The sequence below is a fragment of the Rosa chinensis genome, chromosome 4, assembly GCF_002994745.2.
Source record: "Rosa chinensis cultivar Old Blush chromosome 4, RchiOBHm-V2, whole genome shotgun sequence".
Classification (NCBI taxonomy): Eukaryota; Viridiplantae; Streptophyta; class Magnoliopsida; order Rosales; family Rosaceae; genus Rosa; species Rosa chinensis.
The window spans coordinates 11,260,773-11,319,863 of NC_037091.1; the positions used below are offsets into that span (position 1 = coordinate 11,260,773).

A 59,091-nucleotide genomic window follows, 5' to 3' on the forward strand; every position below is an offset into this window, starting at 1 on the left:
GAGTTAACAAGCAAAAATTCACAACTTTTCATCAGTTGTTACTATGTATATCACAGAATTTCTCTATAGCAGTTGCGAAGAGAAGAGTTCTTACCATTGTCAACTTCCTGTGTTGGGTGATCTGGAAGTTGAGATGTCAGTTCGTGTACCAACATAAGCCGGTCTCCCCCTCCTTTACAATCAACTCTGGTCTGGAGCTTGCTTTCGACTCTTGAATGCAAATGTTATTTAACCAGCTCCCCAATTACCAAGAACACTTGCAGCAACTTACTAGAGGTCTTCTCCGCCTTCGTTCGCAAAGGTCAGCTGTGATGTTGCTTGGACTCCCCCATTGTCTGGTGGAATTGGGGTTTTAATCTGTGATTAGCATGCTAGCTCCTCTAAAAATGCCCTCTGTGATTCAGTGGAAATTACTAAAGCAAAATCAATCATTTCTGGAGTCAATCTTGCTATTGACCATAACTTGAAAAAAGTGAAGATGGAATCAGATTGTAAAGTGGTGATATAAGAACTAAGTGCTACTTCCACATGCAAAAGCTGGAAAATCTTTCCAATCATCAAAGAAATCAAGAAAAGAAGCTTTTTTTTTTTTTGAAGATGTTTCTTGGGAATGGATTCCCCATTAAGCGAATCAAGCAGCTAATGCTGCAGCCGCGCTTGCCTCTCAGACGGTGGGTCTCTGTAGATGGGCACACCAGCTGCCACCGTCTCTATCTTTGGTTCTGAGGAACGACAGTCTACCATGTCCTCCCTTAGAAATACTCTAAGCTGTGTTCTGTATCTGGGAATAAACAGGAAAGAACTTGGCTTCTTTAATTCCCCTTCATCAGTTTGATCTAGGCGGTCTATTGGCTTTCTTTAATTGTTGTTTCTGGGCCTCTTTCTGGGCTCCTTTTGGGCTTTGCCCTGAATGAAATGCTTCATTTACCAAAAATCTACGTACTATTTTTTGTATTGTTGATTAAATATCCTCATCTCTCTCTTTTCTCTTCCAAATGTTTAAAACCAATCTTTGACTAATCTCTCTCTTCTCTTGGATCTCTAGACTATTATGTTTCTCTCCATTACTTAAATCAATTAATATACAATATTTTGGAGTTTTAGTACCAACACATATCCAACCCCTTCCTAAGAAAATTTCTAAATTATTTTATTTATTGTATTGTTATTCATATGCTATGCACCACATGAACGAGAACTTTCATTGCAAAAGAACTGCGATACTAATCCTTTGCTGCTAAAAAAAATCAGAAAATTATAGTAGATCAAAAATCTTTGACACAAAAACAATAGAAATCCTAGACCAATTCTTTTTTTATTTAAAAGGAAATCCTAGACCATAATTAGCATAATCGAAAATATATGATTCGAATGTATTCTTTAATTGTGTTGAGAAAGTCTTTGTCATTGGAATTGCAGTAAACCTTTTCATTTGTTGAAGAGAATAAGAAGAACAATGGCGTGAGACAAGCTTTGAGGGAGCCTATTATGAGTGGGAAGAATGAGAAAATATGGAATTGTTGAAATTTAAGCAAAATTTAATAAGGATATTTGCGGCTTTTTATCCTTCTAAATGGTTTTTTTTTTTTTTTTTTTTTTTTTTTAATAAATGGCTGGTGCAGCTGCCCTTAAGCCTTAATTAATGAAACTATTGAATGCAAGGAAGAGACATTAAGCATAAACTCCTGATTACAATAAGCATCTAGAGTACTTCCCGAAATAATATCAGGAATCTCTACAGAAGACATGTATGGAGTAGCGACCATAAATAGACCTGGCGACGACACCAGTCTCCAACCCCACCTCCAAGAATCGAACCATGCCCACACAATAACCACGATCACCTCCCCAACCTCCATCAAAACGCAGCGATCTAGGTTGAAATCCCAACGATTGAGGACACCACTGCCTCACAACAAGCAGACAACAAAGCCCGTCCGACGACAGTGCTCGTGGGGCGAGCCACCGGACGGAGAGGGGAAAAGTTTTTTCTAAACCCTAGAGCGAGTGCAGACAATTGAGTATCTTATGTTTTTTTGTTTGTTTTTAAACTGGTTATTTTTTAACCTTTTAGAAAAGTAGGTTATAAATCAATTTCAATACTCCAAATCATTTTTCAAAATTTCTCTTAAGCTATTTATTCGATCAAGTTCAACTAATCAATACAAATTAAGAGAGTTTTTCGTGGATTTATCCCCATAACCATGGTTGGGCAGATCTTGAACTTAATGCGGTCAAACGAACCAAACAACGAGGACTTACTGCGGTCCAACCAACAAAGTTGGTGATAAGGAGGGATTGGATGATGGTGAAATCCCATGTCCTACTCCTATATGTGGCCGTGTAGTCTTTCCGAGTATTGAAGCTCTCTATATTCCTTACTTAGCCTCAGGCTGTTTGAAGACAAGGTCATGACTTGCCAAATGCCAGAAGTAAATCCTCGTCCTTAGAATTTAACTCTCATTCTTCCTCTTCCAAATCTCTCCTCACATATACTTCCTACTCTTTCCGATCAAGATAACCAAGCACCAGTGGGAATATGCAGCATGCAGCATGCAGCAGAGCTACCATGGTCTCATGTATGTGGTAGTACAAGAGGGCTGTCAATGGGTCGTGTCGGGTTGGGTTCGTGTCGGGTCAAGGTATTTGTCGTGTTGCAAGATATAAACCCAAACCCAACCCATTTAATAATCGTGTCAAAAATTTAAATTCAAACCCAACCTGTTTATTAAATGGGTTACCCGTTTTCAACCCACTCAACCCATTTAATAAATAAGTCGTGCCTTGTTAGACAAAATGACTCATTTAAGCTTTATCAATGAGACCCATTTAACTAAAAAAATGCATAAATTAATTAAATTCACTAAAAACTCCACAAAACGAAGAATATAAATAATTATATATAATTTATAAATAACTAAATCCAATAATTAAAAAGCGAAATATTTCAAATTGTCTAATATTATGATCAAATACTCTGAACGTCCCAAATTTCAAGAAGAAACATAGTACAATCGGGTTAGACGGGTTCACTTCGTGTTGGCAGGTTGACCCGTGGCCGACCCATTTATTAAATGGGTCGTGGCGGATTGACCCACTACCGACCCGCTTTTTAATCGTGCGGGTTCAACCCGCTTTATTTCGTGCGGATTTCGAGTCATGCTATCGGGTCGTGTCGGAATTAGCAGCCCTACTGTACAACCATGTAGTTCTTATTTTTTTGTTTTTTGTTTTTAATATATTTTATTTATTTATTCAAATGTAGTTGTTATTGTTATAAATTATAGGGGAATGGGGGCGGGTTCCCTGAGACTTGATATTACGTTTGATGTAATTTGTGGTTCAAACACCATGTCCTCCTATTTGTCTCAACATGAACTTTTTTTAATACAATTTAATGACTTTGAAAGCAGGACAAGTTGGGGAACAAGAATGTAATTTTATCCAATGCAAGTCATCAAAAGTTGTCAAATTACGTTCATATATAGATAGATTCCTCATTTTCTGGTCATAAATCATTAGAAAAACTCTCACTCACAATTCACATAGAATACAGATGGTACTGACCTGATAATCACAGCATACAAAACCATTGAGATGGGTGTGATGACCCATTATTTCCATTCAATTTCTGCTACCTAACTTACACCGGAAGAGTGCATAATAAACTAATACTGATCAGTTGCTTACTGCAAAAACTCTCTTGGGTCGGTAACATAACCGGTCAAAGCAGATGCTGCAGCTGTATATGGTGAAGCAAGATATATCTGTCCTTCCTTGTGCCCCATTCTGCCTGGGAAGTTCCTGTTCGTAGTAGACACACATACCTGCAATGAAAGAGATGGAAATAACAATTCAATACCAGTGAATCTTCAAAACAAGATATGGTTTCAGAATTATTAAATTCTACTAATAAATATTTCTTTAGGACAAGATTATCTGCAAATGGGATTCTGAGGTTCAGAGAATCAGTCCTACTCCAGTGAAGATGCAACTATCTATGAGGTCCAGCAGCCTCGGCACATAAGAGCCTGGACATGATCAGATCATCTGAATGTGTGCAGGAGAAGAAATACATTTACCTGTGGTTCATTCAAGCGAGCATACGTGTCCTTAGGACCACCCAAGCAAGCACCACAACTGGGACTTGCAGGTGTGTCACAACCAGCTTCCTCAAATATCTGTGAGCAAGTCTTGCCACCTGATCCTGGCACTGGAAGACTGTACACATCCATCCAAACCTACAAATAGCAAATGCAATATATCAAATTTTCATTTATCAAGAAATTGTATAAGTTTAATTCTGTTGCATGACAAACCTTTTGTGTAGCAGGTACAAGAAAAGTGGGTACTTTGACCTTTTTTCCCTGCAGTAAAGCAATTTGTTCTGTAAGCTTAAACCAAGAGTACAAAAAATGCTTAAGCAAATTAAATAAACACATGAATGGAAAATATATGGTATTGAGATGTAATATAAAGATACAGGGAACTGAACTGTGCAATCTGAATATACTAAATTACTAAGTTATTGGAGTCCCTTACCGAAGCTAGAAAAACTTTGGCAGCAGCCATAAAATCCTCTGTTTTCCCACCAGTACAAGATCCAATATAGACTCTGTCAATTTTCACATCTTTGCATTCTCTTGCTAAAGCACGGTTATCGGGAGAATGAGGCTGCAAAACAATTCAAAAAGTTACTTGAAGAAGAGAGGCTAAAAAAGCAATCTTCCAGATCTAAAACAGATTATATGAGGTTATATATATGCAACTCACCTTTGCCACCAATGGCTCCAGTTTTGAGATATCAAATCTGTACTCAGTAAGAAATCTAAATCAAAGGAAACAAACTCATTAGTACAACCCAATTCTTAGGAAGCAATATTAAGTAGGCAGATTCAGTATAAAACAATTTGCATGTTCTTCCCGAGTATGATTGAAGGTCATATGTGGATACCAGCATGAATTGCTCATTTTGATATTCAATTCCCAAACATCTGTATATGATGTTTATAACACATTAGGTTACAAAACCTTGACCAGACTACGCTAAAGGAAAAAATAATCATCTGCATATGTTTAATTTGGTCACTATTTTGGCTACAGATCATAATAACAGTATGTAATATTTGAGACTAGTTAAACACTGTAGGAGGCCAACTATTTTTCAGAATGTCAAACTATTGTATTTGTAGGGGCTGAACTTGTATATATATTTCAAACTTTTTCCAAATAACCTACAATATTTTATAGGTTAATATCTATAGGTCACATGGCCCTAAAAGTTTTTTTGTTTTTTTGTTTTTTTTTCTTCTTTTTCTTTTGGTCTGAGGCTCTACATGTTCTGCCAACAATTCGAACCAATTAATACACAACAGGAATGGCATAAGCTTATTTTACATATTCCTCGTCTTTCTTGTGACAAGTCCTTGGAGAACACTCATAAACATTGAATGAGAATGATGAAAGAAACTTAGAAACAAAATCAAAGTGAAACAAAACCAGAAATGAAAGAAGCCAGGTTTGTCTTTATTGAAGGTGAATAGGAACATATGGTGGGAAATGATCTAAACTGTTGTTTAGTCTCATCTACTAACATGGCAAGGGCACCAGCGATGAGCTAAAAATCTGTCCTGAATTGCAACCCAAATACAATCATTTTCGGAAACCTGACTTTCTATGGGCAAAATGAGAAGGTTTTAAAGATGCATTCATCATAGAAAACTTAAAATACAAATTACAGAGTTAATCTGCAAGTTGAATGCAATATTAATGCAGATTTCAATGTTAATTCACAGAAGATATACCAACTTACGCACCAGATCATGAAATGGGCTAGGCTAATAAAGTGCTAATATCTAATAGAACAAATTACCTTGCTGTATCATCACTGTACACAGGTTCATAGGGTACAGACGTTTTATCCTGCAATATAAAATATACATCATTATCCTGTGCTAGAGAACCATAATGTATGCAACATACAAAGAGAAAATGATCTGTTGCAAAACAACCCACAAAAAAAAGTAATGGGTTTATGACAGGGCAAAAGTGAAAGGAAAGGCTTATTCCAAACCCATTCTAGTAAAGCAGTTCTGAGTTGTGAACTCAATCTTGGGGCCTGCCACCGCAAGGTATATGGGATAATGATTGTTGATGTCCTCATGCACAAGCTTTAAAATATTGCAACAAGGAAGGTTCTAAACCCAGCCTTAAAGTCACCCACAAATGCTCACAAATGCATCAACAGCATGCACCAGAAGAAACAAGAAAAGCTATTGACACACACATCTAACTATTTGCATACACACATACATTCATTTACATGCTATTGATGCAAATATACATATACATACAAAAGTTTATGTGTGTGTGTGGGAGTGCTAAAGGATTTGATGATTTACAGTACTAACCTCAAGGTACTTGTATGTAGTGCTATCAGCAGGGACGATACCATTTTTACCCCCAGCTTCAACAACCATGTTGCATAATGTCATCCTCTCTTCCATCTGTCCAGTATAAGTTAAAGTGTTAAACAAAGAGTAATTAACAACTGAAACCAAGAACTGCAGTTCTGTACGTACTCGCAGTGCATTCACTTACACTTAAGCTTTCAACAGTGCTGCCAACAAACTCCATAGCTTTATATGTTGCACCAGCAACAGAGATTTCACCAATAATCTGCGAGATGAAAATCAGTTTTCAAGGAAGCAACATAAAAACTGGATATATTCACCGGATTATATATCAAGAAAAGAACTGAAATCATAGGCTGTATCTGATGTAGTTTTAACTTTCCAGTATCCCCTGAAAATTGAAAAACACTTGGCTTGAGAGCTGGCCGAACTTACTTGTAAAATCAAGTCTTTGGCAAGCAAATAGTCAGGCATTTCACCATCCAGCACAAATCTCAGAGTTGGAGGCACCTGCAATTTTTAAAAAGGTGAGAAAATCACAGATTTTTGATACCCACAAATCCCCCATAAGCTTTGGCAGACATGGGCCAATTTAATCATTCGTTAACCTTAAATTTGATACAAAACTTCCAAAAATAAAATCACTCTGATACTCATTCAGCCTTTGCACATAAGACAAGAAAATAACTCCAAAATCATTTGATTAAAACAGTATCATAAGATCAGCAAACACTATCAATGAATCAGAAAATTGTCCTAGGTGTGAACTGTGAAGCCAAATAGGAGAGTTAAAGAGGGGGCAGGGGACCCTTATTCACCAATAAAATATAATTGGAAACTAAAGCCGTGGAATCATGTCATTGCATAAAATCTATCAGACATGAGATTAGAGAGAATGAAAACAAAAATGCAACATCCGCAAACCTTGAGCAAAAGCTTCCCAGTGCCCAATACGAAACCTGCATCAGTATTCCCGATTCCAGTAGCAAATTGTCCAAAAGCTCCAGCGGTGCAGGTGTGAGAATCTGTACCGAGCAGCACCTGAAGCCAACATAAAATGTCTGATTGCTGTTTTGCATCATAAGGCCATAAAATAATAGTGGCTTTTTAAAGAAAAGTACCTCTCCAGGCCTGCAATGACCTTCTTGAGCAAGAGCAACATGGCATACACCCTTGTAATCTGGGTTAGCCTGCCAAATTGTGAACTAAAGTTAACGTCTGACGCAAAAACAGAATAATACATAAGAATATACACTAGCAAATTGACATAAAATGAAACTTCAAATCCACACCTTAAAGTTACCAAGATCCTTGATATCATAGAAGTACTTGATGTTCTGCTCCGTGCAGAAATCCCTCAAGATATCCACATTACGGTTTGCACGCTCATCAGTAGTAAATATATAATGGTCAGGTATGATTACAATCTTTTCTCGGTCCCAAACCTACAATGCCAAAACAATGAAGTAGCAATTAAATAACTTCACAGAACACACAGCAATACAAAGATGACAAAGACTATGAGCTAAACGAAAGGAAGAACCGATATACATATATATACACCATACATTGTCTATATGGTGATCAATGCAATGATCTTATTAGCTGAAAAATGAAGCTACCTTTGCATTCTGTCCAAACTCTTTCTTGAAGATTCCAAATGAACCAGGGCCACACACGTCATGGGTCATCAAAACATCAATGTTAACCCAAACATTGTCACCTGGGCTCAATTGGGGTTTCTCAGAAGCCCTAGCCAATATCTTCTCGGTCATCGTCATTCCCGTCTTGACCTGCAAAATCAACCAAAACCCAATATCAAAAACCGGAAAACAAAGAATCCCATTAACCCCAGAGCACCAAATCAATGGAAAAAACTAACCGAGCCGGTAGTGGCTGGCTTCCGCTCCGATTGCTGTGGCGCCATGACGGAGCAGATTTTCTTGGAGACCAATCTCTTGCATCTCGGAAATGAAGCCGGCGACGTGGAAGAGAAAGCAGAGAGACCCAAATCCTTCTGAAAAAAAAAAAAAAAAAAATCAAAGGTCAGAAATTTGGAGCTAAAGGTGGGAACTTTTATGGAATTGAAGGAGAGAAACTGACCTTGGTGGTGTTGTTGATGAAGGAGGTGGAGGGTGGAGCAACAGTGGAGTAAGCCATGGCTGCGGAGATGTGTGTTTATTCGACTGGTTTGTGTTTCTGTGTTGTGGAGAAGACAATGGGAAGCGGCGGCTGAGAGAGTGAAATTACGCGGGTCGTGAGGAAGGGGAGTGGAAGCGTGTGGTTGGCGTTGTTCCGTTTAACAGCGAAGTTTTAAGCTTGGTTCAGTTTTCTTGATATGATTTTTAGGCTCTTACTGTTACAACCTACACTAGATACAAGTGTTTAAGGCAGGCTCTTTGTGATGGTCTTTATCAAGACTTACAAATTGTATCAACAACGTTCAAGTTGGAGGTGACTCTAAAACCCTTATCAAGTGCATTATTGGCTAATTTTCTATTCCTTGGAGGGTGTTAGCTCAGTGGTTAGAGCACCCACTACCTATGTACGAAATCATGGGTTCGAGTCACCATGGGGGTAGGAGTGAAACCCTTTGATCATCTTTTAAATAAAATAAAATAAAATAAAAAAAGTAAGTCATTAGAGACATTAGGAAGTTTGCAACATGTTTTGAAGATATCAAGCTTAACCACATCTTTAGAGAAGCCAACGTTACGGTTGATTTTTTGGCGAAAGTGAGTCACAACCTTGGTATAAGTCGTGTTTGGAGTCGTGATCTCCCCATTGCCACGACTGCTGCTGCTTTATTTGACAGGCTTAGTTATGGTTTGTTTTAGAGGCTCCTCTTTTTAGTTGTTGTTTTGTTTGTTTGTAGTTCTTTTATGTTTCTGCATGGTTCCCGTGGGGGAACCGAGAATCACGAGAGAGCAGACCATAGCCAGATTCTGTTACCTGTCAATCATGGACAAAGATAAGAGGGTAGAACGAGGTTGTCGGTCTATGACTCTTCGATGTCTAAGTCAGATACATGTAAGAATGTAGACAAAGTGGGAGTAAGGAGAGAGTAGTTGCTTACCTTGAATGAGAGGAGAGACATGTATATATAATGTTAGGTTTGGGCTTGTCACCCTTCCCTTTCCCATGTGGGCCTAGATGTGGCCTATTAAAGTTGGGAATATGAGGCTATCATATGTGTTGGCTTTGGGCCTACCTTGTAGAGTTAAGACTCAAGCCTCTTCATGTGGCCATTCGGCCGTGTGCTTCCGGTGTTTATGTCTGATATGCATATGGTATGAAAAAGTCCCCCAAGTCCCCAGTCAAGAGTTCTTTTGGGTAGGGAGTTTGTCTAGGTAGAAACATTGGGAGTGTAGGGTAGATGGCTAAAGGCACTTTACCGGGATGACCAATCCCCCAGTCCCTCAAGTCCCTATACAAGAAAGGGATGGACTAGGTCCCGCTTGGAAAGGCATCATGTCTGCTGCTATGAAGCTGTTGCTCCAGATGATTAGGATGATTGTCCCATTCTCATGTCTAAAGGTAGCGGTACATGAATTAGAGTCACTGGGAGTGTTTCTCCCATGTGGTTGACATTAGTAACGCTATTTGAAGTCGTAGTTGAGGTGTGATCTCGCTCCAAGTTGAGTGACTTGGGGTAAGCTTCCCAGTTCGTGTTGTTAGCTGTATAAGGAGTCCATGTGCTTTGTTATATTTGCTATCAGTATGTGGATATACCTTAGACGTGTGTAGCCTTTAATTGGTATCGGTATGTTTGTATACCTTTGGCGTATGTTATCAGCCACATGCTCTAGCCAACTGAGTTATTCCAGCTTGTTTGTTTATGTTTCGCATGTATTTTGTGCTTGAAGTGGTACTTTGAAATAATTATTTTATTTTGGGCATTCGTAGGGAGTGTTTAGTTGACTCCACCAGTATGCCTATAGACTTAGAGGGATTATTATATATTGAATAGTCCCCATGTGCCATTGATAGCTGCTGGCGGCAAGAAACAAAATTTAAGTAGAATCCTGGCGAGATATATAGTAGTTAACTATGTGTAAGCCAAAAATAAAACTGCCGTAAGTCAGTTTATGAAAGATGTCCCGGTAGGAGCACGTAGTAATCATAAAAGTAATGTGCCTGAGGGATGACATAATAAGGCTGTTAGTGTCTCAGAGGTTCGAACCCTCCTCCTACAGCCAAATATTTTTGTGTGGTTCCCGTAGGGAAACCGAGAATCACAAGAGGATAGACCATCGATCGCTGAATTCTGTCACATGTTAATCATGAACAAAGGTCAGAGGGTAGACCGGGGTTGCCAATTTATGACTCTCTGATACCTAAATCAGATACATGTAAGAATGTAGACAAAGTGGGAGTAAGGAGAGATTGGTTACTTACCTTAAATGAGAGGAGACGCATGTATATATAGTTTTAGGTTTGGGCTTGTCACCCTTCCCTTTCTCATGTGGGCCTAGATGTGGCCTATCAAAATTGGGAATGTGAGGCTGTCATATGTGTTAGGCTTTGGGTCTACCTTGTAGAATTAAGACCCAAGCCTTTTCCTGTGGTCATTCAGCCGCGTGTTTCCAGTCTTTGTGCCTGATATGCATATAGTATGAACAAATAATAAAAACAAAAGTCTTTCAGGCATTTAGGACCAAATATATTGAAATTAAAAGCTACTAGAATCATTAATGGCAATCTTTTTTTTCTAATTTATCGAAGTAAATTTCACTTTAATACTGAACACTTATTACAACTTTAAAGACAAACAACAATAAACTAAAAGTCAATATCCTCACTCATAAGAGAAAGGATTGACACGTCAATGAATCCAGCAACTGGATTAAGAATAGGCAACTGACTGAGTCATCAAATTGACCAAAATTAGCAATAACTCTAACATGTGACCACAATAGCAAACTATTGGGTAGGCTATCCCAAGATCTCTAGCTTATGTAAGTGTAGGTTGGTATTGAAATGCATGGCTTCAAGCCAGCAGAAATCTAGGTCGTGCTGACATTGAATTAGCTACCAACATCTAGACCTACGCTGAAATTCATGATGACAACCCTGACTCAAAAGAGCATGGACTTATTTGAAATTTGAAAACATATCCAAAAACTAAAAACAACTAAAAATAAAATAAAATAACAAAACCACCATCGAGACGACATTTGCGACCAACCTCATTGAGCCAACGACACCACCTTTAGCCAAGAAAAACAACTAACCACATCCTACAAGCAATCCGATCTTGCCAAACCAATTCTCATCCTCAACTCCACACCGGTAACCGATTCTACAATAAGAGCACTGTCAAAACTCCGGATAATCCAAAAATCCTTTGGAGACCTGAACCACCAAACCCAACCTGTTGTGAACTCGATTGAACCCCGTGTGGTTTAGCACCAAAGAGCCTGATCACAAGGCTCTGTCGTTCCCTTAGCAAGGTCGTCACACCAGCTCGATTACACTGTCATTTCGCCATTGTTGTACCATCACTGTTACATCACCATACGGAGGGGATATTATCACCAGCATCCAAACAACACATCCCAAAAACTACCAAAGATAGTCTACATCTATCTCCATTTCCAATGACCTCTTTTTGATCCAAAAATCACCACCCATCTCGTGCCCATCCCTAGAATTCCATAGCCTCCGCTCACAGACCTTATATAACCCTAAATCAAAATCAATTTGAGCAGACCTCACCACCCTAATCCAACCCTTCTGTTCCAGTTAGCACTCCTTTACTTTGACTCGACAAGCACCCAATCACAATCCATATGGTGGATAAGCCCCGTCTAATTGCACCAAAGAGGCCAGGGCCAGTGCCAATGCGGAGGGCCACAAGACAAGATCCAAGGAAGAAATGACACTATAAGCCTTACGTTTTTTTTTTTTGGCTGCCTTAATGAATAATTACAGTTGACTACATTACCAAGTTGATGGACAATCTTTTATCTAATATTTGATTAATTGGTTGTACTTGTATTAACGGATTTAGTGATGGATGTTCATTTATTTTCTTAGAAAACTACGAAGTTATATGTAACAACTCACTCTTTAAACAGTGTGATGGGAGCTTGAAATGAAAAAAATTTAAGTGAAGACTGTGAAGGAGAAGAAGAAGAACAATAATAGCTAATTCATTTTACCTCACTAACTTTTACATGTTAAATTAGTCATGGTCCTGCATTTTTAATTTCATCACATGTGCTCTCCAATTGAATCAATCATATCCAATAGTCAGTTTTTCCATCAAGTACTTTGTGAATATAAAACGGGGTTCTTGTGGGCTTTCTTGTATGATGATGATTCAGTATGTGACGACAATTTCAAAATATATCACACAATAGTTGGCAAAAAAGCTAAGGGTTGGACAATATTTATTGAAATTGGTAAGTATAGGGGAACATATGATGAAATTAAAAGTGCAAGTCCGCAAACAATTTAGGAAGGTAAAATGAAACTTGGCAAAAAAAAAAACTAGTGAAAAATGACATCTGGTGGTTTCAACCATTATCCTGCGTGCTCAAAGAACAGACAAAGACGGCACCCAAAGCCCCATCCCTAATTAGGACTGAAGAGAAGTGTGGAGGAGGGTTGAGGACGTCCATAGTGTTGATCCTTATTGGAGCCATCAGTGCTCACCTTCCACACCAAGATAAACATTAGTTTGAGGATTTAGCATCTCCAAACTTGTTGAAGTGAAATTAATAATTGTTGCAATGTATTGTTTTTTTTTTTCTTCTTTTAAAAAAAGAGGATCAAAGGGTTTCACTTCTGCCCCTATGGTGACTCGAACCCATGATTTCGTACATAGGCAGTGGGTGCTCTAACCATTTCGTACATAGGTAATTGTTGCAATGTATTGTTAATTATAGCAGAAACTATACAAATTGTTCTCTTTAAGATTAACAAGCATAGGCCATAACAATAAGATTTAGTATATGATCAACAGAGATTTGGACACAATAATGATTGAGGCAATAGAATAGTTATGTATGGCAACAGATTGAAGGAAAAACTGGCAACAAATTTATATCATTGCTTGACCTCTTGTTATGGACAATGAATTTTTTTTGTTATGCCCATGAAAGCTGAGTTTGTGGCTAGAGAAGGCTTTTGGTCTTGAAATATGACTAGAGCTTTTGGTGACAATGAAAATGAGGTCCCACCTGTATTGGACTACATCGTGACACCAGTGTATAGCGATCAAACTTGAATCGTACTAGTCTATAACAATCAAACTCGAATAGTAAGTCTATTAATTAATGAAGCAAATTTAATGAAGTAACAACTGGTACCACAGAGATAGAAGCGGCCTTAAACCAGAGAGGTCTTTCTTTTTTTTTTTTTTCTTTTTTTTTTTAAATGGCCTGTGCTGCTGCCTTCAATTCGCAATTAATAAAACTTCAAATACAAGGGGAAGACAGGAATCCTGAACCCTATAGTACAATACCCATCGAGAGAATGTCTAGAAATAATAACAGGAGTCTCCACAAAACCTATGTATTCAAACATTCATCAACTAACAAAGAGTGTATTACTAGCAACTCTATTTGCTTTGAAATGCATAGCGGTGATATAATAGAAAGATAACTCATACACGGAGTATCAATACAAATAATGTAGCTTTCCAACTATGTTGCCGACCGGATTTTAAACTGGTGACACTTAATATCATCCTACTACTAAGAGTTGCGTCTATTTGACAAGGACTCGCCTCCTCTCTCGGCCAGATAAGGCACACTGAGTGCGCAAGTCAGGACAAAGGCGAAGCTTAGTAGGGACAACTTACTGTACAACAACAAAAATTAACAGAGATGAGGCCTATGACTTATCTTCCCCCATCAGATACATTGCCAACAATAGTCTGTTGCCGCCAGTGTCTCCGGATTTGCACCACAACCGCTGTTGAACCATACCAGTTTGTTGCACCTTGAAGCCCAACTAATGTCGCATACTAGATCTCATTTGATCCCAAATCCCAGTCGAATTCGGGTTACGCAGTGACTTACTCTTCATTAGTCCTCCACCCTCTCGACAATATGAAAGGAATTGCGACGTTGGCCCAACTTTGTGACGGTGGACGTCTCCGCCAACACCTAGCCCTCTGTTGTTGCTCCTCTCCTACGTGCATCGCTTACCTAGAAGATCGGACATGAGCAAGGAAACCCAACTTCGATTGCCACAGTTTCTCTTCCAGCAAAATAGCCACACATCACTTCCTAATTACTGACCTCGACTCTGCCTTGGACCCTTACTGGTAGATTCACAGCACGAGATTGCTCATCCGACGACAACATCCTTAGGACGGGACATCCGACGGGATCGCTTAGTTTTCTCTATGGTTCTGCTCTGTGTTTTTTTTTTTAGAAAGAAGTTTCAACCCTTAATATTATAATTCTAATTAAACCAGAGAGTCTTAATCACTTCAGAAGATAATGTGACGTTGGTGAATATAATAACTAAAATTAGGATTGTTTGGTCAAGTAAAGAAAATTCAATAAATAAATTCTCAACTGTCTCAATCTTTATCATTTTTTTTTTCATGACTTTTCAGAAGCTAATTAAGACAATTCCAATACTTCTTTTCACCGTGAATAAATTGAACCAAAGTATATGCACACATATAAATTACTAGATCACTTTGTACATATTCAAGATGGAGTCATAGATTATGGAGGATGCACTACTTGCAGTATGATGAACAAGGACTCCTGGACTTGTATTAAGGAATCAGTTGATTGAGTGAGGAGCAAGTAGAGAAAAAAAATCCTTGGTTTTGGTTATATAATTGAATTTCATTATCTGAATTTGTCACAAATACGACCACTTGCAGAAGTTTGGAAAATTAAACGTTGTGGTACTATGGAAAGTGGTTTATTAACTAAATTGATATTAGTATATTGGGTGCAACTAGATATGAATTGAAACTAAAACGGTATTGGAAATTATTTCATTATAGCTCGTAATTGGTTGAAAAGGGTATTGGTTTTAATTGGTTAAACACTAGTCAAACCTTGGTCAAATCCTTGTCAAACTAAGAAAGGTTACTCAGACGATTAGTTAATCATCGAGACTTTAAAAATTTGTTCGGCAGATTACTAACAATTGTTATGTCGAAAATTAGAGCTCCAGTTACCCGAGGAACAAAAGTATCGAAATTGCTTGGACGACGTAAAAGATAAGTCAGAATCCAAGTAGGGGATTCGAGATTCACTCAGTTAGTGGTTTTCCATATTTAATTAAATGTTAATGCATGTGTGAGTTGCATGGTTTGATTTATTAAAATGTAACGTGTGTTAACCATTCCATGAGATTTTGTTGATGGCTTGCAGAGTGAGATGAGCTTAGCAACTTTCTTGGGCTTTGATCCCCTAAATCTCTAGGGGGCCGTATGGACTGAATAGTGCCTAACATCCTATGAGGTGCGACACTACTTCTAACTGATACGGCATAAGTGGACACTCTAGCTACACTTACCTGGTTACTTTATTTGACGTAAGGTCATGTAGTTGGTCAGTGGGACCGGCCATCAGGTATTACTTGGCATCGTATACATTTGAATTTCATGCATTGGTTTTTGGGTCAAAAAAATATTTTAATTTTGTCATTCTCTAAATGAAGTGGTTTAAGTACATTTTCATACGGGGATCCCAAATTATTATTTTATGTGTCCATTTTCAAAATTAACCGGGGTGAGACCCCTAATAAGCAGTGGCAACGAAAGCTCACCCCTACAACAGTGTGGATACAGGTACTGTGCACTGGTAAAGGAATTGGAGCGTACGGAGCTGAGTGTGAAGATTTTGATAATATATCTTAATGAAAACTAGGTTCCGGGTTCCAATCTTCTCCTTTTTTCTCAGTGTTGTTTTCTAGAACTGGTTGAAAGTTGTTTGTTGTATATTAAGCCCATTATTTCTTGATTATATGAAATGCCAAGTCCTGGACAAGTCTTGAAAATGTCTTCACCTCAAAAGAATTTTAAATTTTTTGCTGTGCAATTTATAGAAAATTTATTTTGAAGAAATTGCCTAGTGGGTTTTTAGAGTTTAAGTCAAATTTTTGGTTATGTTTTTCAAACTCGCGTCACTATAACGTACTCAAGCTTGTGAGGTACAGTTTGGCGCGTTACAAATGAGTCATCTACCACATTGGATTTATTGCCCTTTTTTCCGTGACCACTTACCCAATTTGAGCCTCAAAATTGCTCACTTACTCTACTGAGAGTTTTTTAGTCCCATTTACCCAATCTAACATTTATTGACAGTTTTAACCTTATTTTAATTAATAAATTACACTCATCTCTCTCTCTCTCTCTCTCTCTCTCTCTCTCTCACTTTCACACATTCGCCTCCTTACCCAGACCACCGTCGTCGAGCCCTAGGCCTCCATAATCGTCACTCTCTCTTTCTCTCTCATCGTCGTCCCCTCTTCCTGTCTCTGATCCCGTCTCTGAACAATCAAGTCCCAAATCTGGGACGAGGCTTCGGTGAACAAAGCCATCTTCGAATCCTTGGAGTCGATCGAGGTTTTGGACCGCAGCCAAGGGATTCCGATCATGGACTCCAGATCCTGAGTTCACTACCATCTCCGCCGGACGACGATTGACTAGGCGATTGGGGATGGTGATCTCGTAGCCAAAGTTGGTAGCAGAGTTGGACGTTAGGGACTGGACGGCAGCGAAGGAGGAGGAGGGGTGGAGGTCCTTGAAGAAGGTGTATAACTCGGAGCTCTTGTGGGACAGAAGCTCCAGGTCGAGCTGCGGCAGCCAATGGCGTGGCTTCACGACGCCGTCTGTCTTTTCCACTTGTTCCAGTTCTTCTTCTCCATTCAAGTTTTTCTGGTAATCTGCGACAACCTCGCCGTTCCTTCACTCACAGAGCTTTCCCTCGATTTCTCTCTTTTCAACTCTTCTGGCTGCGTCGATTTTGGCGCTGAGATCCAATTGCTAAGAAATAATTGGTTTTGCTTTGTGAATTGCTCAGTGATCATGTTTAATAATTAGTACTGCTTCAAGTTTGGGATTTGATTTTGTTTCAAGTTTGTTTCTATTGTTTTGAATCGTTTTTGGATGGTAATAGTGCGACACAAATGATTATTAGAGGGCAATAATACGATTATTGGGGGGCAATAATATGATTATTCGGGGGCAATAATACAATTATTGAGGGTATTATATGATTACTGAGTATTATTAGGGGACAATGAAATCGGTCGCCGGAATCAGGTTACCAGTCTGGTAGCCGTATTCTGGATTCCAGTCATCGGTTGCCGGATTCCGGTTACCTGAGTCCGTGGCCGGCCACCCGTCACTAGAGTCCCGCGAGGTCTCCGATGACTTCTCTCTCTAAGTGACAAAGAAGGAGAGGGCAAAATTGTCCTAAAAATAAATAAAAAGCAATAAAAAAAAAAACTTAATTGGGTATTAGGGCAAAATATATATAAAATATTATGTAAGTGGGCAATCTCTTAGAGTGTTTGGGTAAGTGGGGTTAATTAACCCCAAAATTGGGTAAATGATCATTTTCCCTTTTATTTTTTTGACTCAACATGCACCTAAATTTTTCATTCTGAATATGCCATTATTTAATATCTTTTGAGTAAAAATTAGTAAAAATCAATAAATTAATTGTAATCTTGGATTCTTGCAATCTTGTTAGTGTAAAATTAGCAAGTTTAATAGGTTGACTTTAATTTATATTATTAATTTAATACTCTTGATTGAATTCAAAAGAGACATCTATATATATCAAGACACTATTCTTCTTTGATCTTACCTATTACATTATTTACGTATTTCCTTCTTTCTCACATCTCCTATCTATCTTGTCTCGTCTTTCTTCTCACCAGCATTGAAGTAAATATTATTATTTCATATTTGGAATGGAATAGAGGCAAATGATACATATATTTTTTTCATGTTATATTATGTACTATAGGTATATATTTACTGAAATTGTTGACTTAATTTGTCTTCAATTTATATTTAATCTCTTACATGACCAATTCTATCTTATCAATGGACTAATGATTTGTTGTCATGTATATTCAATTTTTGTTTATGTATCTTGTAATACCCCGGAAATTAGTTATTAATTTTCAAGTGTCTTTCGGAATTTATTTTATTGATTGGTGTGCGATTAGTTGGTTCGAGGGTGAAGTAGAAAAATTTCGAACAAATGTTTACTCGTAATGCTTGACTTTTAGTGGGGTCAAGAGTTGACTTCTTATATGTTAGGATTTTGTGAAAACTTCCTTCACGGATATTGTAGAGAACATCGATACGAGTTCGTGGACATGTGGAATGCAAAAATCGGAGTTTGTATGAAGAAGTTATGACCATCGGAAAAAGTTTCCATTTTGGTTAAATAGGAAAAAAATCCGAAAATATCAGAGTTTCCATTTTCGGAAACTTTTTCTCTCTCTTCTCTCCCAAGCCGAAATCGGGGACTGATTTTTGTCTGGCAATTTCTCTCTCCTCTGGTCACCATTCGACGAATCGTTTCTTCCATTCTCTTCGCCTTAGTCCCATCTCCAAGTATGGAAAGTTTCATGGCGTGGGTCAACCCGTGCACGGCGCAGCAAGGCTAGGAAGTTTGGCGGCGGCGCTGCAAATTGCCTTGATCAGAACTTCAGATTCCGGCCACCATAGCCTGTGTTTCTTGAGGGCTTTTGGATCCTAGAGGATGCAGATGCTTTCTCCCAAGATGTCTTGCAATGATTCAAAGTGTGGAGGTCAAATTTTGAAGATTGGGATTCTAGGGTTCATCGAGTTTCAGAGATTGCGAGGTAAATTCTGGCCATATGGCTTCGATTTAGACTTTGTGCTAGTTATGAAAGTTGTAATTGGAGATGAGATGAAGATCTTTTGTGTTGGAAGTTTTGTCAAATTTTGACTTTGGGTGGGCAGCGGCGCCGCCACTGTGGTGGTGTTTTCCGGTGGCTTCCGGTCACCCCAGGGACAGTTTTCTGTTCCTGATTTCGACCTACTCGTCGATACGAGCATTTCGATATGTGGTTTGTAATTTTTGGAGATTGTTTGAGCATGTTAGGGTTTTAGCATTTTCGATTCGATCAGTTTTCAATATGTGAGGATTCGACATTTCGATCGACTTGTAGTTTTGTTTTATCGATCGTAGAAGTGTTCTGAGGTTGTTGGATGGTCTCGGATGACGATCCGACTGTTGGATCATCGTATAATTGTGTTTTGTGAATTGTGTGCTTTGTGTTGTATTGAGTGTGACCTTGATGTGATTAGGTGGTTGACGAAATTGTGTGAGAGGAGTTTGGACGATTTGGTGCTTGTCTTGGTTTTGTGTGAAGACGTAGCAGGATATGGAGGTGAGTAAATCTCACGTGGTTCATTTACGAACGAATTTAATTATTACTTGGAATTACTTGTTTAATTGTTAAATCATTTTCGAAAACAAATGATTTGTTTTAAAATATATGAACTTGATCGACAATAGTTCATGGGTAAGTTAAAACAATGTTTTGATATAAAATGATTTTCGAGAAGTATAATTTATAAAACTATAGTTGGTATTAGTGGCATCCCTGAGTGGATGACTACGCATTTATATTTACGTGAAATATATATATATATATATATATATATATATATATCTCTTGGTGGAATTGAGTGTGTAGCTTACTATTGTTGTGCAATGTGATGTTGAGGAAAATATATGGTTTGGGAAATAAAAGATGGTTTTGTTGGCTTTGAGTTTTGAAAGAAATAGGTATGGTTTTAGTGATGGTTTGAGTTGAGAAACAATATTTGGAAAATGATTTCATTATTGTTTGAGGTTGTTGGAGATGAGGAAACAATAATATGTCATGACTTGTGTGGTGATCTGCGTAATGATTTTGTGTAAATGATGTGGGTTGTTGTGAGATGATTTATTTGAAGTTGATGGGTGATCATTGACTTTGGTGTTGTTGGGTGATCATCGACTCTAGTGTGAGTTGCTGACCTGTGTGGTGATCTGTGTGATGACCTGTGTGGTGAATGGCTTTATTAATGGATGTTTTTAGTAAATGTTTCTATTTATTTCTATTATTAAATTGTTTGTTTTCTTGGTAATCTCCTGAACTAAATTCTATGCTAGGATTACTATGATTTTATTGATTGTTTTAATGTAATTTCCTGAACTAAATTTTATACAAGGATTACTATGATTTTTATTATTTGTTTTGATGTAATCTCCTGAACTAAGTTATATGTAGGGATTACTGCATTTTGAATTGTTTGTTTTAATGTAATCTCCTGAACTAAGTTATATGCAGGGATTACTGCCTTTAGAATTGTTTGTTTTAATGTAATTTCCTGAACTAAGTTATATGAACTATATGCAGGAGTTGCTATGATTGAATTGTGTGATTTTAGGTGATCTCCTGAACTAATTCTCAATGCAGGGATTACTAATTTTTACCTAGTGTGATTGTATGTTTAGTTGTGTTTTGTGGAGTTAAATGTTGTTGCTTTAATTTATCTCACGAGTTGAGAAATTATAAGCATGCATGACATGAGTCATTTTAATTGGGTTTACTCATATGAGCTTAAAAAGCTTACCAGGTTTGTCGTTTCAACCCGGTGCACTATTTTATGGTGTAGGGTTTATTGTGCAGGTTAGACGTCGTCGAAGCTGAGGTGTACGTTCGGTAGCGTGGACGTCAAAGGGTACTCTTAGTTCTAAGTCTTCCGCTGTGTAGTGAGTTGTGGTAGGTGTGTTTACTTAATGAATTATCATTCAGTTTAATTTATAAACTCTCTATAATGTAATATGTGACTCTAAAGAAAGAGTTAGTATTGACATTGTGAACTCGATTTGTTTAGTTGCTTAATTTAAATGAAAAATTTTCTGAGTGTTTTCTTGTTCTTGTTGAGTTTTCGCGTTTCGGATTTGGATTCATTTATTCAAAATTCGGGGCGTGACATATCTGCAGATGATGTATAGTATGTGGTTAAACTTTTACCTTTGCTTTGGACATATATGGTCACTTAAATACATGTGTTAGCTAGAAGTATAATATTTAAGTGAGTCATATATGTATTTGCAATGCACAATATGTTACGCATCATATGAAAAATTTTGAGTGCTGTATAAATAAATAAGGGGCTGTGACCACTTACCCAATTTTTGGCCAAAAATTGCCCACTTACTCCACCAAGAGTTTTTTTAACCCCATTTACCCAATCTAACAGTGTTTGACAGTATTGCCCTCATTTTAATTAACAAATTAAAATCATATCTCTCTCTCCTCCCCCTCATCGATTTCTCTCTCTCTCTCTCTCTCTCTCTCTCTCTCTCTCTCTCTCTCTCTCTCTCTCTAACCTCGTCTCAGGCTCTCTTTCTCTCTCTCTCTCTGAGCCACCACGCCCACCACTCCACCGTCGATGTCGGCCTCCACCGCCGTCGCTCCGTCCCACCGTCGGACCACCAGAGGATGACGCCATCTAACTCCACGATCCCAACCCCTCTGGGCTTCGCCGGTTTTGTTCGTCAGATGTCCGGGAAGCTCCGAAGCTCCACGCAGGAATCGGGTCTGGGCTTCCCTTGCAGGTCTCGGACGACGTCAAAACTGTGGTCTATTGGGGGGTAATAGACAGATTATTGCCCCCACTAATTTCTTAAATATGGTTAATTAATAACTGAAATTAGAGTTTTGATAAGTCTTATGTTATTTTGAGTTTATTAAAGTACAATAATCTGTCAATGATAGTTAAGTGAAGGGTTCTGACTTAAAACGAAGACATTATTTGGGGGCAGTAATGTGTCTACTGCCCCCCACTAAACCATTAAAACTTGCACCAGTTAAGTGAAGGGTTCTGACTTCGTATGAAGACATTATTTGGGGGCAGTAATGTGTCTACTGCCCCCCACTAAACCATTAAAACTTGCACCAGTTTCAAGGATTCACAGTGTATTGCACTTTATCACAAACAAATCAACAAGAGATGATTACTGTCTCCTAAGAAAGACATTATTGGGTAGCACTAATGTGTCTACTGCCCCCCAATAGACCATCAAACATTACACTGCTTCCTATGTTTCACAGATTATAGAAGTTATTCACACTCAAAACAACAGATAATGTCTAAAAACCCACATTTTGAGGGTCAATATTCTATCTACTGCCCCCCACTAGACTGACACAAACCACACAATTTTTTTCATTTATCGACTACTGCAAATTAACACTACATTTACTTTGGAATAGCAGTTTTCAGTCCGTCAATAAATAAAGCAGTCATCATTGGCCCCCAATACAAAGTCTACTGGGGGGCACTAATGTAACAACTTTTATGGTTATGACTGCACAATAGCAGATAGCAGTTTTCAGTCCGTCGTCGATTCCTTTAGAAGGTCAACCCCGGCCTCGCCGAGCTTCTAAGGGACGAGGACCGTTGGCTTGGCGTCGAGCTTGGCCGCGGAGAGCACGACGACGAGTTTCGGCGCCGCGATGGTGAGAGCAGGCGTCGTGGGCGACCTGCTGGAGGGATGGAGGGAGGGAGAGAGAAATCCGACGTCGTCTGGAGAGAGAGAGAGAGAGAGAGAGAGAGGGGGGGAGAGGCAAAAAAGTCCCAAAAATAAATAAAAAGAAGAAAAAAAGAATTAATTGGGTAAAGGGGAAATAATCCCTTAGAGTGTTTTAGGTAAACGGGGTTAAAAAACAGTTAGTGGAGCAAGTGGGCAAATTTTAAGCTAAAATTGGGTAAATGAGCATTTTCCCAATAAATAAATTACTTTTGTATGAGGTGAAAATAATTATACCTTTATATGAGATTAAACATTCTAGTTTATATATATATATATATATATATATATATATATATATATATATATTGAATAAATGGCTGGTGCGGCTGCCCTCAAGCCTTGATTAATGAAACTGTCGAATCAAGGGGGGACATGGAGCCTAAACCCCTGATTATAATAAGCATCTAGAGAACGTCCTAAAATGATATCAGGAGCCTCTACTGAAACAATATATTTAACCAGGCACCAACTAGCAAAGAGTGCTTCACTGGCTACTCTATTTGCTTTGACATAGTGGTGACATAACGGAAAAATAACTCGATATGTAACACGATTACAACGTAGCATAATTACCATATGCATAGCTCTCCTACTATGTGGCCGTCGGAGGATAAGTCCGACGACACTTAGTTTCATAGTGTCACTAGGTGATAGCGACAATTTGACGAGACAAGGGACTCGTCGCCTACCTAGAGCAGACAAGACACTTTGAGTACACACACAGGCACATAACCTGACTAACCCTACCCAACCAATGTAGGGACTTATTGCTCGCAAAAAGCACAACCGAACTAAACAAAAACAATAAATAAAATAAAGCCTAAGGCAAGGCCCAAAAATTGAGCCCAAACCCTAACTTCAGCCCAAAACGAGCCCACAGGCAAAACCCACACCCAAAAGACCACACCAGATAGTGGGCCTCCAGCCCTGCAGGCCCAAATCCACAACTGCATCGACCCGCCTCCAAACTTAACTCCAAACCAGCAGTCCCACCACCGTCGTCGGACCCCGACCATCACGGCTACCCTGCCTGTTTCGGTAGACCGCCATAGAGCAATTCACACTGCCACCATGGATCTACAGTAGAACCCTAGTCAAGCATCAGAAAATCGTTATTCTCCATCCCATCAAGCTAGCAATCCAACCCATCTATCCATCGATCTCGGGCCACCCTCCGACCACTTCGAGACACTGATCCTACCGGCTAAGCTCCAGCTCCGCTCCGGTCCCAAACCGTCCAGATGCAGTCGCATCTTTACACCAAGAAAGATAGATACCCTTCGAGCAAGGGAGACGCCCTCAAAACCCTATCGGGCCACACACATCAAGTGCTGGCGCGGTCAGAGGCCGGCCACAGCGCCGCAGTGCAGCCGAACGAGAACAAAGCAATACATAGGCAAGGTTTTCTAGGGTTTTAGTGTGTGAGGCACGTTCTAATAATAGAGTTTATATATATATATAATTTTTTTTTTTTATGTTGATTTCGAGTTCTATAATTTACTTACTTTGTGGTTAGATTGATTTAATGTTCTTTACTTTCTACTTTTTGGTTAGATTTATACTAGACATACCATATTTTCTCTTTGCAAAGTGAAAGTAAAACTCTATATGAGGTAAAATATTTATGCTTGTAAACTTTTTGATTAAGTTGATTTCAACTTGTTTAATTATATCTCGTGCTTATGTTGACTTGATGTTCTAAATTTTGTACTGTTTAGTTATGTTCATTTTGTATTGATTCAAGATTTTTGGAATTACATGTAACTAATAATGCACGAATTGAAATTCTAAAATTTGAAAAAATAAAAGTAATAATAATGGTTTCAACAATATCAGGTAATTTAAGTTTGTTTCTTTTCTTAATCTGAAAAGACATATTGGACAAACAAACAGTCAATGGAACAAAAGTAAAAAAGAAAAAGTTATCGAATTGTATCCATTATTGAACTACAAATTGGACCTTGATTAAAATTTCTCTTTTAAGTGTCTAAAAAGGTGAATTAAAGGTTTAGTACATAGGAGGGGCCTAAATATCAAATTTAGAGGTCTTACTAGAACCACCAATCGTGAAAACCTGTATAGCGAAGAAATAATGCCAGAGAAAACCTTTCACTTGCAACCAATGGATTCCTCGCTTCTTGTTCTCCTTCCAGAGCATTCACTCTTCTTAATTCAAATCTCAACCCGAAATCCTACTTCGCTTCTCTTCTCTCCTTAACCCCGATCAATTTGACAATGGTCTCAATTTGGTCAGGGAAAGTGGCGTTGATGGACTTTACAGCCATCAATCCTTACTCTTAGCCATGGGTGGTGCACAGCCCACTGCTACACTTCGTCAAAACTCTAGTGGTGGCAGCGACTACGATAAATTGAGCAATTTGGAGATTTCGGGACCAAGTTACTCGGGATTGGATTTGGACGAGAAGAGGAAGAAAAGCCATGACAAGAGTATACCTCTGGTAAATCATCGATTCGATTAGCAGTTTATAGCCATTTCAGGCACTCCTACCCTAGGATCATCTTCTTCCTTCTCATTATAACCTTAGGAAGGCCTTAGAAACCTTCACTATTCTCTCTATCGGAACCTAAAGCTATCAGTGATTACAATATTGGGGATGAAAATTGATCAAAGTTTAGATCCTTTTTATAAGAGAAGATCATGCTGTTTTGGGAGAAAACAGTGGCCCAGTTGCAAAAATACCATGGGTAGCAAAACAATAGGCTGATTTTAGGTAAAACAATAGCTGAATATTTTCCCATTATGATTCTTTCCTCTATACTTTCTGCATTTTCCTTTTTCCTCCTGGGAAAATTCAACGGCTCTGTCAAAAGACTCAAAACAGAGGTTTACGTTATAAAAGGCAACTTCTTTATTCCCTAACTATAATAATATGTTACAATTATATTGTGTTTCGAAATAAGAATGGTAATATTTATGCATCATAAATTAAAACGGTAACTTTTTTACTATAAAAGTTACGATGGTCGTGTCAAATATGGTGATGAGCAAAAGTATTTTACTGCTACAGCGATGCATATGATCTTGTTATAAAAATGAATCTCAAACAAGTATAACCATTTGTTTTGTTTTTTATTTACTTCTTTGAATACAACACAAAATAACTTCAATCTACAATGGACATAGCAAGTGACCAACTAGAACTAAGGCTCTTTTTTAGAGATTTTAAATGAGTGAAAGTACTAACAAACTATATAAAGTGTTTTCTAATAGCGTTTGGCAAAAGAAGTCATAAATACGTTGTGTTATAAAAGTGCATTTTTTAGTGGTGTTTTAACATAAGGCATTGCTTCCTAAAAGCATTTGTACAGATTTTAAAAATCTATGAGTGTTTCTAATAAAGTTGCTTCAGGCAAAAATGTTTGTAGGGAAACCATCCCAACAAAGTCTGAGATATTCAAAAAGGTTTGAAGACTATATCCACAAATAATAATAATAATGTGGATCTCTTGTTTGAATAAGCATAACATGATATTCACCAAAAAAGAAAACCTAATTAGCAAAATCTTTTTTTTAATTGAAAGAAATTTCATCTCAATGAAGTGCAATTACAACCTGACGGCAATCACAACACCTATTACAACCAACAACAAACATTAATAAACTAAGACTAAGCATGCATCCTCACTCGAAAGAAAACTATTGGATGAGCTATCATGGAATTCCTTGATCACATCAACACAGATTGATAATGAAATGCATGGCCTTAAGCTGGCAAAAAACAACATCTTATTGACGATAGACCCACTTCCCAAATCTAGGCACCCACTGAATGACAACCTAAACTTGAAAAGTCATGGACTTATTTGAGCTTTGATTCGAGATCCAAAAGCTAGAAACAACTAAAGACTTCAAACAAACAATAAGTACTATAAACTAAAAAGAAACCATAATCTCTAAAAGAGAAAACTATGTGGAAAATGTCTTTTAAACAAAATTATTGATAACTTCAAGCAAAATCATGATTAACAAGCGCATAAAAAACCAAATCATGGTTGACAAGTTATTGGTTCCTAATATTGTACCTTTGGTAATCGTTGATTCAATTATGCAGAATCACAATCAGGCTCTTCAGTAATATGATCGTCTTCCTCTACACCATGTCCTTCAGATGTGTTAAAAGGTTTCATCACTCAGTTCATGAAACAAAAACGTATCCAGTAAAGAGACAATATTTGATGACAGAATATTGATGTACAATTCAATTAATTAAGCAGTTTTAAGAAAATCTTCATAACTTAACAAAATGTGGTTTTGAAAAATAAATGGTTTTTATTTGCAGTACGAAAATTGAATGGTTAATAAAGGTTCACGTATTTAAATCAAATATGTATAGTTTGAAAGAAAACAACCAGCTCATAATCAAATTTGTCTAAGCTCTTCGTTGAGTATGCAAAAAACGATCCGGAGGCAGCACAAGCATCTTCCTCTACAACTCAGCCTAGGTTTGACACTGCAAATGCAAGTATTGTGGAAGAGGACAGCCACGCAACAAGCATGATTGAGTTCATGAAGCTTAGGCAGCAAAAGGATGTGGTCGAGATCAAGAATTAGGTTGACAAATACCTTTTGGAACCATCTGAGGACCCTGCAAATCAAAGTTTTCAACTATTAGATTAGTGGAAAGAAAATGCTGTTAGATTTCCAAATCTGTCCCAGATTGCGAGGATGTGTTTCCTGTGCCTGCATCAACAGTTGCTTCTGAAAGCACATTCAGCCTCAGAAAAAGGATCGTGGATCCATTTAGGGCAAGTTTGACCCCTAAAATGGTTGAGGCACTTGTCTGTTCAAATGATTGGTTGAGGGCAACCAGTAAGTCATTGTTCAAAGAGCCTACTTGGGATGAAATGGAGCAGTACTCTGAATTGGAAAAGCTCGAAGCAGGTACCTTTTTATCTTAGACTCTTAATTTGCTGCACTTCTTTTTTTCTTTGATTTCTTCTCTTGACCAGTATGTTGAAATCAAGTTGAAATGTTGAATTTTGACTTTGTGATATGGGAAATGTTGTAGACTCAGGTGTAACATATGCTAATGTACACGAGGAAACTACCTGATGGAGAATTGGAGACATCGAGTCATTAGTCATGGTGAAGTTTATGAGCTGGACTTTATGTTTTAGTATTTTATTTGCTTAAAAGACTTGGAATCATCAGTCATGGATTTCTATTTTATTTGCTGAGGGGAATGGATTTGAATCGAACTTTATTAAGTTCCAAGTTTTGGACTTTGGTATGTAATTAAGTAGTGGTGATGGACTGATGGATGTTTGATTGTTTCCAGATAGTTGTATTTTGATTGCTTAGAATTTTGTTAAGTATGCTTAGAATTCAACAAGTGAAAACTGAATTAAGTACAATGGGCCTTGAAACTGGTCCAGCAAAATGGGCTACAAAAGAAAGGAAGTCAGGTGAAAACTGAAGTAAATGGGCCTTGAAAATGGTCAAGCAAAATGGGCCAAAACTGATTCGGCTCAGCCTATAATCGAACCAGGCTGAACCGCATTATCGTCCCAACTGAACTTTTAACCTGGCCCAATTAACTTCGGTTGTTTGTCGGTTGCAAAATAGGCCTAACCGATGTATCTGAATCTGAGTCAGTTTGGGCCTCAAACCGACCCAGACCGAGGTATGCCCTGCCCTACTAATATGTAGCCCAGTAGACACCTCTATGTCGTTAGTAACTCAGGAGTATCTCAGTGAGCTTCTAGAGAAGGTTACAATTTCACCGCACCAAATACAAACTAATAAAAGGATAGATAATCACTGCGGTGAAAAATAAAGAATAGATAATCACTTAGGTGAAAATCTAGCGGTGACCAAATATATGCAAACAAATATGAACCAATACTTACAACTATGTCAAATTCAAGGATTGATTTATGATAACATGAAACATAAGTTATACAATAATATATAACATGAAACATAAGTTATACAATAATATACGTATATGCAGTAAACCAAAATCATGAAAATAAAAGGGATACAAGAAACTAACAAGGTTCAATGCCATTATCCATTGTTCTTCCCCTAGATGTACACTCAATCTCAGATTGTATGATGGGACAATGATTTAGAGGATGGTGTTCTAGAAGGGATCAATGCAGGCGTTGCAATCCTCTTATACTAGAAAAATCAGTTAAGGCAGTTCCATCCATCAAAGAACTATTATATAACGTATGAGTTTTTTCTGATAAGAATTGGACTTGATAACCATACTTATTTGAATTTAGATTCAAAATACAGATTGCATTTTACAAAGCTTTTCGATTACTTTGGTTCATAAAATTCACATGTGTACAATGTAATCCTAAATACTAGATCACTTTGTACATATTAAAGATGGAGATATATATTATGGAGGGATGCACTAGCTAGTTGCAGTAGGATGAACATGGACTCCTAGACTTGTATTAAGGAATCAGTTGATTGAGTGAGGAGCAAGTAGAGGGAAAATTCCTAGTTTTGGTCGTAATACTGAATTTTGTTCTCTAAATTTGTCACAAATACGACCACTTGCAGAAGTTCTATACAAGTCTAGTGAGGATGACGAAGACAAAATTCATTTAGTTTTTGTTTTCCGGCTATTGTTTTTCCATGAATTATCGTTACTCTTGGTGTTAACTGTTCTTTGCCTCATATATTTTTTTTCTTTTTTATGTTTTTTCTGACCTAGCCGCTCTGTTAGGGTTTACTCATAGACTTCCATTCTACGACAAAATCTCCTAAACTTGATGATTCATGCCATTGTTAGCACTTGTGGCTGCTTGCCTCCTCTTTGTCGTCGGTGTCAATTTGGCAGTAGGACCGATTGGGTAGTCGTCTGGTTTGGTGAACTGTACTAATGATTGTTGACGGGATCTGCCTCATGCCTTTCGTCTTTGTGACTTGATGTACAAAGATGAGAACGGATGTGGTGGGGATGGCTTCGATGCTTGATACGCTCAAAGCAAGCGCACAATTTAACCCTCATTGTAGTCGTTCAATTGCAGTATAATGATAAAGGGATCGTTCACAACAAGGATGTGAGGGACACTTAAACTTTTCACATTGTGCCTGTAACAAAGTAACTAAAAAGATTAGTAGACGAAACTAAAAAAAAAAAAAAAAAAATCAAAACCTAAACTAAGTATGATGTTAAAGATGGGAAAAAAAAAGATGATGGAAGAATGATATGATGACGAAAATATTATGAAAGATGGGTGAAATGCACGGAATTTGAAAGAAAAAAATAAAGAAATATTTTTAGTTCACTCTGTGCAATTTTTACTCAACACTCACACAACCAAAATCAATTGACAATGAATAAAATTAACCCATAGATAAGGTCTTAATTTTTTCATGTAGGATTCATACTCTCAACATGTTTATGCATGTTTAGCGACTTTTCAAGCCATACACATGGACAACATATATTATGTGATCTGGATCACGTGTGGCCGTAAGGTATGCCCACGTTGGATAACCTACTCTGATACTATAATAAAGTAATTTGGGCTGTACAACAAAATCAATTGGTAATGGATGAAGTTGAACCAAATCCTTATAAACCATAGACAAAGTCCCTAGTTTCTCGTGTGGGATTCATACTGTCAACAATCTTGGGCATGCAATCGGTGATCAATCCCGATAAATATCCGATTGTATATGAAGCTTTGGCAATGTTACTTGTCTGCTCGTTATGTTCCAAGCTTCTATTCTCCTCTCCCATCTCTGATTCCCTCCCTTAATCCAAGTAATTTTTGATCACCTCCTCCTTGTGACTGGACTGCTCAGCCACTAATTGTAAGTCAGATATAATGAGATTGAGAGAATGAATTTTTTGATATATTATATATTAAACCCATTCTGTGGTGTATATAAACAGATTATAATCATACTACAACTATTGTGTACTACTGTACTACACTACATATACAAGGTAAGTGGCTACAACAATATATTCCCTTGTAATCTATTCCTAATAGGGAAATATGACTCACGCTAACACTCCCCCTCAAGTTGGCGCATATACATCAACCATGCCCAACTTGCTTAGTGAGTCATAAAACGCCTTCCTGGAAACTCATTTGGTAAGTATATTTGCAAGTTGCTCTTTAGTTGGAACAAAAGGAAAGCTAATAATTTTGGCATCTAACTTCTCCTTTATAAAGTGATGATCAACCTCCATATGCTTAGTACGAACATGATGTACTGGATTCTGTGATATGTCAATAGCTGCCTTGTTGTCACAATACAACCTCATGGTATTTTTGAGTTTGAAACCCAGATCACGTAACAAGTTTCTCAGCCACAGCAATTCACACACTCTGTGAGCCATACCTCTATACTCGGCCTCAGCACTAGAACAGAACGTGCCAAAACTTTCTGTTTCTTACTCTTCCATGTAACCAAATTACCTCCCACAAAGGTAAAGTAACCTGATGTCGACCTCCTGTCTGTAATATTTCCAGCCCAATCTGCATCTGTGAAGCCACAAACCTTAAGAATGTTGTTGTGTTTAGAAAACAGCACTCCCCTTCCTGGAGCTGACTTCAAGTACTTCAAAATTCGCACAACAGCATCCATGTGACTCTCACTCGGGTTATGCATGAATTGACTCACCACACTTACTGCATATGCAACATCTGGTCTAGTATGAGCCAAATAAATCAAGCGCCTAACCAACCTCTGATAGCGAGCTCGATCAGTCGGTACCTTGGTTCTACTAAATAGGAGTATCAATAGGTCTGCAATCCAACAAACCCGTCTCTGTCAACAAGTCGAGGACGTACTTCCTCTGGCACAGATAGATTCCTTCTCTCCCCCTGGCTACCTCAATTCCTAAGAAGTACTTAAGTTCACCCAAGTCCTTCATCTCAAACTCAGAGGCTAGCTGTCTATGCAGTCTATCCATCTCAACAATATCATTGCCAGTAATTACCATATCATCCACATAAATAATTAGAGCTGTTACCTTCCCTTGTTGATGCTTGAGGAACAAGGTATGGTTTGAGTTGCTCTGTCTGTAACCAACCTTCCGCATGAACTGTGAAAATCTTCCAAACCAAGCACAAGGTGACTGTTTGAGACCATACAGAGATTTTCTCAATCTGCATACAAAATCACCAGGAGAAGCAACTACATACCCAGGTGGAAGGCTCATGTACACTTCCTCGGCTAACTCTCCATGAAGAAATGCATTCTTAACATCAAACTGTCGCAGTGGCCAGTTTAAACTAGCAGCAAATGAGAGCAGAACCCAAATAGTGTTCATCTTATCAACAGGAGCAAGTGTTTTATCGTAGTCTATACCATATGTCTGAGTAAACCCCTTTGCTACAAGGCGTGCTTTGTACCGATTCATTGATCCATCTGCATTATGCTTCACGGTAAACACCCAACGACAACCTACAGCCTTCTTGCCTGGTGGTGGAGGCACAAGTTGCCAAGTATTGTTCTTCTACAACGCCTCCATCTCTTCCTTCATTGCCTTCCTCCACTTTGGATCCCCCAACGCATCCTGCACTTTGTTAGGTACTGATACAACAGATATTTGATTCACAAATGATTCATATGACTTAGACAAACTCCTAGTAGACATATAGTTGGCTACTGGGTATTTTGATTTGGCAGTGAGAGTAGGTTCATATCTTTTGGCTGATTGACCTCAAGTGGTCCTATTTGGTAACACATATTATTCAACATTAGACTCACTACTACTAGTACCAATGGATGGACATACCTCAAACAAGTGATCTTCAGTACCAGGAAGCAGTGGGTCAGGGGTAGAAGTGATGGCAGGAGGGGCAGTTGTGTCTTCAACCTCATTCTCAGTGATTGAAACTGGTGCCTGGATGTCTGGAGCTTCTGCTGCTGGAGGTGGCGGCGAGCTAATAGTCTCAACTGGATTCGTAAAAAAACCTCCTGGCTGTGTGACTTCTGCTCCTCCTTCTGATTCACTACACCAAAAATCTTATCAGACAATGGCAGAAAACCGATGTGGGATTTGGAGTCCCACCGTTGTAGAGTGAGCCGTTGTCTGATGAAAAATCAGACAACTGTGGAACACAGTTGTGTGATAAAAACACAGACAACAGGTATGTGTTATAACTGTTGTGTGATAGCTCGGCAGATGCCAAGCGCAGTGCGCAGCAGTTGAGGGGCTGTCCTCAGACAACAGTGCCAGTTTTAAGCTGTTGTATGTTAAGCGCATCAGACAACATTTTTTTTATTTTGTCTGTTGTCTGATTGATCTTCACACTTCAATTGTTGGACTATATCTATTGTGTGATTAACTTTAGGACAACAGAGTTCAATTAATTCTGATGTGTGATTAACTTTTAGGACAACAGAGTTCAATTAATTCTGTTGTCTGAGTATAAATCAGAAGACATTGATTCGTTAAAAACCGATGTGTGATATGATTGATTACAATGTGTTTTTGTCCCATTTTTGGCCATTCAGACAACAGGCAGTGATCATTATATCTAATCTGTTGTGTGATCATTTGAACATCTCATTCCTAAATTAGATTGTGCATTCATTTGGTCCATTTACCAAATGAATAGTACTCTATCAAATACAAACATTGCAAACCATCAAATGATTCATATAACCAATACTTTAAACTTCAAAAGCAAAAGGGGTGCATTTCCCAATCATTGAAACCAACATTTTACACAAGAAAAGCATTCTAGTGCATGCCCATCTACTTGGGACATCAAAAAGATGATACACATATATATTGTTCCAAAACATGCCACACATGGTGCATACAATGTACCAGCAGAGAAGCACAAAAAAGATGCTTTCTTTATCTAAAATGTACCAGCAACAAGTGCACTACTTCATGACTCGTGCACATATGTGTTGACAACAAACTTCCCCCACTCATTTCGCACTTGATCAATATCCACTTGGGTGTATTGGTTGCTGCCTCTCCTCTCTCACTGAAATCAGTTTATTATATCAAAAGGATTAGTTAATCATTTTGGTGAATAAGGCATGGACATAATAACAAAGTACTAGTACTGAGTTTTTTGTTCTTCAAACATAACTTCCTTTGCTTTCTTTCTTCTGATTTCCTTTGCTGTTCTCTAATCTCTACTAAGTTTTTGTTCTTGTCATCCAACTGATAACATTGAGCTTTCCTCTAACCTTTCAACTCAAAATCAGCAGCATCTGTCCATATATAGGAAGGAATATATATCTAAGGCAGGACAAGTTGAGCATGACAAGTTGCTTTTAGAACCTAGTTACTAACACATGAAACATTCAAACTAAGATATTGAGTACTGACCTCTGTTCAGAGTCTTTGCTTATTTAGAACCAATGATTCTCCTACAGTAGCAAAAGATAACATTAATCAGATTGACAATATCAAACTAAGCATGCAAGAAAGATACTGTGACAGGACATCTCCGGAAACTAATAATTTTTCTTTAAAAAGAAACTTAATTTCCAATTTAGTAAATCTAACAGCTCAAACTAAAACAATTGTAGGGGTGATAGGAAGTTGGAACAAATTGTTCAACATGTCAAAAATTCATTCAAAGTATCCCAGTGCTGACAGTAAAAAGTGGTCTCAAGGGGGCAGGGAGGAAAAAAAAAAATTGAACAATGCATCAAGTTTCACCTCTTCATCAGCTCTTGTGCCCGTCATTGAAAATCACAAAAAAGGAGAAATGGTACCAATATTCAGGTCAAAGGAAGTTACATAGCCAAAGATAAGGGGCAATTAAATGCTCAAACCTGTAAAATTTGCCTGAAAGAAACAAAACAAGGCTAAAAGTATATGTAAGTTTGAACTGCCTGAAATTCAGCCATCTTCTCCTTTAATTTCTTTTTCAAAGCACTATAAAAGATGAAATCGGGCAAAGTAAGATTTGATTGAGTTGGCATATACAATTCTAACCTGTACCACCAAGATGGGCTATTAACTACATTGACCAATAAGAATGATTTAATCTACATAGTAATTCAATACCAGTCACCAAGAGAAATTCCGGTGCAAACATGGTAAATTCAATACTACTGTGCCTTGAAGTAAATTGTAGATTTCATTTAAAAGTTTCTATCTTTGGATTGTGTGAGGAAGTAAAGAGAGGCGAAGAAGAGAGAGAAGAGAAGCTTACCAATTCTAAAGTGTTCCTGGGGATATACTCCTGAGGCGGCCATGAATTCTTCCACAAATTTGAATTCATCCAAGTGATTTAGAACCCTAAGCTTACAGTAGAGGGCATGGCAGTTGAGCCCATTGTAGGTGCTCTTTCTTTTGCCTGCTCAGGCCTGCCTGACACATAAAGACCATTGCTAAGCTGATGAGATGGGAATCTGGAAGTCATCAAGCTTCTCTCGCGGCCGTAGAATAGATATACGAGATGACGGATATCTAAGAGATGAGATATTCAAAGTCCTACTGAGAGAGAGAAACAGAGGGATAGTCAAGTACTGTTCTTAATTATAATTCATAAACTAGCATGAACAATTGAGCTAACTATCAATTGTGAAATGATAAATTTTGAGAAACGACCAAATCAGCCACACCAGCATATAGCAAAGATCAAATACTGAACTCTTTATACTATCTCAGATTTCAAACTTAACCAAAGTATTAGCAGTTTGTGAACATATATTGGATATTAGGCATTGTCTCAGAGATCACTTCAAAATAACTTTTCTTTTTAGGAGGCACAAATGTATCTACTAAAATGTAATTTAAATATTCCAATATTGCAATGGTAGAAACCTATGAAACTTGACAAAATTACCTAAATGAACAAAAGACTACCAAGGAAAATAATACCAACTCCATTAGTTCCTAAGATTCAATCAGAAATCTATCACCCAAGATTGAATTTTCATCAGAGGAAGATTAGAAGCAAGAAGAAGTGATTCTAGGATATGTGTCTCCTCATGGATCTCAGAAAAATTCACAGGTAGAAAAAATAAAAGCTCTCAAAAATCCCAACAGGTCTCCGTTTGTCCTTTTTTCCAGGACTCCCAAAACCCACATTCAATAGTCACTATTTCTTTCACACATTTCGCTAATCCACCGACCAGAGTGTAAAAAAGAACTAAATCTATGACGTATAATGGATAATACAGGAAAAACCAGACAACCCTCCACACTAAGCAAGGTACATTAAAGACAAAAACATAAAAAACCAATCATTGACATCCAAAATCAGAGAAATAAGCATACCCATATCACCATTTAAAGGTAAAATTCCTGGAAGTTCAACAACTACCAAGTATTAACTGTGACTTTTTACAGTCAATATTTTAGAAGTGTAATTAAGGTGAAAATAACCGTATAAAAAAATTAATGTGAAAATAACTAGCTTAAAACAATAGCAGGTTGTAAATTAATGCTTCCTCCCGTACAGTAATCAACCAAAGTTACTACACTGTTGATTAAAGATTCAAAATATATTGCAAGACTAGTACATAGCAGAAACTCAGAAAATTATTCCAAAAAGAATAATTATCCTTTATGGCTCCTTGTTTTCCATGGACATCTGATTTCAACAAATGGGGTACCAAGATAATTAGATAATGCATGAGGAACACATGTAAGACATTTACCAAACATTGGGGGAGAGATTCCATATCAACTAGCTGCATAGTTGCTTCCTTGCTCTCTTCTTTCATCCTATCCAGCGATTCAAATCTTACATTCCCAACTTCCACTCTTAAAGTGGGATACTGCTTTAATTCCTACACACCACAGGGAAAACATCCCATTGAAAATAATAGATTAAACAAATTTAGGATATAATGAATAACTAATAGCTATCCTCTTAGGTAAATTCAGTATATTCAAGAACATACCAAGGTGTGAGACCTCGGAAATTTGTTATTAATTCCTAAATGTTTCCTGGGATTAATAAAGTGTTCGTTTGTACGATTTCGTGGTTTAAGGATGGAGTGGAATTATTTTCGGACGAATAATTATTTGAAGTGCACGTTTTAGGGGGTTTACAAAGGTTGACTTTTTATACGTTTAGATTCTGTGAGAACTTCCTTCATGAAAGTTGTAGAGCGCGTCGAGACGAGTTCGTGGACATGTGGAACGGGAAAATCGGAGTTCGTATGATGAAGTTATGGCCGTAGGAAAAAGTTTCCATTTTGGTATATATGAGATTTTTCCGGAAATTATTTTAGAAATTCCAACTTTCCATTTTGGGAAAGTCGGACTCTCTCTCTCCTCCCAATGCCGGAAATCGCCCTCTCTCTTCTTCCGGCCATTTCTTCCTCCTCCGGCCACCTTTGGACGTGAAATTCTTGGGGTAGCCTCGTCTCGACCTTGCGCACCTCCCCGTGGCCACCTTGCAACCTATATCGACCTGTAGCCGCCGCATCAATGAAAACCCGATCCGACCTCAATTTTGGGTCAACGCGGTTTTCTCTCTTCTCCGGCCACCATGGCTTGAGTTGTTGGACACCCTGGGATCGCCTGAGGATGCTGATGATGCTCCTAGAAGGACTTAGGCTGTAGTGGAGCGTGGAAGCAGATCGGAGCTCCGCCGGAAAACTGGGAAAATTCCGAGTTCACCGATTTTTGGGGTAGGTTTTCGACCCCTTTTACTTCGATTCAAGCTTTGTGATAGTTATGAAAGTTGTGAGGCTTGATGAAACGAAGAGGAGCAGCCTGGCCCCGACACCATTGGCGGTGGTCGGCGGCGGCTCTGCCTCTAACTCCGGCGGTCTTTTCCGGCCACCTCCGGGGACCTCTGGGGCAGTTTTTGCTCCTCAGTGTGATCTACTCGTTGATACGAGTATTTTGATATATAGTTTGTAATTTTTGGAAATCGTATGAGTATGTTATGAATTTTCTAAGTTTTAGGGTTTTCGGTTCGATCGGTTTTCTATCCGTGAGGATTCGGCTGTCCGATCGACTTGTAGTTTTGATATAGTGATCATAGAAGTGTTCCGAAGACGTTGGATGGTCTCGGATGAGGATCTGACTGTTGGATCGTCATATAATTGTGTTTTGTGAATTGTGTGTTTTGTGTGGTATTGAGTGTGACCTTGATGTGATTAGGTGATTGATAGAATTGCGTGAGAGGAGTTTGGATGATTTTGTGCTTGTCTTGGTATTTGTGTGAAGATGCAGCTAGAGTTAGAGTTGAGTAAATCTCACGTGGTTCATTTACGAACGAATTTTTTTATTACTCAGAATTATTTGTTTAATTGTTAAATCATTTTCGAAACAAATTATTTGTTTTAAAATATATGAACTTGATCGACAACGGTTCATGGGTAGGTTAAAACAATGTTTTGTTATAAAATGATTTTCGAGAAGTATAATTTATAAAACTATAGTTGGTATTAGTGGTCATTCCTGTGTGAATGACTACGTATATATATATTTACCTGGAATATATATATATATATATATATATATGGATGGCGTGACATTGTGATGTGCGTATGAACTGTGATTTATTCAGAATGTGGTATTGTGTGTTCACTCTTTGTGGAAAATTCGTTATATCAGGGGCTTGTTGATTTATAGTATTGAAAGAGTAATTGAGTTGGGGTAACATTTTGAGTCATGTGGGATTCTTTGTAAATGTTTTCTGATCTTCAGATCTGGAGTCACATTGGTGATCGTTTTCTGATCTTCAGATCTGGAGTCACAGTGGTGACCGTTTTCTGATCTTCTGATCTGGAGTCACAGTAGTGACCGTTTTCTGATCTTCGGATCTGGAGTCACAGTAGTGACCGTTTTCTGATCTTCAGATCTGGTGTTTATTGGGAGTTGATGGGTGATCATCTACTCTAGTTGAAGTTGATGGGTGATCATCGACTATCGACTTTAGTTTGGAGTTTATGGGTGATCATTGACTTTAGTGTGAGTTGTTTGACTTCTTCATTTATTTTCCTTTTCTTTCTAATTGTTGAATTTTAAGTAATCTCCTGAACTAAGTTATATGCAGGGATTACCGCTTTTTGTACTGTTTGTTTTAATGTAAATTCCTGAACTAAACTTTATGCAGGGATTTATATGATTTCTATTGTTTGTTTTTAATGTGATCTCCTGAACTAAGTTTCCATGCAGGGATTACTGACTTTGCTTAATTCAATTGTAAGTGCGGTTGTGGTTTGAGACTTGTAGTGAGTTGTGAATGAGTTGTGAGGTCATCGTTTTGACAAATGCTTTATGTTGAGGGGAAGTGAGTGTGATTTGTCGTTGAGGTGATATGATATGAACTTGATGTTTGGTCGTGTTGTGGAATTAAATATTGTTGCTTTAATTCTTCTCACGAGTTGAGGAATTATAAGCATGCGAGACGTGAGTCACTTTATTTGAGTTTACTCATACGGGCTGAAAAGCTTACCGGGTTTGTTTTATTCAATCCCGGTGCACTATTCTATGGTGTAGGGGTTTTTGTGCAGGTTAGAATATTGATTTATCGTTATCGAAGCTGAGGTGGACTTTCCGTCACGTGGGTGTAGAAGGGCGCTCATACTTGTAGTCTTCCGCTGTGTAGTGAGTTGGTGAGAGTGGTTACAGGTTGAATTGATATTCAGTTTAATTTGTAAACTATCTGTAATGTAATATGTGACTCTAAAGAACGAGTCGGTATTGACATTGTGAGCTCAGTTTGTTTTGTTGCTTAATTTAAATGAAAAATTTTCTTTGTGTTTTTCTTGTGCTTGTTAAGTTATCGCGTTGCGGATTTGAATTTAATTATTCAAAATTTGAGGCGTGATACAAGGTCACATTGAAAGACTTCTGAGCCAGCTCCTTCAATAAGGCATGAACCTGAAATCACGAGGAAAGAATATCAAGCAAAATGATTTAAAGCAGACACATAGTGCATTTTATGACATTATTCTAGCAGCAGCAGCAACCTTGAGTCTGAGACAATGATCAACATAAACATATATGGCTGCTGTTGAAACCAAAAAAAAAATTCACAAATCCAACTCGATGAGGGGGCAGCTGTTGAGATAAAAAAAAAAAAAATTGGTGCTACATATATGGCTGCTGTAAATTTCCTTCATATGCGAAAAATAAAGAATCAAGAATCTTTGTAATTAAGGCATGATTCAAAGAATGAATCAAACCTTCATGCCGCACTTTTATTCTAAAAAGAGACAAAAAATGCAATTGAATCACAGCTTGAAACAGTGGTCAAAAGTGATGTAGTGAACAAGAAGACAAAGGACCATGTTTAGTTATTCAAGTATGCAAACACAAAGAATGGTGGAAAAATTTGTTAACACAAAGCACTCAGTGGTGGATGTGTGCTTTCTTCGGTGGTGGCAATCAAAGCAATATAAATATGGCATGATAATTAATTGATCTTTTGAAGTGGAAGACAACAACAAAAGCAATGTCCAGCAATATTAATTGTTTTTGCAAGTTGGTTTTGGTGCAAAGAAATATAATGCTATGTGCCCATCTCCCAATGGAGGAGGAAGAAAAAACAATACAGCAGAGGAGAGGACGCACAGAGCAGAAACATAGAGAAGAAGATCTGAGGCATTTTCACAAACACCTGGTGGGCAAAACAAAAATGCAAGCAACCCTCAGACCATAAATTTAGCTTAAGCAGATTTGGAATCCTCTTTCACTGCTGCAAAAATGCATTGAAACAAATCAAATAACAAAAACCAATCGGACCCTGATTCCCTAAATCCCTAAACCCAAATGTGAAAGAGAGCAAAGTAGTCAGAGAGTACCAATTGGGGAAGTGTGGCTTCGCTGTAGATGGCTTTGAGTCTGGCGAGGGGTGAGAGAGTACTGACCTACATCTTAAAAGGTGCAGATGAACAGAGGAAGTGGCGATAAAAGCACAGCTAATACAATTATCAAACGAGAGCATATTCTCTGCAACCATGCAAATCACCATAATCACATAAAGCATAAGCTCCCAACAAGCAGTCATACACCTGAATCAAATATTCATGAACTCAATTCATCATTCAATTCAACCATAAACCACGCAAACTGCTCAACACAACGACCATGCAAATCAGAGTTCACCCAAAATGAAGTAAATAATCAACAAGAAGCATGCAATGTGTTTTTCCTTGGAAAATAGGAATTGGAACGAATACCAAATATTTTGAATGTTGAGGTGACAAAAAAAAGAAAATTGGCTGGTAAAGCCCGACCCACCGTAACTTTAAGCACCATTCCCAGGTCCCTGATTTCCCACAGATGACAGCCCCGGTCCACCCAGAGGATGATGCCCCAGCGGCGCTTGGCCACCCAAAAACCCCCCATACCCAAAACAATCTATGAATTACATTTTCAATACCTGTCAAAGAACTAAATGAAGCAATCTGATTTCAGATTTATCAATTATCAGTCCTAACAACAATGTGACCTTATCGGACATCAATATACTTGAAATACTTTGATGCAAGCAAGTCTACCAAGAAATTCGGCAATGTTTTAGAGTACACCTAGTGATAACAACAGAATTATCGTAAAGATCTCTTCAAATAGCAATAGAGGAAAATCAAAGCCTGGTCAAGTCCATAGAGAAAACCATAACTTACAATGTTACGAAGAAACCTAAGGAATATAGCAGAGTGAAACCTTATTCCGTTTCCCAACTTCAAAAACTCCATCAGTGTATCCAACACCACCTCCTAACAACATTATCAAATTTCAAATTAGAAGCAGTAAAGATATCTATAATTATCTGAATGGCTGTAAATTAAAAAAAAAAAAACTTGAGAGTTTCATCGGATTCCGGCAAAAGAAGGAGCTGGATGAGGGACTCGATGAGCTTGTCAAACTTGGACTAGAGCCAAGTGCTGTATATGAACTCGGGGTCATCGTCCTGGGAGTGATTGGGCTTGGAAGAAGAGGAAGGGAGGTCAGGCAAGACCGGAGTGAAGAAGGCTTGGATGGAAAGGAGAGATTTGACGACGTACTAAGGCGGTGAGGTTAGGGTGACGTAGGAGAGGAGCTTGGGGAGGTTGTTGATGTGGGTTCTGGAGCTTCCGAGCTTAGTGATTTTCTGCTTCTGCTTTTGCTTCTTCGAGAGAATGGAGGCCACAAATTTAGCTTCGGTAGATTTGGAATCCTCTTTAACTATTGCAAAAATGCATTGAAACAAATTAAATAACAAAAACCAATCGGACCTCGATTTCCTAAATCCTTAAACCCAAATGCGAAAGAGACCAAAGCAGTGACAGGGTACCGGTTGGGGAAGTAGGGCTTCGCTGTAGATGGCTTTGAGTCTGACGAGAGGGATGAGAGCAGAGTCGGTGTTGGCTTTAGCGTAGAGCTGTTGCTTCCAGTCCCACACTCCCACATGGTCTGCTAGGTGGCCTTGTTCAGTTTGATGAGGGAGTCCTTCTCCGCCTCTAGAGCTTCAATTTTGTTTTTGCTGCTTCACTGACCTTGCGCTCAGAGCGATGGGGACCCCGCATGGGTAATAAGTTGGAGAGAGCGAGTTAGGGTTTTGATGGTTGACGAAATTTTAGGGTCAAGAGCTGAGGGGTTGATGATTAGGGATCGGGGATGTAGGTTTCAGTGGAGAGATGGTGAAATCCACTGGGCGCTTCGATTGGAAGCCCGATTTTCATTTGAGTCGGACACGAAGGTTGGTTGTGGATGAAGATAAAGGTACTTGTCTTTCGGGGAGAGAAGAAGAGTGATGAAGAAATAGTGCTTTGAGGTGATCTGTCTGGGTGTTGGAAATAAACAAAGTGGGAGACAAAAGTCACTAGCCTCAGCCAATTAAGTTGTCAAACGCACTGGTTGTTGGCTATTTTTATTTTGTATTCATGTATTAGACAACATAATTTTGCTATGTGTTGTCTGATTCCGCACAAATTAAATTTGAGTTGTGGAAGCAAGGAGGGAAAGTTCCCGCTATGTGTAAGTAAAGTTCAATTTGGGAGCAAAGGAATGAGTGGCGTATGGAGACGCATCGAAACCTCTAATATATTTTCCTTGATCATACAACACAAAAACAAAAACTGTTGTGTGACAATTTGCAAACTACACTCATACAACAGATATAACTATTCTGTTGTACAATGAAGTACCAATTTGGAGCCAAATTTGGGGTCGATCTAGGAGGGAAATCTACCGCTATTTTTTTTTCATTCACACAACGAACTATTCTTATAACTATTGTGCAATGATCTACTAGCTAAAAAGTTCAGAATTTTAACCACCCTTATACAACACAAGTTTTGTAAACGTGTTGTGTGATTCACTTTTCTTAATCACACAACACTGTTTTTTTTGTTGTGCAAAAAGTGTTGTGTGTTAACGTTTTTGGTGTAGTGATTCCTCCCCTTCTCCATGATACAGCTCTTCAAAATATGAATTCTCCCCCTGAAGAGTTGTATCTGAAGAGGAAAAATAGCTCATGTCCTCAAAGAAAGTAACATCCATAGTGACATAGTACTTTTTGGTAGGTGGATGATAGCACTTGTACCCTTTCTGATAACCTCCGTAGCCAACAAACACACACTTAAGTGCCCGGGCATCCAACTTAGATCTCTGGTTTTTAGGAACATGGACAAAAGCAACACAACCAAAGACATGAGCTGGAAGATTATGAAATGAAGGTAAGGAGACATGAGATGCAAGAACCTCAAAGGGAATTTTTCCCTGAAGAACACTAGATGGAAGACGATTGATAAGATGGGAGGAAGCATATACAACATCACCCCAAAGATACTTAGGCATATGAGAACTAAAAAGAAGGGCACGAGCCATATCAAGTAAATGACGGTTTTTCCTTTCAGACACTCCATTTTGTTCTGGTGTTTATGGACATGTAGTTTGGTGAACAATCCCATGGGTTTTAAAAAAATCTTGGAAAACATGATTAACATATTCTCCCCCATTGTCTGAACGAAGAACTTTAATGGTGCTATGGTATTGTGTTTGAACAAGAGTGTGAAAAGTTTGAAAAGCTGGAAATACTTCATCTTTGGTTTTAAGAAGAGCGACCCATGACAATCTCGTACAATCATCAATAAACAACACAAAGTATCTCATACCCGATATGGTAGGCTCTCTAGAAGGTCTCCAAACATCAGAATGAATCAACTCAAAAGGAATAACACTCTTATTAGAAATACTAGGAGAATAAGTAGCACGATGACTCTTAGCCAAACCACATGTTTCACAATGTAAGACAGACTCATCCACACCAATAAACAAAGTAGGCATGGTTTTTCTCATGAGACTAAAAGAGGGATGCCCTAAACGGCGATACCACAACCAAATTTCACTTAGCTTATCAAAACTCGAAGTCAAAGCGGCGCGGGACTGTACTTCCTGGTTTCTCCCCTGCATATGTCTGATCCAGATGGAACAACCTGCCCCTCAGATACCCCCGACCGATTACCTCCTTGGTGAGAAGATCCTGAAAAATCACATACATAGGATAAAAGGTTACAGAGCATTTAGACTCAGTATTCAACTGGGGAACTGATATCAGATGATGAGACAAGTCAGGCACATATAACACATTATGAAGTTCTAAAGTAGGAGTAATATGAACTGACCCTGACCCTAACACAAGGAAAGCCTCACCATTGGCATTGGTTACATAGGACACTGGTGGGGAAGACAATTCAGTGAAATATGATTTATCATAAGTCATATGATCGGAGGCACCAGAATCAATAATCCATGTATCAAAACTAACAAAGTTAGAAACCTTTAAAGCCATACCAATCTTACCATGACCAGCGATAGAGGCTGTAGGAGTAGCCCCACCTGTCGTATGATGATCCTGTCCGGCCACACCATAAAAGTCTGGTTCGTGGACTAGTTGAACCGCAGTTGCCTTCACTTTAGGATGATAACCCTTCTTTTTAGGGTACCGGTTCAGTTTCCAACAAGTCTCTCGAACATGTCCAAGGTCATTGCAATAAGAGCATTGAGGATGAGGGCGGTTGATGAAGCCTTGTGGGACAGAAACCTCAACCTTCTAGACCTCATGGATCTTGGAACTCTGACCTTCACTGTCATCACCACCCATTGCCATAATACAAGAGCAAACAACACACAAATCCCAAAGTATGCAGCGGAAATAGGAGGCTCCAAAAATAATAACAGATTTTTTTTTTGGAACCTGTTGGAGTTGATTGGGCTGAATGGGTTGACCGAGTTAGGCTGGTTGACCGGGCTGACTCAGTTGACCGAGATGGACCGAGTTGAGTGATGCACTGACAACGCAAAATTAGGTTGAGACGCGCCAGTGGGCTGTGAACGGCGGAGCAACGCGAAGGAGGAGATGGAACGACGCGACCCGACCCGGAGATGAGGACAGCGATCTCCTCAGATGAAGCCGACGATCTGGGTGCTTTGTGGCGTCGCCGGGAACTGACGAAGTAACAACCAGAAACTGGGTAGCAACATAAAGCTGACCAGTCTGAAGAACCGATTAGATCATATGGAACCCGTTCGCCAATCAGATGGATTGATGTCGTCGATTGGATAACCCGGTCTGGTGGATTGACGTCGCATGAATTGATGAGAAGCCTTGGACCAGTTCGTGACGACGACATAGAGTTATGGAGGTCTAGAAGGAAGAACTCCGATCTGGGCAATATGAATTGAAAGAAAAGCGACGACTCAGAGATGATCTAGGACCAAAGAAAACACGACTCCGATCTGGAATAGATGAAGGACAGCGCCGTTTGAGATAAAAGGACAGATGACGTCAAAGCCGATCTGCAAAGATGAAGGCTGACATCTGAGTCGAGACTATTTCCCTCTAATTAAGAGAAAATTAAAGAAAGAACAGAGAGACAAAGCCCTTGTCGGATCTTTGCTTTAATACCAAGTCAGATATAACAAGATTGAGAGAATGAATTTTTTGATATATTATTAAACCCATTCTGTGGTGTATATAAACTGATTACAATCGTACTACAACTATTGTGTACTACTGTATTACACTACATTACAAAGTAAGTAGCTACAACAATATATTCCCTTGCAATCTATTCCTAATAGGGAACTATGACTCAAACTAACATTGTGGACCTTCGTCTTTTTGCGCAGGCTTCACCGATTGTTAACCGGTGTTGGACCCGGCTAGTTGGATCGGAGCCTTTATTATCCTATTGTATGATGGAGCCCCCCGTGCTCCCCACTACTGAGGAGCTGCTGCTTTGTTACGGTCTGATCTTTTCTTCTTTGTTTCCAGTTGCCAAAAGAAAAAAAGAGGTACGTTGGAGTCAATTCTTTTGGTCTGAACTCTGAAGTCTTCTATTAATTATTTAATTTTTTTGTATATTTAATTTGGTCATATTCTTTATTAATTAATTAGTCTACACATCTATCGTTGTCCAAAGTATTTAAAAATATTAGCCTACTAGCATAGTTGCAATCGTCTTTTAGACACTACAAGCGCGTTTAACCGATGCATTTGATACCATCCTACTTTTTGTACCGCTGCGTATTTATCCCCAATAAAAGGCTTCCATCTTCTTATCAGTACAGAAGCTAAGCCTACAACTTACATAATCGAGAGCTAGAGATAGAGAGAGGGAGATCATAAACATGGAAGAAATACGTGAGGCTGCTTTAGCTTACTACCATAACTTGCCAGAAGACCTACAGAAGCTGGCATCTGAAAAATTCAAAGAAATTGATTCAAATGGTAATGGCACAATAAGCATCAGGGAATTCAAGAAGAGTATGGGAAGCTCTTTCGACAATGACTCCGTGATCATGAAGAGAAGCTTCAAGGAGCTGGACAAGAACGGAGACGGCAAGTTGGATTTCAACGAATACATCACTCTTTACTATCTTGTAGAGAGCGGTAGGGTGCTGATTTATTGTGCGGGCGATGGATGTGAGGCCGCACCTTTTCTCAAGGGACTCTATTTTACTTGCGTCGACTGCTTCCACCATAACGAAAATGAAACTTTCGATCTCTGCACCTCCTGCTACCGCAATGCTGACTTTGTTCATGAACACACCAACTTTGTGGATAACCATGTGTTACTTCGTTCCAAGGCTGCTTGTTGTGAATCCACATCTGAGGTAACAATAAGTCATATCTGATCTTAGGAAATTTCCTATCAAAAGTAAACCGGAAGTTTTGGCATATGATCGGAGACTCCCTCTTTTAAGTACTGGTTTGATAACATAACAAATTAGATTATATACTCCTTGCATATTATTGATTCAGTAATGATCCTATATTTTTGCATATCAACTTCATTTTTGTACCTAAGAGCTATAGCTTGGTGCAAATTTATCTAATACATCATACTTGAGTAATCATAACGATGAATTTATTTGAATGTGTAGCCATGCTCTTCTGGGTCTGATTCTGAGTCCAATCAAGTTAGTCGATCTGGATCAAAGAGAGTGGAAGTTAAGCGATCTGGATCAAAGAGGGTGAGTTTATTCTCTTCACAGGCAGTCGACTATACTTCTTTGCCATTCAAAACTGTTTTCAGTATACTTCTTTGCCTTTTAAGGTAGTATTATCACGATGAATTTGACTTCAGCTAAACACATCCTAGATGAACAAACACTATATAATACAAGACAAAAACATTGGTGCATGACATCTCATCTTAAATTTTTAATTGGAGTTAATTAGCTAATTGGTCTGAGTATATTTTAAATTATACATTTTTTTCATTATTTACCTCGTAACTGGGTCAATATGCTCACCATCTGGTATACTTTAATACATAGCTATAGGGTCAGTGTTCTTTATTAATTGAATTTGTTGAATTTTTTCTGCAGAGGGCAGTATTTGGAGCAATCAATTCTGGAGTGAGCGTTGCACAGGCAGTAGGAAGTGTTGCAGCTGATGCTGCTTCGTGCAGCATCATGTGATCGATCTACATCCATTTGTAACAGTTTCATCCTATTTGCCTTTGCTTGGTTCTCCAGTTTCAACCAAAAAACAAAAAGCAGTTTCATCGTATTTCAATAAGCGTGTAATGCATATTGACTTTGACTTAATGCGTGGAGAGAATAAGGATTATTAATGTTGATTCATTGTGTTAATGAGATTTTTTTTTTTTTAGTGTTTTTATCATTTTATCTTTGCTAGGGTTTTAATACATAAAGCCTTCGTGTTACAATCTCTTATCTTGCAATGTGAATGTCCCATTACAAAATATTTGTCTAGAGGACTACTAAAACTATTACTACTAGATGCTCGGGGATTTCAAAATATTGTGTCGATTGATTCTTGGTTCAGTTGACAAATAAATGGCTAGGAACTACCCTATTTGTTTTTTATTTTTTTGGTAATTAGAGATATAAGTCCAGATTAACACAATGGATGTCTTTGATATGATTATTGGTTCTCAAGGTGTGACTGCATATGAGTGCATGGATTATAACAATGAGCACAATCTGAAAAATTTCTGGATTGAGAGCATCTTTAGTAGACTCTCTATCTTGACTTCTTAGTTATTTTGAAAGCATATTTGGCTTTTTATTAATTTTAGCAACTACACCAAACTCGCAAGTGGCTCTCTATTTTAACTTTTTAAACTATCTCGCTCTTAAATATAGAGAGAAATGAGACTCCTATTATTTTTGTTAATTTAAAACATTCATTTTAAGTTATTTTATATAATTTATAAATGCATTTAAACTATTTTTCTTCTATCAATAAATAATATAAATTCAAAACTAATTAAAATAGATAAAACTGATGCAGACTATCTCAAAAGTGGCTAGCCAAAATGACTTTATAACGACTTTGGCTAAAATTTGACTAAAAAATGGCTAGTATTACTAAAGCTACTCTTTAGCGAACTCTTTATTTTAGCTCTTTAGCTATTTTGGACAGTATGTTTAACTTTTTATCATTTTTAGCAGCTGCACCAAATTATCTCCTAAGTAGCTCTCCATTTTAGTTTTTATCTATCACGCCCCTAAATATAGAGAACAAGATGAGTGAGGCTCCCTATTATTTTTGTTAAACTAAAACATTCATTTTAAGTTATTCTATGTAATCTATAAATCAATTTAAATATTTTTTTCTACTATCAATAAATAATATAAATTCAAAACTAGTTAAAATAGAGAGAACTAATGCAGATATATTTTAAAAATACTTGGCCAGCCAAAATGATATTTTAGCTACTTTGGCTAAAATTTTACTAAAAAATTACTAGTATTGTTAAAGATGCTAAGTTTGATAGCACTTGCCATATTATTAGGATGCGCGATCTCATAAAATACCAAAAACAACTTGTTGTCTTGCAATTATAAGTCATAACAACAATGACAACTAAACCACTGCAAGTGACCTAGTGGTTCTTGCCTAGTTGGGTGTGCTCCCCAACCTAGGTTCGAACCCCGAAGCTGTCAAAGTGGCCAGGCACTGTGCTGCAATGCACAGTTGGAGCATTTCACATGCGCTGAACGAGTTTATCTTGGGCCTAGGAAACCTTTGGTTTCCCCTTGACAAAGTCAAAAAAAAAAACATTGACAACTAGGTGAACCATATTTTAGGTAACTATATTATATGTGGCATATGTGATGATACAGCACATCATCTAATAAAAATTTATAATCGACTAGTTTTTATGCCACATTATTACATGCCATATAAAATAGTTTTTAGGTGATAATCAAAAATGTGGTTCGCTTATCTTTTTTCAACTCCTAGACATCGTAATAAAGTAATATTAATGTTATTCAGTATATATAATTGAACGTACGTACATGTTCAATACATATGAATTAGTGCAAAAAAATAGAATAGAAAAACAATTAACTCAAGATAAGAGGCTCATCAAAATTACTTAGAGTGTGTTTGGATGAGGGAAAAAATGATGGAATTTAATTGCAAGTGAGGATTTCATAATTCCTCAAAACTAATTCCTATAAAAGTAAATGGGAATTGGTCTACTCATTTCATTTGATAGTCCCTTTATATAGGAAGAGAATTACAACAAAAATATCAATTACAATAATGACACTAAATGCTGATTGAGTTGTAATCGCTAATTCCTTAATTCCCTCTTTGTCAGTTAATTTGACGAAGGTACATAATGTGTTTTTCCTTTAACACTCCCCCTTGTGCCAAGTCAAAGACGAAATGGTGCATGAATTGTTACCTCATAAAAACCTTACCAAGTAACAATAAAAACCCTGTGGGACAAAAAATACACATTGGTCGAATAAAAAAGCACAACACACCTATTACATTTGATGATGACATGTGTGTGTTTGACTCCCCCTGATGTCTACACCTCCCCCTGATCCTTACATTAGTCAAGGGAGCTTGGAAAGTCTTCGCATTCCTATGTTTTTCACATGTCTCTCAAATATGGCCTTAGGCAATGATTTGGTAAATAAATCTGCCACATTCTCCTCAGACCTTACTTAATTCACTTGAATCTTGAGGAGAGCCTGTTGTTGCTGATTGTAGAAAAACTTTGGCGATATGTGTTTTGTATTATCACCCTTCATATAACCTAGCTTCATCTGTTCGATGGAACCTGTATTATCTTCATAAATGCGAATAGGCTCTTCAGTGGTAGAACTCAAACTACTAGTCCCTTGAATATGTGTAATGATAGCTCTTAACCATATACACTCATGGACCGCCTCATGTAGAGCAATTATCTCAGAGTGGTTCGAGGAGGTAGCCATAAGGGTTTGTTTGGTTGATCTCCAAGATATCGTTGTGTTCCCAATGGTAAATACATAACCAGTTTGGGAACAACCTTTGTGTGGGTCACAGAGGTACCCAGCATTAGCAAAACCAACCAAAATTTTATTTGGGGTTTCGGTGTAGTGAGTGGCGCTTTCGCCATCAACATTTCCTTTGGGGATTGCAGTTCCATCTGCGGCCCCTCTTGTTTCTCTGTAAGGAAAGAACAGTCCCAAGTCAATGGTTCTTTTTAGGTATCGAAAAATATTCTTGATACCATTCCAGTGACGTTGCATTGGCACTGAGCTAAATCTAGCTAACAAGTTCACTGAGAATGCAATATTGTCTGGTCGAGTGCATTGGGCAAAGTAAAATAATGCACCTATTGCACATAGATATGGAATTTCAGCTCCTAACACCTCTTCGTCATCTCCCTTTGGACGAAATGGATCTTTCTTTGCATCCAAACTTCGACCGATGATAAGCACTAAAAGCAAGCGCACAATTTAACCCCGCAAAATGTAGTTGTCAGTATAGATTAAGTAGGGACCGTTCTAGCTAGGGATTGAGGGTACACATGTAATTGCAAAAAAAAAAAAATAATTAAAATAAATACAATTTACAAAAATATATACAAATAACGAAAAGGGGGGTTTAAGAATTAAGGTTTTGAAAATTAAACTAAACAAAATAAAGAAAATGTAAAAAGACATGTACAAGAATGAAACGTAAGAAACAAAGATCAAAACCAATTCCATATGATTAAACATGATTCAAACCCTATAATTGATCATCTAAGTCATGAGAAAGAAGTTGATCATGTGAAACATTTGACGCAAATGATTTCCCATATTTTACTTTCCTTTACTAATTAACCTAAGTGAAAGCACCTAGATCAATTCTATTAAATATACAATCAAAGTCTAGAAAACTAGCTAATCAAAACATGTTCAACGCAAGAAGCATAGAGAAAGGTTATCAACTTAAGTGCACAACCTATTATGAATAAGTTCACCTATTTGCAATCCTCTTCAATTGAATTCGACCTTTGTCCAAAGCCTTTACTACTTGTGATTTAGGTTCACAAAACTATTAGGTGAATCGTTTACCTAAATGTAGCACCAATTACATGCAAATCCTATAAGTGTCGACCCAAATAAGATAAACATATAAACGTTTTCTGTCAAGCAAATTCAATCGAACAAACTCACATAAGCAACTTAGAATCACAATTATGGAATTCAAAAACTTTATTTAAACATAGAAACTGGGCTTAAATTTTTCCCTAAACGTTATTGTTAACTAGAAACAAGTTCATACGAAATCAAACAAGGAAATCAAAAAATTACAAGGATAAAGAATGAATTACACAGTGAGTGGAGATGGATATGGAGAGCTTGAAACGTTGGGATCTTGAATCTTGGAAGCAAGTCTTCAAGGTGAATGATGGAGGCTAGGTCTTCACGGCTCCTTCTTCTTCTTCCTCTCCTTACTTGAAGACGCAGAACTTGCAACTAGAGAATGGAGAGAGGGAGAGAGCTTTGACGTTATGGGATTTTTCTGAATGAGAATGTGTGTAAAACGTCTAGCATAGGGGGGATTTATATAGGGGGATGGCCAAGCTACATGATCCTTCTTTTAATTTCCCAAGGAATTAATCTGATAATGCCACACAACTTAGACCAATTACATAGCGCCACGTCAGCTCTGTTGTGTCATCCAACCAATCAAAAAGCTCCAAAATAAATCCCTAATATATTGTTGCCAAATTTCCAATGATTTAATCTGATTTTATCCATAAATTTCGGCCAAATATCTAGGCATGAACCTAGACAATGTATCTGGACGCATTTTGGACATTTTCTCCCTTAAATCTCTCCATGGCTTTATCCTTAAAGTCCTCCCCATGATTTTCTCTTGATTTTCACATTAATACTGTAAATTTTAATTCCTTAATTTCGGCCAACATATCTTGAGGGAATTGAGGAACGAATCTGGACTTGTTTTCAACCTTATCTTGTTGCACACACTTCACCCTTCCTTGAAATTCTCCCTTGATATTCTCCAATGTAATCTTTTTTATCATCCTTTGATTTTCACGTTGTCTCCATAATTTCCCATGGCAAAAATCAGATTTAATCTCCCAAAATATCTCCAACTTCATCTTCTCTTGATAATTCACGGCAATTAAGGATTTATTCTCCAAAAATCCCTCTTTGACGTCCACAAAACCCTAAATCCAATAGGCCTTCTCCATTTGCCAAAAATCCAAATTAATCTAGAAGATTCTTGGGCCTCTATGTGTCATCTTCAAGCCATGATGTATCCTAATGCCTCCAGGACTCTTCTCTCAATATCATTTTTCTTCATTATTTCGACCATACATCCTGGTTGGCTTAGAAGTCTTGCTTTATTTGCTCCAAAGGACCTGAAAATAGAAACTATTACTAAAAATAGAAACTTCCTAAAAAATAGTAACTTTCCTAAACAAGAAGGATTCATTTAAGGAAATAACTAAGTAAATATGAGGAAATAACGCTTAAAACGTCGCATTAAAATGCTTCTATCAACCAATTATGGGAGTGCTAGAAGGATGCGCTTTGTCCATGTTAAATCGCCTGAGCATCTTTTGGACATACGCATACTGGTGGATTAGTATTCTACAAACTCGGTGTTGTAGTTCAAGGCCTAGACAAAATCGAGTTTTTCCAAGATCCTTTATCTCAAATTCGGATTTCAAGTAGCTTGCTGTTTCTCTTATTTCATTAACAGTACCTATTATGTTCATATCATCGACATATACAGCTACAATTGTAAATCCGGAACTTGTTTTCTTTATGAATACGCAGGGGCATAATTCATCATTCTTATATCCCTTCCCAATCAAGTAGTCACTTAGATGGGTATACTGCATCCACCCGGATTGTTTCAATCTGTAAAGTGAGCTTTTCAACCTAATTTCAAACACACTCCGTGGTTTAGAGTCACTTGATTTGGGTAATGTAAGGCCATCATGCACTTTCATATATATATATATATATATATATATATATATATATATATAGAGTCACTTGATTTGGGTAATGTAAGGCCATCATGCACTTTCGTATGTATATATATATATATATATATATATATATATATATATAAATCAAGATTCTCATATAGATATGCAGTAACCAGATCCATGAGCTGTATTTCCAGTCCTTCGGAAACTACCAAGCTAACTAAGTAGCGAAACATTATAACGTCCATTACGGGAGAGTATGTCTCCTCATAGTCAATTCCAGGGCGTTGTGAGAAACCTTGCGCCACAAGGCCAACCTTGTACCTCAGGACTTCATTCTTCTCATTACGCTTTCTGACAAAGACCCATTTATGTCCCACATGCTTTACACTTGGTGGGGTTAGCACCACCGGACCAAATACCTGTCTCTTTGCCAGAGAATCCAGTTCTGCCTGGATTGCTTCTTTCCATTTAGGCCAATCTGCTATTTGTCGACATTCTACAACAGAGCGCAGTTCGATATCATCATGCTTTATGATTTCTTGAGCAACAATGTATGCAAATACATCATCAATGTGTATGGAAGATCTTTCCATCAACTCATCCATACTCTCATAATCCATTGAGATTTCTTTGTTCTCTGGAATCATTTCAATCATCGAAGCATCCTCCAGTATTGATTCATGGACATAACTATAATCAGATACAATCTCATGAGAGGGATTCTCTACATTGATGATTAATGGATCGGTTTGTGCCTTACTCACCCTCTTCTTCCTTGGGTGAGTGTCAGTCAAACCAAGTGGCCTCCCCCTCTTCCTTTGGGGAGCCACAACCTCAACCACACCTCCACTAAGTGTGGTTACAGCGCCTCTATCTGCGGTGCCGTGCCCCTTGTTGGGGACTTCTAACCTTGCAAGCACATTTGTAGCTGGTATATGTGATCTCGTTACTTTTACGATATCAGTAAATGCATCAAGCATCAAATCTGCCACGTTCTAAAGATCGATTATTCTTTTCACTTCACTTTCACATTGTGAAGTGCAGGGATCAAAATAAGACAGTGTGGGGACAAACCACGACAATTCATGTCTTCTCTTGGAAAATCTTTTTTCCTATCTCCCCCTAACGACGGGAAGACTGTCTCATCAAAGTGACAATCCGCAAATTTACTGGTAAAGAGATCACCTGTTAAGGGTTCCAAATAGCAGATAATTGTTGGAGATTTGTATCTAACATAAATACCTAATCATCTCTGAGGACCCATTTTGGTGCATTGTGGGGGCGCAATAGGCACATATACTGCGCAACGAAATATGCATAAGTGTGAAATGTCAGGCTCATATCCAGTTACCAACTGGTATGTAGAAAATGGTTGGCTAGCAGTGGGTCTAAAACGAATAAGTAAAGCTGCGTGCAATATTGCATAACCCCAGGCAGATATAGGCAGGTTGGTGCGCATAACCAGTGCCCTAGCCACCATATGTAGCCTTTTGATGGTGACTTCTGCGAGACCATTTTGTGTATGCACATGAGGTACGGGATGCTCTACATCGATCCTAATAGACATGCAATAATCATCAAATACTTTTGATGTACACTCTCCAGCGTTATCAAGCCTTATAGACTTGATAGGGTGATCAGGGTAGTGAGCCCTAAAACATATAATTTGTGCTAGGAGTTTTGCAAATGTAGCATTTCTTGTGGACAATAATGCAACATGTGACCAGCATGTCGAAGCATCCACCAGAATCATAAAGTACTTGAATGGTCCGCATTTTGGATGGATAGGTCTACAGATATCTCCTTGTATCTTTTGTAAGAATGAAATGTTTTGTTTTGCATCTTTAGCATAAGAAGGTCTTGATCCCGTTTTTGCTAAAGAGCAGGCTCTTCAAAACGAGTGATATACCTTTGAAATAGTCAATGAGGCATAATGGGAGGGAGATAGTACTTCTGGTACTTCAGAAGGCAACGACTGCATTTGAGCAGTACTAGGACCGACACCTTGCAGTGTGGTGGATTTTTGTCCCATTTTATTTTTCACTCGAAAGAAGGGATCGATGTCTGTGTGAGTTCTTTAAAATACTGATAATCATGTCACAATCAGGGTACCCTAGGCGGTCATGCCAAAGCCTATATGAGTCAGTGTCCCACATTTCATTGTTGGTGATAGCATAGGATTCAATAATCCGAATAGTAGTGAGGTATAGTCCACTAGATTGACTAATTAGTTTCTTTAAAATGCGTTTCCTTCCACATTCATTAGAGGTAATATAAAGGCATTAGGTTCTATTCTCATAGTGGGTTTCTACTTGATAACCGTTAGCACGAATATCTTTGAAACTTAACAAGGTTCGATTAGCTCTTGGTGCATACAGAGCATCTGTGACTTTAAACATTGTGCCATTAGGCAGCAAAAATTTGGCAATTCCTCACCCTCTTATTACTTGTGATTATCCAATCATCGTAGTCACAGAGGAATTATAGGCTATTAATTCAATGAATAATTGCCTATTTCTTAAAATGGTGTGGGTAGTCCCACTATCAACTAAGCATTCAAGTTCTCCTCGATTCATTCCTACAAGTAAATGGGAGATATTATTAAAATAATGTAAAAATATATCTCATATTCTTTAGAGTATTTCTATTTAGGTAGAATGATAATCTTTTCATTCTATTTTTTTTTCCTAGATGTATTACTTTACATCCTTATAGTGCTATTTCGAACCATGTAAATATGTGTAGTAAATAAAATCGAATAAATTCAATGCTTTAGAATAAAATCCGAAATTTATTAATAAGCCAACGATAATCAAATTAAGGTATTGTTCAGAAATCTAATTCATCAAACCATTATTTAAACTTTAAAACCAATCAATAGTCTAATTTAAAAAAAAAAAAGAGGCATTATGCCTTCACAACTGTCTTTGAAAAATAAAATAAAGCAGATCAGTCAAAATCTAGAGCATCCATTGACTGAGCAAGTTCCTTGTTGCCATTGAAGTCTGCAATTGTAAGGTTGACGTCTGGGTCATGGTCTTCTTCTTCCACATAGTGACCCTCTTGTTCTTTAGACTTCCTATACGTCTTGTAAGTGGCTACTACTATGTTGCTTGCTTGGCAGTTCTTGTACCAATGCCCAATAACTCCACACTTATAGCATGGTTCATTGCCAACTCTTTCCTTTTTGACTGAAGGATTCTTATGTGCCTTTTGCACCTTGTTTCCATGACCACTAGGACCAGCACCACCATCTCTACGCCATACATTGGGAGGGCCTCCACAGCCCATACCACGACCCCCATGTCCCTTTCCACGTGGTGCATTGTTGCCACATGGGTAGGGATCAGCACGTCCAACCCCCTTTGCATTGGGGTTCTTTCCACCTTTCACCTTACCATAATTAGCCTCCGAAATTTTCTTTGTCCCAACGGGCCTGATATTGTTGTTCAAAATAACCTCATTATGCCTCTCAGCCACTTGCAGTAGGTTGATCAGTTTATTGAAGGTTGTGATTCTTTTGTTGTCATACTCCAGCCTATACTGGTTCGCTACTATAAGTGCTAAAGTAGGAAAAGTGGAAAGAGTTTTCTAGATCATATGATCTTCTGTGAGTTCCCTTCCATAGAAATTGAGACGTGCCTTTAGGTGCAACATGTCCTTGTTGAAGTCATTGACCTTTTTGTAGTCAAGCAAGCGGATTTTATTCCACTGAACGGTCAGTTCTGGGGAGCAAAGTGTGATGAATGTTCCCAAAATGCCCCTTAAGGGCATCCCACAGTTCTTTGGGTGTCTTCAACTGAAGGTACTCCCAGCGTAGGCTAAGATCAATATGTCGCCTTAGAAACATTAAGGCACTTGCTTTCACCTTATTAGACGGTACATCGTCTTTGGGTCGATAATGGTGGCAGTATAGTTTTTTGCCACAAAGGCGGTTTCCACATCAGAAACCCAACGATGGTACTCAAGTCCTTCTGAGTCCAAAATGTCAAACTAAGGTCGAATTGGAACAGCCATCTACATAAACAAGAGAGAAGATATATAAATTACGCAGTTATAAAGGCATCTACGTGAATTATTTTCCAAGAATATGAATTAGATTTCAAGACCAAGATTCGTAATGGTCACATTTTTTTTCCCGATGCTATGTGAAAATGCTTTATCACTGCAATTATGTATTTATAATGCGCATAAATTTTCGTTATCATGGCAAAATTCAATTTATATATAGCATACTAAATAAGGAATAACCATAGCATGTTTAATAATGAATAAAACATAGCATATAAAAATCACAATTATATAGGACAGTAAGCAATAGTAAAACATGCTTTAAAATTCCACATTAAAAAAAAAAAACAATTATAGGAGATAGATATATAAATTACAGGACATGCTCAAATTTCTACGAATAATAAAACATTTATAAAATAACAAGGCATGCTTAAAAAAATCAATATTATCTAACCAAACATGCTCAAAAAATTCTAATTATAAATAATTAAATATACCGGAGTATGAAAATAAATAATAAGTAAAAGAGAACATACTTGGTTTCGAGAAAACAAAACGATCCTAGCGCACGCGTGTGTTGATGCAAGCGTGCGTAGCCATGTTTTTTTTTTTTTGGGGCTTCTGCTGGGCCTGTTGATTTGGTGGGCTGAGAATTAGAACCTTTTATTTTTATTTTTCCTTGCTGGGCTGTGTCACCAAGCAAGCCTCCTTTTGTTTAGGATGGCAGCAGGAAGAAGAGAAAGTTTCATTTGATAGTCTCTTTATATAGGGAGAGAATTACAACGGAAATATCAATTACAATAATGACAATAAATGCTGATTGAGTTGTAATCGCTAATTCCTTAATTCCCTCTTCGTCAATTACTTTGACAAAGGCACATAATGTGTTTTTCCTTTAACAATTCCCTCGTTTGGTATTATCAGATTGGAATTGTTAAATTTCTCTGTGGAAAAACACTAAGGAATTCATTATTTAAATTCCCCACTTCAATTTCCACCAAAATAAGTGTCATTTACGAACTCCTTTGCAGTATTTAATTTTAATTTCCAAAACAAGGGAATTTTTTAAACTTTCTTAATTTATTACACATTTCAAATCCTAAATAAATACAACCAAACAATAGAAATTGCAATAAATGGAATTTTAGATTGATGGAGTTAAAGATTCCATGATTTATAAATTCCTATGGATTTTATAATTTTTTCATCCAAACGCACCTTTATACATACAACATATATACAACGGATTATAAACAAACGGTTGGAAAGGACAGAAAAAGACAATTGGAAAAGAGAAGAATTAACCGGGGAGATGAAAATATAGAACGATTATGAAAACTAGTTTAATTACTAAGAAAATATAAGTTCACATGAAATTATTGTTACTCTCAATTTTTTACTTTTGTTGTTAGTAAACATTAAGTTCACCTGTATATGTTTCTGTTTTTTTTTTTTTTTCCTTTGAAACTAGATAATAGTCATTAATAAGGTCATA

General features: G+C 37.8%; 2 protein-coding genes and 1 long non-coding RNA gene across 5 annotated transcripts; 1 reads left to right on the forward strand and 2 right to left on the reverse strand.

The window, feature by feature from the left end:
- Positions 1–3,448: 3,448 nt before the first annotated feature.
- Positions 3,449–8,749, reverse strand: LOC112197145 (3-isopropylmalate dehydratase large subunit, chloroplastic). 2 transcript variants are annotated; one of them, XM_024337723.2, is made up of 15 exons: positions 8,517–8,747; positions 8,296–8,430; positions 8,036–8,206; positions 7,706–7,858; positions 7,535–7,603; positions 7,338–7,454; positions 6,849–6,923; positions 6,601–6,678; positions 6,411–6,506; positions 5,873–5,922; positions 4,774–4,828; positions 4,543–4,674; positions 4,320–4,367; positions 4,083–4,241; positions 3,449–3,827 (listed from the first exon to the last, which is right to left on the reverse strand). In XM_024337723.2, exons 1-15 carry the CDS (start codon positions 8,571–8,573, stop codon positions 3,687–3,689), a joined length of 1,536 nt encoding a protein of 511 aa, XP_024193491.1. In that variant the 5' UTR covers positions 8,574–8,747; the 3' UTR covers positions 3,449–3,686. The 2 variants fall into 2 exon arrangements, with proteins under 2 accessions (XP_024193491.1, XP_024193492.1); XM_024337724.2 differs by having other exon boundaries at positions 3,687–3,827; positions 8,296–8,427; positions 8,517–8,749.
- A 24,943-nt stretch (positions 8,750–33,692) lies between these two features.
- On the reverse strand, positions 33,693–42,042 carry LOC112196255. Its single transcript, XR_005809525.1, has 8 exons — positions 41,502–42,042; positions 41,116–41,405; positions 40,743–40,824; positions 36,567–36,698; positions 35,114–35,397; positions 34,279–34,319; positions 34,037–34,160; positions 33,693–33,928 (listed from the first exon to the last, which is right to left on the reverse strand). It is a non-coding gene; the product is annotated as an uncharacterized LOC112196255 (long non-coding RNA).
- Positions 42,043–46,352: 4,310 nt separating this feature from the next.
- On the forward strand, positions 46,353–48,020 carry LOC112198472. Of its 2 annotated transcripts, XM_040518924.1 has the most exons (4): positions 46,353–46,977; positions 47,248–47,337; positions 47,695–47,818; positions 47,876–47,995. In XM_040518924.1, the coding sequence occupies exons 1-3, from the start codon at positions 46,492–46,494 to the stop codon at positions 47,785–47,787; spliced, it is 669 nt and encodes a 222-aa protein (XP_040374858.1). In that variant the 5' UTR covers positions 46,353–46,491; the 3' UTR covers positions 47,788–47,818; positions 47,876–47,995. The 2 variants fall into 2 exon arrangements, with proteins under 2 accessions (XP_040374858.1, XP_024195370.1); XM_024339602.2 differs by having other exon boundaries at positions 46,354–46,977; positions 47,695–48,020.
- Positions 48,021–59,091: the final 11,071 nt, after the last annotated feature.

Excerpts from the sequence above, each read along its gene's own strand:
- LOC112197145 (XM_024337723.2), bottom strand. The coding sequence starts at position 8,573 with ATGGCTTACTCCACTGTTGCTCCACCCTCCACCTCCTTCATCAACAAC. Across the intron at positions 8,207-8,295 it reads AGCCAGCCACTACCGGCTCG|GTCAAGACGGGAATGACGAT; the intron begins GTTAGTTTTTTC and ends TTGATTTTGCAG. Across the intron at positions 4,368-4,542 it reads CCAAAGTTTTTCTAGCTTCG|GGAAAAAAGGTCAAAGTACC; the intron begins GTAAGGGACTCC and ends GCTTTACTGCAG.
- LOC112198472 (XM_040518924.1), top strand. The coding sequence starts at position 46,492 with ATGGAAGAAATACGTGAGGCTGCTTTAGCTTACTACCATAACTTGCCA. Across the intron at positions 46,978-47,247 it reads GTTGTGAATCCACATCTGAG|CCATGCTCTTCTGGGTCTGA; the intron begins GTAACAATAAGT and ends TTGAATGTGTAG. Across the intron at positions 47,338-47,694 it reads AGCGATCTGGATCAAAGAGG|AGGGCAGTATTTGGAGCAAT; the intron begins GTGAGTTTATTC and ends TTTTTTCTGCAG.